This window comes from Mirounga angustirostris, unplaced genomic scaffold (assembly GCF_029215605.1).
Source record: "Mirounga angustirostris isolate CCGP_5_RB_7025 unplaced genomic scaffold, mMirAng1.0.hap1 SCAF_16, whole genome shotgun sequence".
In the NCBI taxonomy this organism is placed as follows: domain Eukaryota; kingdom Metazoa; phylum Chordata; class Mammalia; order Carnivora; family Phocidae; genus Mirounga; species Mirounga angustirostris.
The window spans coordinates 49,087,144-49,159,232 of NW_026991724.1; the positions used below are offsets into that span (position 1 = coordinate 49,087,144).

Here is a 72,089-nt window from a genome sequence, read left to right on the forward strand (position 1 = left end):
GGGCAGAAGGAGAGGGAGAGAGAATCTCCACACTGTGCTGAGTGTGGAGCCCGAGGTGGAGCTCAGCCCCATGATCATGAGATCATGACCTGAGCTGAAACCAAGAGTCGGACAGTTAACCGACTGTGCCACTCAGGTGCCCCTGGGTGAATATTCATGTATATACATCTATACTTCTTTAACTGTTTAAGGATACCGTTCCGTAAGGGAATTTTGGGTAAAAATTTGCCCCAATTTTAAGAGCCTGAGATAGTACTTGGGAGGTAATAACAATAACTGAAAGACATGGTTGTTACCTTTAAGACAAGGAAGACTAGGGGCGCCTGGGTGGCTCAGTTGGTTGGGCGACTGCCTTCGGCTCAGGTCATGATCCTGGAGTCCCTGGATCGAGTCCCGCATCGGGCTTCCTGCTCGGCAGGGAGTCTGCTTCTCCCTCTGACCCTCCCCTCTCTCATGTGCTCTCTCTCATTCTCTCTCTCTCAAATAAATAAATAAAATCTTTAAAAAAAAAAAAAAAAAAAAAAGACAAGGAAGACTAAATCTACATAGGAATAACTAGGCTGCCAGCAACAAAGGCCAATAAGCAATTCAGGCAACCTGTCTTAAGAACTCATAGGAAGGTAATTATAGGAAATACTGTTGGGTCATGACCAGCTTTTTGGAGGCAAATGGAATTTGTCCTGAGTTTTATACCTTACAGGTTTTATCCTACTAATGTTTGTTGCTAAGTGAGACTAACAGGATCAGGTGATTCAGCAGTTATCGGGAGAGTAACATGTCTAAAAAGACAGGTCAGATACAAAATAAACCCATGTGTCAGAAGACGTGAAAAGAAAGAGGCTTGCGATCTCATCAATATATCCATGACATTTCTTGGGGAATTTTAGCCATTTTTTTCTAGGCAGGACATGAGTGTATATAGAAATTATGTAGTTAGTATAATGCATGGCCCTGGTTACAACAACTCTACAGATACTTAAACAAAAAGAACATTATTACCACAATAAAAACTTTATTGTATATACACCTATAACTCCTAAACACTTTTTTCATCTATCGACATCTGATTGTCAATCTTTTCTATATTGATATACACATATACTTTATAAATATAATCATACTATACATTCTGAAAGCTATATTTTTTCCTTTTTTTCTTATGTTCAATTAGCCAACATATAATACATCATTAGTTTTTGATGTAGTAAGCTATATATTCTATTGACAGTATATCTTGATTATTTTCCCCAACTTAGCGTGGTTTTATAGCATTTCATTGCATGGATGTTCTGAATGCATTAAGAGGTCAGCTTTTGGGGCTCAGGCAATTGTACATCCTGTCCACTACTGTGTCTTGACCAACTTTCTTCAGCCCCAAGCCTGTGAAGGATGTTCTGGCTCGGACCATGTGCCTCTTTCTCAGCCCTGAGAAGTGGCACTGGTGGGAGGAGGATCCTATCTGGGCAGCACTCAGTAGTCCAACCTCTGGCCCATATCAGCATCCCCAGAATCAGGCATTGCCAGAAACCTTCCTACTGAAGGACGTTTGGGTTTTAGGTGAGAGTTTAGATTCCACAGATGGTTGTGGGGGTGTGGAGTAGAAGCGGGAATAGAAGAGATAAAAGTTTATATTAGCTTAAGTCAAGATGGGATCACTTAAGCACACCTGGTCTAAAGCTTTTTTTTTCCTTCCCCAGCTCTGGCTTTTCTGGATTCTGTGCTTCACCAATCGAGGAACCCCATGGATTATTAATTAGTTCTTGCAGTTCTAGAACCATGACTGATGTAAGTTGTTATTTCTCTGTCCTTGAAATACTGTGATTTTTAGGTCATATGAATCTTCTCCTTAATTGTCCTAAAGCTTTCTGCATAACAGAACCCCAGTCCTGAACCTGCTTCTCAGTTCCTATTCCAGTAAAGGATAGTGCCAAATAGCCCAGTGTCCTTCCCATGTGCCTTTCCAATCAATGTCATCATATCATTGAACACATTATTCAACATCTGTGTGCTCAGTCTTCTATCAAAAACAGTGAAGGGATAGGAGTCTTTTGAGGGAAATACTTGAGCTCCTGTCAAAGAATAACTCAAAGAAATATAATTAACAGTTAGCACATTTTCACTTGTATACAAGGAAAACCAAGAGTAGATTGATTTCATCTATCAAGGCACAAACAGGATTTCTATAAGGGAAGGAGAAAAGAGAGAATGAAAGACTATAGACATTTTGAAAACAACAGTTACTCCTTTTTCAGGTTAAGGTGCTGATTGGCAGGCATCTAGGAAAGAAACCAGTCAGGATACAATGCCCTTAGACAGCTGGATGGTCATCCAAGAGAACGCTTTCAGTTGCTTGTGCCTTCTCTGGAAGAGCTTTGGTGTTTACTTAGGACATATCCACAGCAGGCTGTCTTGGGTAGTGCCCTTTGTTATCACCTCTGTCTTTTTTCCACTAGGGCTGTACGAGTTTCCTTATCAGAATTTCTTATTCTTGTGTCGGGTCTGTGAGGTGATGGTTCAGTGATGAGGGTCTCATTTGACCACACAGTCAAACTTGGAACTTCTTCACAGACCCGGGTTTCCCAGAGAGAGAAGATGGAATTTGGGTTTTCTTGGTCCCAGCCTCAGTTTCTGTGAGGCTTTGCAAGGCTTTTAGGATGAGGGGCCTTGTGAGTGGGTCTTTCCAGGGAAAGTGGTTCCCTAATCAATGAATACCAGTGTTAAGTTCATTTGGTTAATGACTAGGATGCACAGATACTGGGTGATACCTGTGTCATATATGTTGTGCCCTTTTCAATGGTCTCCAACTCAGGAATGAGGAAAAGTGTTAGGTGAGGGGTGGTTGATGGTAACAACTAAGAAGGTGATCTGGATTTCTAAATACTGGATGATAATAGATTCCTAGAATGAAGAAAATAGAATTTTTGTCCAACCTCACTGTATAAATACAGTAGAGATATTAATCTCATGTATCTATATGATGATCTGAATTACAGCTAATAAAAACTTCTTATGTATTCATCATTATAAGAGAAAAGACTTATGGAATCTAACAGTGATTTACTTGAGGCTTAACAGTAATCCTTAATTTAATGGAAATCATTTTTCTCAAATAGAGATTTTATAGTGCATTTGGGGAAAAAAAGTTTTATTTTGTTTTTTTGTATTCCTTGAAAGTTGGTGCAGCAGGTCACGTTAATGAAGAATTTATGAGGCAGGCACATAGCAAGTTGTGTGTATGTATACACACTCATCAACAGCCTTCCCCCACCCCCACTATTTGTATTTAATAGAAGAAAAAAAAAAATAGAAGAGAAACTGGGATTATTTTATAGATTACCAGACAGGTCTAGTTATTTCCCAATATCCTAGAAGTTTTTTTCTGTTGTAACAAGATTCTTCTAGAACACGTAGACACTCTGCTTTAGCCATACGAATTTCTTTACTTTTCCCTACCTGTATATATCACAGGCTTCCAGCCTACTTGATTGTTATATTTTCCTCTTCTTGCAGTTTATCCTTCACAATCCTTTTTTTCTCCTCTTGGAAATATTTTCTTAAATCCTGAAATTTCTTGAATTTCACAAGTAATGTATGGGTTTTTGGTTTTAGGGCTTGGTGACTTTCAGGGATGTGGCCATCGACTTCTCTCAGGAGGAGTGGGAGTGCCTGGACCCTGCTCAGAGAGACTTGTACATGGATGTGATGTTGGAGAACTATAGTAACTTGGTCTCATTGGGTAAGGTCATCTGCCTGAAATATTTTAGAGTCTGTCTCTGCACCATCGGCTTTTGCTATGGGAATGATAGGGCTGTCTTTGAAGAAACCAGGTGAATCTCTTCTCCCTGTGCTCAAAGGGATGTTTTGATATTTGTTGGATTAGAAATGGGTTCTTCAAGCTCCTTCCTCTTCCCATACCTTCACGAACCTTCCTGTGGCTTTTCCTGCAGTGGCCTCTCTTCTTTAATAACTAAGGAGCTGGATTTGCATTATGGAGCATTTAATTCATAACCATTGTCAAAGAAACCAGGTTTCATACAATGTTTAACTTTAGCATATCTAGAGATGATCTGTGACCTTGCTACTCAAAGTGTGGTTGTTTTGAGAAACCGTAGGAAGGCCAGAGCAGAGTTAGTGAAGGAGATGATACCAAGAAGTTAGTGAAGGAGCTAGATAAGGCCCAGGTGATAGGCAATTTTGTTGGTTTGGAGGAGGAATGTGGATTGTTTTCTCAGTGATTAGAAGCCTTCATGTGGTTTATGTGGGGTTTTAGCTTTTTTTATTGTTGAGTATTACATACTTAACATCAGCTTCTTCTGGGGCTTTTTAGGTCCTACCCTAGACCGTCAGAAGAGAGTCTGCATTTACACAAGATCCCCAGGTGATTGTTATACACATTAAAGAAACACTGCTCTTTGTTATTTTTTGACCAAAATGCGGGGAGTACAGCTAGAAACAGGGTCTTGATGTACTGTGACTTTGCAAAGAGCCTCTCCATTTTATGTAGAGGAGGATTGGATAAACAGAATTCATTTTATACTAAGTGAACAAATTACTTTTCAACATATTTGAGGTTGAAAGTTGCAATCTGTGAACTTTGCATTTTACAAAGTTAAATTCGACACTGAATTAAATACTAAAAATGTCTCATGAAACTCCTTTTTTTTTTTTTTTAAGATTTTTTATTTATTTATTTGACAGAGAGAGAGATAGCGAGAGCAGGAACACAAGCAGGGGGAGTGGGAGAGGGAGAAGCAGGCTTCCTGCCGAGCAGGGGGCCCGATGTGGGACTCGATCCCAGGACCCTGGGATCATGACCTGAGCCGAAGGCAGCCGCCCAACGACTGAGCCACCCAGGCGCCCCGGAACTCCTTTTTTGTTAGCAAAATAACAACAGTAATAATACTAATCCTAATACTTAACACTGTGCTTACTATAAACCAGGCTGTGTTTTAAGCAGAGCAGATACTTTAGCTTATTTAACTTTAACAACATCCCCATGAGGCAGGTAATGTTTTTGTCAAACCCTTTTTATAGATGAGAATACAGAGACACATACAGTGTAAGTGACTTCCCAGGGTCACACAGCTACTGGGAGAAGTAGTTGCAATTGAGCCTGTAAGGAGGTCTGGCTCATGAGTCTGTGTTCGCAACCACTGTTTTCTATTTGCTCCAAAGTGAAGGCACCTGAATGAATAGAACAAGATCATTTTCCTACTGATGTGATCTCATGCTTTTCATTTCCATCATACTTCCCTTCTGTGAAGTCTTTATCAATATTATTTTTACTTTTTATTGCAAATTTAACCAAATGTTTTGAGCTCATCATTTAAAAAAAAAAAGTCTATACCATTTAGCATTTCTTTTCTTGCAAGCAGACACTCCATTTCTCAGTTGGATGTGACATTATGGGAGCAAGGACAAGAGTCCTGGATGGTTATGAGGGGAGGGCCAAGAAGTTGGAACCCAGGAAGGCAAAGGCAGGAGGGAACCATCATTGCAGGGAACCAACCTTACGGGTCACACAGGAGGAGGAGAAACAGGTGGGATGGTGTTTGGAAAACTCCCTACGAAGGACCAAGGCCTCTGGAGGGAGGAAACTGAGATCTCATTTTGGGCTACCAAACAAACTTTCATCTGATCTCATTTCTTACTCTTTGATTTTCTTCTCGTATTTCCCTCCCATTTCAGCAAGGAAGGCATTCTCTTCTGTTTCTGGTGCAGCCATTCTACTTCTATGTCGGATTCAGCTGCTTTCCAGCACTTTTGCATTTCTGCAAGTGTATGAATGAATAAATGTATTCATTCATAAGTTCTGCAAATATTTTGACTGCCTGCTTCTAGCCAGGCATTGTATTGGGCACTATCGATACAGTCATGCATAACATTGATAACTTGCCCATTCTCAAATGCAGTTTTATGTAGTCAAAAAGAAACTGAAAATAAGTAAATAAATAAGTACATAAATACTGTCATATAATGAAACATATTGGTTAAAGAAGGTAAAGAGCATAAGAGAATAGAAAATGATAGAAATCGATAGGCCTAATTTAGATAAGATGGTCAGGGAAAGCTTTCTTGAATAGAAACATGAAAACTGGGATCAAATTTTATGACTATTTGGGGGAGGAATATATCTGTCACAGTGAACAGTAAATGCAAAGGCTCAGTGGTTGCAAAGAAACTGTTGGAATTGTAAGAAGGCCAGGGCAGAGTTAGTAAAGGAGCGTAAAGAAATTAGGTTGGTGAGATAGGTGAGGGCTCAGTAATACAGTTTTTTTGTTGTTGTTTTAGGGTTTTGGGTTATGTAGCCTTTCAGTCTGAAAGAGTTCATACATCTTTCCTTGACTTGCATTCCTAGCTGCTTTTGAAGATTATAGGCCAGTTATTTTGTAGAGTGTCCCTCATTTGAGTTTGTCTGCACTTTTCTTCATGATTAGACTTAGATTTATGCATCTTTGGCAGTAATATCACAGAATTGATGCTGTGTTCTTGCATTCTGTCAGGTAATGCAAATGGTTTGTCATTACTGATGATACTTTGAGCACTTGATTAGGTTAGTATCTGCTGGCTTCCTCCTTGTAAAAAAAAATTTTTTTTTAAAGATTTATTTATTTATTTATTTGACAGAGAGAGAGAGAGAAAGCACAAGTAGGCAGAGCAGCAGGCAGAGAGAGAGGGAGAAGCAGGCTCTCCACTGAGCAGGGACCCCGACACAGGGCCCAATCCCAGAACCCTGGGATCATGACCCAAGCCAAAGGCAGACTCCTAACCAACTGAGCCACCCAGGCACCCTTCCTCCTTGTAAAATTAATAATTTTTCCTTTAATGGATATTTTTTGAGGAGGAACTTGGAAACTATTAAATATATCTCTCCAAATTTTCTATTTATTTATATATTGGATCTTTAGTTGGTGGGTTGTAAGCTGTTCTTACTTATTTTGAAGTTCAAAATATTTGAGCTTGTCCCAGATTTGATCTATGGGAACCCTCTCCTGAGGCTTCTGTGTCCTTTGGCACAACTCTGTTACTCATTGAGCATCTCCTTATTTTCTGACAACAGCATGTTGGCTCATCTTGTACTTTCCCTGCTCCAGTCCTAAAGTCAACCATTTCTTCAAGGTGGCCTAGTTTCTTTTAGTCGAGAATGGTAGTTAGAAGCCAATATTTTCATACTAGGGTTGCTCATTGCTGTTGGGAGATGGCTGCTCCCAAGTCTCTGAGTGGTCAGAGCTAGGAAATACACTTATATACATACATACATGTGTACACACACATTTACATCTGTGTATTGAAAACCATGAGATGACACCCACCTCCCCTCCAGCAACCTTCAGTTTGTTTCCTATTTATGGTTAGCCTCCCTCTCTGTTTTTATCTTATTTTATTTTTCCTTCCCTTCCCCTATGTTTATCTGTTTTGGTTCTTAAATTCCACATATGAGTGAAATCATGTGGTACTTGTCTTTTTCTGACTATTTCACTTAGCATATTATCCTCTAGTTCCATCCATGTCATTGGAAATGGCAAGATTTCATTCTTTTTGTAGGCTGCGTAATATTCCAGTGTGTGTGTACCACATCTTCTTTATCCATTCATCTGTCAATGGACACTGGGCTCTTCCCATATTTTGGTTATTATGGACATGGCTACTATAAACATTGGGGTGCATGTGCCCCTTCAAATCACTATGTTTGTATCCTTTGGATAAATACCTAATAGTGCAATTGGTGGGTCATAGTGTAGTTCTATTTTTAACTTTTTGAGGAACCTCCATATTGTTTTCCAGAGTGGCTGCACCAGTTTGCATTCCTACCAACTTACTTTCTATATTTCTAACTCCCTTCTCTGACAGTGAAAAATTTGGCTTCCATTTTCCTTAATATGTTATTTGCTCAAACTCTTTGTATGTAGCCAATCTTCCATTACCAGTACCACCACTCTGATCACGTGATTGACCTTCTCATCCTCCTTGGGCTGTGACCTCCATGCCAGGTCACAGACACTTGTCTTTAACCTTCTTGCACATGGGACAACTCTTTTACACTGACACCCTCCTCACAGAGGGTAACAATATTGGTTGACTTTCAGTATCCTACTCTGGGCTTCATTTTATTGTCTTGAGTATGCGTTTTAAAAATATTCATTGTGGTGAAATGGGAAGTATTCATTAAGCTCTTCTGTTGTATACCAAAGTGTGATGGTTGCCTTGAGGAAAACCAGTTTTGCAGTTGTTTGAATTGTGAGTCAAACTAGGTGTCCTTTCCCCAGAATACCACTTTGTTCTTGAAAGAATGCCCAACAGACAAACTTTTATTGTTCAGACTTAGGTAGTTGGAAAAATGTTCTTATAAGCATGCCTTTGAAGACAAATAACAGTATTTGTTGCCAATGATTAATTCAGACTTTCAAGTAAAAATTAGAATTGTGTGAAACAGCTACCATTTTGAGCTTTACAACTTCCCAACACATAAACATTTTTTTGATGAGATAGATGGTAATATTAACATACGATTTTTAATATATTGTGTAATGAAATATGTCAACATTTCAAAGATCTGCATAACTCAGTGAACCACTATTTTTCATATGACCAGTGCATGATATTACAAAATTATGCCTGGATAAAAGATCATTCATAGTGCAGTGGATTTTAAGGTAACCTAATATGAAAAGTTCATGGGTATAGTTGCATATTTCACATTGCAGCTAACCTTTAAGAGACTATCCCTTCTCGAGTTTTACTACAGTATCAAAGAGTATCATATTTATAATATAAAAAAATAACAATTACATATATGTGGGAGGCTAGATTTTCTTCATATACTTCAATCAAAATAGCATATTGCCACAGAGTGAATACAGATGTAGATATGAGAATCCATTTCTCTTCTATTAAGCCATATATTAAAGAGATTCACAAAAAATTAAAATAATACTTATCTTTTGTTATTTTGGGAAATATAATTTTCACAAATTTGTTATTTGTGTTAAAGGCAATGATTTATTATTTTCAAGTGAATTAATAAATATCTTTAATTTCTCAGTTTTAATTTCTAATATGGTAAATATCGAAAACTATAACTCACAGAAAATCTCGAGTCCTCAATAATTTTTTAACATTTAAAAAGAAGTTAAAACTATATTCATTTGCTAGCATTGTTAAGCCTTACTTACCAAGTAATTATAATACAGGTTCTTGCATGGCAATTCAGATTGGTTGAGCTAAATTCAAGTTTACTGAACTATTTATTGATGTTAGACTGCACAAAAGTGCACTCTTTTTAGTTTACATTTGACCATCTCAAAGTAGTTGTAATATTATATTGGTCAGTTTAAATACCTTGGTTTCCTTTTGGATATACACACAGTCCTTATACCCAAATGTTAATATATACAAAGCAATAAGACATTGTTAAGTAAAACAATAGTTACTGTAGTTTAGCTATGACCAAGTGGCCATGACTAAAATTACTTCCCACAAATACATCCACAGTACTTCTCTACCCTTTAGTAAATCAACTAAAATGTTATATAAAATCACCATTAGATAAAAATACTAACCTTACGTATTTTGTATTTGAAATAAATTTATGCATGAGCAAGCAAAGAATTCATCAATAATTTTTAAGAATATAAAGGATTCTGAGACCAACAAGTTTGAGAACTATTGCTCCAGATGATGGGTCTTTTAATACATGGTCTCTGTGAGGCCTCAGATGAATGCCTTTTTCCACTTAGGCTGTGTTACTCCAACTACCTTGTGGAGAGTCACTGTATGGATACATAAATTAATATTTGGTTATAGATCCAAGGGAGGGAATCCCTGCGTAGATTTCTGGGACTCTGTTACATGGCTCCTTTATTTACTTAACCTTGAACTACAAATTCCAGCTACCTTAGCAGCCCTGAACTCAGATCCTTTGCCCAAGTGAGACCACTGCTCTCTATTTGGAGAGCATTTTCCTGTACCTTGTTTTGGAGGATGCAGCCAGGCATAAAGGGTGAATATGAAGTTCTCCTGATAATCTTCTCTAAAAGTTTCTCAGCCCTGTGTCTAGTGTCCTGTTTTATAGCTTTTGGTTGGTTGTGGTTTGAGAGTTAAATCTAATACCGGATTTTTCTTCATAGCTAGGGCTGGAAATGTCTCACCCTCATTTTGAAGAAATTTTTTGCTTTATATAAAACTCTAGATTTTCTAGCTTTCTTCCTTCATCCACTAAAGATATCATTCCATTGTCTGGTAGCTTCCATTGTTACAGATGTGAAGTCAGCCATAATGTTTAGTTGTTCCCCTAACTTTCATGTCCCCCCTTCCCTGCCTCCTTTTACTATTTTTCCTTTCTCTTCAGTTTTCAACTGTTTGATTATGTTCTCAGTTGTTGCTTTGCTTTGTATTTATCCTGCTTGCAGTTTGCTAAAAGTAGGTTGATTATTCATACATTTCAAGAACATTTCAACAATCTTTTCAAGTACTTATTTGGTTTTGTCCTCTTTCTAGAATGCTCTTGCCTGAAGTTGGATTGTTTGATACTGTTGCGCAGATCTGACACTGTTCTTTTTTTCTTCCCCTTCTTTTTTCTCTTTGTGCTTCTGTTTGGGTTTTTTAGTTGTAGAATTTCTGTTTTACAATTTTAGAGTTTCCTTTTCTTTGCTGAAATTTCCCATCTGCTCACTGTCCATCTTTTCTTCCAGAATCTATAAAATACAATTGATTGGCCTTGCCTGTTGATTCTAATATCTGTGTCATCTGTTCTTTGTCTCTTTTGTGGTTTTTTTTTGGGGGGGGTGATTATATGTTGCACTTTCCCTGTTCCTCACCTACCTCATAATTTTTTATTGTGTGCCAGACATTTTGAAGAACAGTAAAGAAAAGTATATGCTCCTTTCTCAGTTATTTAGGGTGAGGGGGTGATAATTCAGATCCCACCAAGCATGGAGCTGAGCTGAGACTGAGTCTTAGCTTTTCTTAGTTTCAGTTTATTTCTGGTTTCAAATTAGATGTAAAAATCTTTCTTTTTTTTTTAAAGATTTTATTTATTTATTTATTTGACAGAGAGAGACACAGTGAGAGGGAACACAAGCAGGGGGAGTGGGAGAGGGAGAAGCAGGCTCCCCGCAGAGCAGGGAGCCCGATGTGGGACTCGATCCCAGAATCCTGGGATCATGACCTGAGCCGAAGGCAGACGCTTAACGACTGAGCCACCCAGGCGCCCCTGTAAAAATCTTTCTTTGCCGTAAACTTCCCACATGACCATGTGCTTATCTCTTTGATTGTATCAGGATTTGAGCGAAGTGGAGGTTGTATTATAGTTTTAGTTGGTTTTGTTTCACACGTTTCATCTCCAGTAGAGCCTTGGAACTTAGTAACTGCTTGGCTTGCAGAATTTTGTCTGCTTTCTATGCCAGCACCCAATCACTCAGAAAAATTCCTGTGAAGAAGTATTACGTAGTTTGATGTTTTGTTTTGTTTTGTTTTTTTAAGTATAGTTGACCTACAATATTAGTTTCAGGTGTGCTTGATTTTGTTTTTGAGTTTGGGGATTTTCTAGATTCCAGTTCTTCATGCCAGCCTACACAGTCATTAAAAGTTCAGCTGAACCACACTTGGGCACATAAGGGCTTGATTGATGGAAGGGCACATTTGGTTTAAGGGGTCATCCATATGGGGAGATAAGGAACTTGTTAAAGTGATCTTTGTGGAATCCTCCAGAAAGCTGTTAGATCAGAGCATTAAGATCATAAAAGCTGAAAAGTCAAAGCTGAGATTGTTGTTCAACAGGGTAGAGACATGATGCTTAGCAGTGAGCTTAATAAATCTCCCAATTCACTTATGGGTATTATTTCCAATTTGTCTTGTATTTCTCTGTTGAGGGTTTTTTGTTTTTTTTTTTTTTCCTGGTGAAGTTTTCTGGGAAAGGAAATAAAATCTGTGGTTTTCTTGTTTTCTTTCAGATTTGGAGTCAACATATGAGACCAAAAATACAATTTCAGAAAAAGACATTTTTGAAATAAATTTTTCCCAATGGGAGATGAAGGAAAGAAGTAAAACTCTTGGCCTTGAGGCATCCATTTTCGAAAATAATTCTAAGTGCAAAAGCAAATTTGAGGGACCACAGGGACATCAAGAGGGATACTTTAGTCAAATGATAATTAGCTATGGAAAAATGCCCACTTATAGAAAAAGTAAATCTTTTAGTGCACATCAAAGAATTCATAATAGAGAGAAACTCTATGTTTGTAAGGAATGTGGGAAGGCATGTAGTCATGGCTCAAAACTTGTTCAACATGAGCGAACTCATACAGCTGAAAAAAAACACTTTGAATGTAAAGAATGTGGGAAGGACTTTTTTAGTGCCTATCGACTCACTGTGCATCAGAGATTTCATACTGGTGAGAAACCCTACGGATGTAAGGAATGTGGGAAGACCTTTAGTTGGGGATCTAGTCTTGTTAAACATGAAAGAATCCATACTGGTGAGAAACCCTATGAATGTAAAGAATGTGGCAAGGCCTTCAGTCGTGGCTATCACCTCACTCAACATCAGAAAATTCATATTGGTGTGAAATCTTACGAATGTAAGGAATGTGGGAAGACCTTTTTTTGGGGCTCAAGCCTAGCTAAACATGAGATAATTCATACTGGTGAGAAACCTTATAAATGTAAAGAATGTGGGAAGGCCTTCAGTCGTGGCTATCAACTTACTCAACATCAAAAAATCCATACTGGTAAGAAGCCTTATGAATGTAAAGTATGTGGAAAGGCTTTTTGTTGGGGTTATCAACTTACTCGACATCAGATATTTCATACTGGCAAGAAACCGTATGAATGTAAGGAGTGTGGGAAGACCTTTAATTGTGGCTCAAGTCTTGTTCAACATGAGAGAATCCATACTGGTGAGAAACCCTATGAATGTAAAGAATGTGGGAAGGCCTTCAGTCGTGGCTATCACCTCACTCAACATCAGAAAATCCATACTGGTGAGAAACCTTTTGAATGTAAGGAATGTGGGAAGGCCTTTAGTTGGGGTTCAAGCCTTGTTAAACATGAGAGAGTCCATACTGGTGAGAAAACCTATGAATGTAAAGAATGTGGGAAGGCCTTTGGTAGTGGCTATCAACTTACTCGACATCAGATATTTCATACTGGCGAGAAACCCTATGAATGTAAAGAATGTGGGAAGGCCTTTAACTGTGGCTCAAGTCTTACTCAACATGAGAGAGTCCATACTGGTGAGAAACCCTATGAATGTAAAGAATGTGGGAAGGCCTTCAGTCGTGGCTATCACCTCACTCAACATCAGAAAATCCATACTGGTGAGAAACCTTTTAAATGTAAGGAATGTGGGAAGGCCTTTAGTTGGGGTTCAAGCCTTGTTAAACATGAGAGAATCCATACTGGTGGGAAATCCTATGAATGTAAAGAATGTGGGAAGGCCTTTGGTAGTGGCTATCAACTTAGTGTTCATCAGAGATTTCATACTGGTGAGAACCCTTATCAGTGTACAGAATTTGGGAAGACCTTTGTTCATGGCTCAAATCTTGTTCAACATGAGAGAACTAGTAATGATAAGCCTTATGAATATAAAGGATGTGGGGAAGCCTTTATATGGACAACTTATTCAAATGAAACAGTTGATACTGGTGAAACTTTATGATTGAAGAGATGAAAGAAAATTTTTTATGTGTATAAACAACTTAACATGAGGAATCTTAATCTTGAGAAAGCTTATGAATGTAGGGAATGTGCAAAAGCCTTATCTGTGTGTGGACAATTTACTTGATATCAGAAAATTCATACTAGTGAGAAATACTTTGAATATAAGGAATATGAAAAGGCCCTTAGAATTTTATACAGTCTTATTGAATATCAGTTTATACTGATGTGAAATCATTTAAATGTAAGGAATGTGTGAAGATCTTTATTCATGGCACAAAAGTCTGGTAAACATTGGGGAATTTTTACTCATTAGAAACACTTTAAGGGGGGCACCTGGGTGGCTCAGATGGTTAAGCGTCTGCCTTCGGCTCAGGTCATGATCTCAGGGTCCTGGGATCGAGTCCCGCATCGGGCTCCCTGCTCCTTGGGAGCCTGCTTCTCCCTCTGCCTCTCTCTCTCTCTCATGAATAAATAAATAAAATCTTTAAAAAAAAAAAAAAAAAAAAAAAAAAAAAAAAAAGAAACACTTTAAGGAATGTAGGAAGAACCAAAACCTAATTCAGTTTTTGCTGTGTGCATTAGAGAACTCATACTGCTGTGAAATTTTATGAATTTAAGGAATTTGGGAAGGCTTACAAATGTGATAAATATCTTAGGGTATATCATAGACTGAATGCAAATGAGAAACCCTTTAAATTGGGATCTAGGAAGGCCTTTAGACAAGAACTACTAGAACTGTTGTCTAGAGACTTGTGCCAGTCCACAAAATTGTTACCTTTCCATCATGAGATGAATGTGGAAAATAAGAGTAAGTGTTTGGAAACTTATAGCAATTTCATATTGCCATCACATTATCATTGTGTTTTATAAAAGTATCAATCAGCTCATGAATGATTAGAAGTTAAAAAGTTTGCCCTTTCCAAGAAATAATTTGAGAGACAACATTCAGTTTTAAAAACAGGAGACAGGTCACAATAAAATTTAATTAGAATAAATGCTTCACTTGTCACTTCTCTGATTAGAATAGCAGAATATTCACACTACAGGAAGATTTGGCTAATGTGTGAGTCACAACTTCCTTATGCCTGTAATAGCATAATTTATAACAAATAGTGTTCATTTAATGAAGGTATAGAAGCCTTCCGACACTATTCAACCTTTGTTAAACTTCAGCGAATTCATCCTGGAGAATAACCTTATCAATGTAACAAATACAGGAAATCTCTCACACATGGCACAAACCAAACTTACTGTCCTCACCATTCCACCTTCTTACTACCTATGGGTAGTATGCATCAGATCCTTGGAAGAGTATCTCGTATGTAGCCTAAGCTCAATACATGTTTGCTATTGTTCTTATTATCTTCATCATTAGTATTACTACTAGTGAATTCTTATGAAAAGAATGCTCATTGGTGTAATGAATTTAGACAAGATTCCATAACCACTCATCCATTTGAATTTCAGATAGTTCTCATTATGGATAAAATCTAGAAAAACACGAACTTGAGAGGATTTTTATTCAGAGTTTATCCCTTAAGCTGCATAAAAAATGAAGGCTGAAAAGAAATGTGGACTTAGTGTTAAAGATGCTGGGAATATACCTATTGAAGAACCAGGGAGAGGTGTGAAGCAATTTGCCTGTGATGAATAAAAACAGAGAAGTAGCCAGTGACTTAAGATTCTCTGCTCACATTTTGAGATAAATTACAAATTAAAAAAACCAAAAATTTGTCCGTTTGGGAATTCTTTCCCCAAATTTTATATTACAAATTTCAGGCACTTAGAAAAATTTAAAGAACAGTATAATAAACATCCATGTACTCTATTTAGAATCAGTAATTATTAACATTTGATCATATTTGCTTTCTCTCTGAAATTATAGGTATGTATGTGTACATATACTCACCAATATCTTATGACATAGAAGTGATACTTAATTCCTGAATATATTAGCATGCATCTTTTAAGAATAAGAACAGCCTTTAATACCATGGTCACACAAGAAAATTATCAGTAATTCTGTAATATTCTTTTATATTCACTTCATATGTCCCAATACTCCCAAGGTATCCTATTGCTATTTATTTTCTAACCAGTATCTTTTCTATATTCATGTATTGCATTTGGTTATCATGTCTCTAGATTTTAATCTTGAAAAGACTTTTTGAAATGTTAAGGAAAGCTGTTTTATAGAATGCCATGCATTCTGGATTGGTTTCTTCCCTCATGGTGAGCTTTAATTTGTGCCTCTATCCTTTGTATCTCTCATAAAGTCGAGTTAGAGCCAGAGACTTAAACATTTTTGGCCAGAATACATGATATTTGGTGATACATACTTCATATTGCAGTACACCAGAAACACATAATACCCATTTTTCTCACTACTGCCAATGCTAAGTTTGGTCATTTGCTTAAGATGGTGACTGCTAGAGCTCTCCATTATAAAGGTCCATTATACAACTAGTAAGATTGGTGAACCTTTTAACTACTTTTGAAAATGTAGTCCTGTCATATGTATATGTAAGTTCTGAATTAAAGATAAAATGGAAACAATTACAGATTGTTCAAAAAAGAATGATAGTTAAATTGTGTATCAGAAGTTGTAGAATGTGCCTGAGGCTCTATTCAGTGGAAAATACCTTTTAATGTGTCTTGGAGGAAACCAAGATGCATCTGGCCAGATGGAGGGCCAGAACTATGCTTTGTTTTCCCCAGTATCTGCACCATCCCTGTCACACTGAACTAAGAAGCTAGAAAAATAACAAACCCTAAACCAATATACAGAAGCAATTTATATAACTAAAATTGTCCCAGAATTTCTGAAATTATGTCTCAAAAATTACCAGTACTGAATAGTACTTGACAAACAGTGGGATTCTCTGGTTAATGAAGCCTATGAAGTAGAAACTACTAAATCCCCTCTCAAGGAAAAATCAAAAGCACCTAGTCAACTTAGAAAACTAGAGTATTCTATTGAATGAAATTGTTTGACCTCATTTAAACTGGTGATCTCAAACTTTACCATGGAAATACTGATGCCCATTACCTATTTGCATCTTAGGGATATGAAACTGCTTTGGGAATGCTGCCATAACTAGGAGGCCCTAAAGTTGGATATTTCAGTCACTAAGTCTGCTTGTTATGATGGAATGGTAGTTAGCATCATGCTCTCAAATGATTGCCTTCTAATGTTTTCTTTTATTCGTGAGTAAAAATCTTTGTTGTATCTAAGTCAAAAGGGCTCCTGAGTTATCAATGTCATTTCATCATCTCTTCCTGCAATTGTATAGTATTTAATTTGTTAATGTGATAATTTATATTGACAGATTGTTTGATTTTCTCCCATTCCTGGATATACCCAGGTTAATTATTGGTATATGTATGTATTCTGGTGCACTGCTAGATTTCACTTGCTACTATTTTATTTAGAATTTTTACATCTCATGAGTGAGATTATATAAAAGTTATACTTTTGAGGTATTTTTGTTAGTTTTTGTATTGCAATTACCTGTTCTTTAAAATTGTATGACTGTATTGGGTTATTTTGTTTTGAATTGGAGATCTTTAATCACTTTTCTAGTTCCGTCTGTTGATTTTCTTATCTTTGAAGTTCTACTTTGGACACAACAAATTCAGAGTGCCCAGCACAATTCTTTTAAGGAGGCTTTGCAGCCATGTAGTACCAGCTAAGATTCACATAAAAGGAGCATTACAACATTGAAAATCCTTCATTATGTCTTCTTGGGAGTACTATGTTGGGAAATCAGAGCTCCTTATCAGACTGTTATGATCGTACTTGTGCATGTTTTTCTCCATATACTGAAAGTGGAGTTGCTTGGGTTTGGTCATGGGTATGCCTATGTTCAACTTTAGTAAGTTTAATTTTTCTAAATAGGTTCCAAAAATTCCAACTGGCACTCCCACCAACTGTATGAATGTTCTGCTTTCTCCATATCCTTGACAATATTTGGCATCATCAATTAAAAAGAAAAGTGTTTGCTACTCTGGTAGGTATCATGGTTTACATTTCCATTCTTTTCTGATTATTTATTAGCTATTTGGATATTCTTGCAATATTTGTCCACTCCTTCCTCCTGACATTGGATGTATTAGGTGTGTCTGGTTTCACAAAGCATTTGTAAAACTTGTAGGACAGCATTTACCGCCTAGGCAGTGACTCTGTGTGTGTGTGTATGTGTGTGTGTGTGTTCCCCCACCAGACATGAGTTGGTGGCTGTGATGGCATCAGTTTTATCTCTGTATCTGTAGCTCCCAGTATGAACCATGACCCTTAGTTATTTGATGTAGTTAGGATACACTCAGCAAAAATCGAAATAGCAAACTAGCCTAAGCAATGAGGAAGTATATCGAGTCATATAACAGGCTTTTTTGGGGGGTGAGGAGAGAAGAGGTTCCAGAGATTTTTGATTCATCAGCAAAATGAAATATTCAGAGACTCAGATTCTCTTCTATTTTTCACTTTGTCTTCCCCAGTGTTGGCTGGGGTACCATGATGGCTGACAGATTTCTAGACATTATATACAGGCATGACAATACTGAGGGAAAAGAGTAGGAGAGATCATTTTCTGTGACTCTTAAGGGCAAGGAACATTTCCCATTAGTTAACAGTATGTTTGCTCTTAAACCTAATTGTTAACTTGGGTCATGGGTAATTTCTGAAGTAATCACTGGTATACTTTAAATTAATTACAGACCCTTGGAGTTTTTATTTAAATGTAGCAGGCTCATAAATTTTATTATCTTTTTATGCATGTATGAAGAAAGAACCAGTGATCCTTTATTTTAACAACAAAAAATTTTACATGTATATATTTCATAAAACAGATGACAGTTTAAATTAAATGCATATATTAAGACCATCAAGTATAATTACAGACTAATCAGAGGTTAGTGTTTATTTAAAAAAGATAGCAAAAATTCTGAAGTATTAAATTCAGTATTAGAACATTTACTAGGAGTTTTTTATTTTCTGATTTTTTTTTTTTTGTAACTATGAGGGACAGGGGAAATATTAATGGTTTAACCTTGTAAAATTTTTTCATTCTTCCAGAGTCAGAGAAGCCTACTTTTTTAAGTTTAATTCCTGGAATTCTGTTAGCTTTAAGGATGAGAAGACCAAAATTAACAATGTGGAAATGAAACAAAGGTGTGATTAGAATTTGGGGGAAGGGCGCCTGAGTGGCTCAGTTGGTTAAGCGACTGCCTTCGGCTCAGGTCATGATCCTGGAGTCCCGGGATCGAGTCCCGCATCGGGCTCCCTGCTTGGCGGGGAGCCTGCTTCTCCCTCTGACCCTCCCCCCTCTCATGTGCTCTCTCTCTCTCATTCTCTTGGTCTCAAATAAATAAATAAAATCTTTAAAAAAAAAAAAAAAGAATTTGGGGGAAGGGCGCCTGGGTGGCTCAGATGGTTGGGCGTCTGCCTTCGGCTCAGGTTGTGATCTCGGGGTCCTGGGATCAAGTCCCGCATCGGGCTCCCTGCTCCTTGGGAGCCTGCTCCTCCCTCTGCCTCTCTCTCTCTGTCTCTAATGAATAAAAAAAAAAAAAAAAAAAAAAAAAGAATTTGGGGGAATATATTTACTAAGTTTACTTTTATAGCACACAAACATAGTGCTAAGTTCAAAAGAAATGAGTGTTATTCTCTCCCCTTTTCTCAAGCTATACAGTGACTCTTTAGGGACAACTACATTTTTCAGCGTCTTCTGTATTCTTGGGCAGATAGTCTATGTAAATTAGCAGAATTTATTGCCTCAGAGTAGACATTCAAGATTTGAAAATATTCCATTAATGCATCATAATTCAGTGACATCCATATACCATTATTATGGATTTCACCAATAAAAATTTTGATTCAGTTTAATTCTACTATTCCTGAGTGTTTACTGTGGAGAAGTGGGTCTGCATTATCCTTGGCCACAATTTTTTAATATCCATCCTAACTGGTTGCCTTCTATGCCTGATGCTCAAGAGATGTGGCCTCCTCTACCACCATCACTAGGGGGGTTTTCTTCACTTCTCTCCTATATTGAATTTTTACTTTTCCATTCATTTAGCTGGTGGAAAACCTCTAGTTGCTTTCTTGGAAGGGGTGATTTTGAAATAATTCATGTGGTTGAAAAAATTACCCTTCTGTTTCTAGTATCTCCTTATTTGGGCCATATTGTGTTAAATTATTTATGCCTAGGTATAAATGATTGCTTTAAAAATTTTTTTTAAAGATTTTACTTATTTATTTTAGAGAGAGGGAGCGGAGGGGGAGGGGCACAGGGAGAGGGAGAGTCTCAAGCAGACTCCACGCTCAGCATGGAGCCCAGAGCCCAATGCAGGGCTTGATCTCAAGACCCTAAGATTATGACCCGGGCCGAAACCAAGAGTCAGGCGTTTAACTGACTGATCCACCCAGGTGCCCCTAAGGTATTGCTTTTAAAAGTCCAGCCCCTGAGGTAAATGCCTGATGTCAGTGATCTACCAAACTTGGACCAATAGATTCCATTATCTGCCAGGCATTGGTACTCCATATTGAGTATAGTGCAGGAGTTGGCAAATGTTTTCTGTAAAGGGCCTGACAGTCAGTATCCTAGAGTCTGTGAGCTACAGGGTCTCTATCACAGCTACTGAACTCTGAGGTTGTATCTTGAAAGAAGCCATAGATAATATGTAAGTGATTGAGTGTGGCTGTGTTCCAGTGACATTTGACATGACATTAGAATCTCATAATTTTCTTTCTTTCTTTTTTTTTTTTTGAATCTCATAACTTGCAACTACCACAAAGGACTGTCCTTTGATTTCTTCCAACATTTACAAATGTAAAAGTACCCCCCCCCCCCAAAACTGTAAAAATCATTCTTATTCTTTGCTGATTGGCCAGAGCCACAGAAAAAAAGGCAGTGGGCCAGATTTGGCCCATAGGACAAAGTTTTCTTCTCTTTTTAAAAATGATTTTATTTATTTATTTGACAGAGACACAGCGGGAGAGGGAACACAAGCAGGGGGAGTGGGAGAGGGAGAAGCAGGCTCCCGGCTGAGCAGGGAGCCTGACACAGGGCTCAATCTCAGGACCCTGGGACCATGACCTCAGCCAAAGGCAGACGCTTAATGCACTGAGCCACCCACGCGCCTCCCAAAGTTTTCTGACTCCTGTTATAGATGAATAACTGAAGAGTCAACAATCATGCTGTAATGGGCATTTTATTTGACCCATGGAGATGGACATTGGAAAATCCAAATATAAATAAAGTTACACAGTATGATGAATGATAATGAAAAAGAAGAGGATTTTGAGAACCAGTGATGGATGATCTTGATTTAAATAGAGATATAAGGAAGGCCTGTAAGAGAATAAATAAGCAGCAGTTTGAAAGGTGATAATAAAGCTTATGGCAAAGACAGGGAGAAGAGAATTGCCAGTATTGCAAAAGCCCCAAGAGAAGAAAGTGCTTGAGACTGAGAAGAACTAGAAGAGGTTCAGAGGTGTGGGAACATCACTGCTTTGTGTTCACCTCATCTCCCCTTCATGAAAGCTTAGTTCTGATTTAAATGTTTAAATGTCATTTGGCTGGATCCCCTTTCTTAGGAGTTCCCTTAGACAGTTTATGTGGGTCCCTACAGTAAATGGCATAATTGCTGAGCCCTTGTATGCCTAAAATTTCTTTCTTTTGCTCATGTGTTAGTCTGGGCTTTCCAGAGAAACAAAACCAATAGGATGCGTGGATGGATAGATATAGATAGATGATAGAGATAGATAGATGATAGAATCTATAGAGCTCTGCATCTATCATCTATCATCCATGTATCTATCTATCTATCTCTATCATCTATCTATCATCTATAGAACCAATAGTATATATAGGAAGACGGAAAGGGGCAGGAGAGACAGAAAGAGAGGAGATGGGGGCCAGCAAGTCCCAAGATCTGCATTTGACAAGCTGGAGACCCAGGAGAGTCAATGGTATAGTGTGAGTTGGAGTTTGAAGGCCTGAGAACCAGGAGAGCTGATGGTGTAAGTTCCAGTTGGAGACTGAGTCAGAAGGGAGGAGGAGACTGATGTCCCAGCTTCAAGATAAACACAGAAAGCTTTCTTATTTAGCCTTTTCATTTTATTCAGGCCTTCCATGGATTGGGTGAGGACTGCTCACATAGGGGAGGGCAATTAGTCCCCTGATTCAAATGTTAATCTCATATGAAACACTCTCACAGACACACCCAGAAATGGTGTTTAACCAAATACCTGAACACCTGTGGACCAGTCAAATTGGCACATAAAATTAACCATCACAGCTCTCACTTGATAGGGGGATTTTGGCTAAAGCAGTAGATGATGTTGGTGTTCAACTCAATCATTGTCAGTTTTTTCCAGCAACAACATGCCTTATCCCACGGAGGGTGACTGAGTAAATTATGTTTATACTTAACATGTGCCTGGTACAGTGCTAAAAGTTTCACATAATTAACTTTTTTTTTTTTTGAGAGCGAGCACAAGTGTGGGAGGGAGACGGAGAGAGAAACTCCTAAGCAGGCTTCACGCCAGCACAGAGCCTGATGCAGGCTGGATCTCTCAACCCTGAGATCATGACCTGAACCAAAATCAAGAGTCAGATGCTTAATCGACGAAGCCACCCAGGTGCCCCATAATTAACCAATTTAAATCTAGCAGCAAACCCCTGCACATGTGGTAATAATGTTGCCATTATAACAATGAGCAAAAATAGAGCTTATGAATATTAAGCAACTTGCCCAAGGCCCACCATTTCCAAGTGGGATGATATGGATTTGAGCCATATTGGTTGTGTTTCAGGGCCTTTAGGGCTGAACCACTCTTTATTATACAAATATTAAAAGGAATTATCTTAAGGATGATGAAACTTGAATTTCAAATTTTTATCAACTAGTTAGAATTAGCCAGTGCCTAATATTAAATGTACCTTTAAAAATACTGTTTATATTACACATTTATATTTTACGGCACATCTATAACTTCACAAAGTTGAGGAGACCTATTTTTTTTTTTAAAGATTTTATTTATTTATTTATTTGAGAGAGAGAATGAGAAAGAGAGAGCACATGAGAGGGGGGAGGGTCAGAGGGAGAAGCAGACTCCCTGCCGAGCAGGGAGCCCGATGCGGGACTCGATCCCGGGACTCCAGGATCATGACCTAAGCTGAAGGCAGTGGCTTAACCAACTGAGCCACCCAGGCGCCCCGGGGAGACCTATTTTTATATGTAACCTATTTTTTCTCATTTCTTGAGAACTTGTATCAGTCATTATACCTCTACATAATTATTATTAACACCTGCCCAGATTTCCATTTTTTGGAATAGAATACTGTGCCTATTCATAATTATTGTTTCCAAAGTTTGCTAATATAAATAATCCTATGGAAAATATAACTTGTCACTTTAACCATTACCATGAAGTATATTCTTTTAAATGGGTTGCATTCAAGAACATATTTGTTTTAAATAGGGGCATAAAATACTCTCTAGGAAAGTTGTATATGAATTCTTTTACACCAAATTAATTTGGAATTAATAGTGCATGAAAATTATGGTACAATGGATATGATTTTTATAAAAATTTGCTAGTTTTTAGGCCAATATGGAATATTTAATGACATATCTATATTATTATCTCATAAATTTAGATATATTTTCTTTTTTTAAAATATTTTATTTATTTATTTGACAGAGATAGTAAGAGCAGGAACACAAGCAGGGGGAGTGGGAGAGGGAGAAGCAGGCTTCCCACTGAGCAGGGAGCCCAATGTGGGGCTCGATCCCAGGACCCTGGGATCCTGACCTGAGCCAAAGGCAGATGCTTAACGACAGCCACCCAGGCATCCCTAGATATATTTTCATGTACACATTTATTTGTATTAAATCTCCATTTATATCCTTAGCTCATTCTTTTTCACATCAGTGTGTTCATCTGTGTATTGATATATAAAAACTGCTTATTGGGGCACCTGGTTGGCTCAGTCAATAGAGCACATGACTTGATCTTGGGGCTGTGAGTTCGAGCCCCATGTTGTATATAGAGATTACTTAAAAATGAATCTTTTAAAAAATTGCTTATTAATTCAGTCAAATATTTTGTTTCTCATATGTAGAACAAAAAATTTGTGCTTAATTTGCTTTTAACTTGGCAAGGGGGTATTGAAACAGGAGTGTTGTTTTCACAGATAAATCTGTTAATTATTTACTTCATGATTTCACTTGGATATCATGCACTCAAGATTAAGAATTATAGGGGCACCTGGGTGGCTCAGTTGGTTAAGCGACTGCCTTCGGCTCAGGTCATGATCCTGGAGTCCCAGGATCGAGTCCCACATCGGGCTCCCTGCTCAGCGGGGAGCCTGCTTCTCCCTCTCCCGCTCCCCCCTCTCATGTACTCTCATTCTTTTTTTTTTTTTAAAGATTTTATTTATTTATTTGACAGAGAGAGACACAGCGAGAGAGGGAACACAAGCAGGGGGAGTGGGAGAGGGAGAAGCAGGCTCCCCACAGAGCAGGGAGCCCGATGCAGGACTCGATCCAGGGACTCCAGGATCATGACCTGAACCGAAGGCAGTTGCTCAACCGACTGAGCCACCCAGGCACCCTACTCTATCTCATTCTTGCTCTCTCAAATAAATCTTTAAAAAAAAAAAAAGATTAAGAATTATAATAGTCTTCATTTCTATTTTATAAATACACTGGTAGTTTTCTTCATTATTTTTCTTATTGTAATATATGTTGACATAATGTTTACCATTTTAACAATTTTTAAGTGCACAGTTCAGTAGCACTAAGGACATTTACACTGTGCAAGGACTACTACTGTCCATCTCCAGAACTTTTCACCATCCCAAACCAAAATTCTGTACTTCTTAAGTAACTCCCCATTGGCACAGCCTCTACTCCCCCAAACTCCTGGTAACTACTATTCTACTTTCTGTCTCTATGGATTTGACTTTTCTAGGTACCCTATATAAGTGGAATCATACAATATTGTCATTTTGTGTCTGGTTTATTTCACTTAGCATGACGTTTTCAAGGTTCATCCATGTGATAGCATATATCAAAATTTTCCTTTCTTAAGGCTGAATAGCATTCCACAATATATATACATATATGATAACATATATATATGTACATATATATATATCACATTTAGTTTATCCATTCATCTATTGTAGACACTGGGTTTTTACTACCTTTGGCTATTGTGATATAATGTGAACATTGGAGTACAAATATCTGTTGAAATCCCTGCTTTCAATTTTTTGGGTATATATGTAGAAGTGGAATTGTTGGGTTAAATGATAATTCTATATTTAAAATTTTGAGGGTTGGGGCACCTGGATGGCTTAGTCATTAAGCGTCTGCCTTTGGCTCAGGTCATGGTCCCAGGGTCCTGGGATCGAGCCCCACATCAGGCTCCCTGCTTGGCGGGAAGCCTGCTTCTCCCTCTCCCACTCCCCCTGCTTGTGTTCTTTGTCTCTCTGTGTGTCTCTCTGTCAAATAAAGAAATCTTTAAAATTTTGAGGGTTACCATATTGTTTTCCATAGCAACTGTACCATTTTACGTTTCTACCAGCTGCACAAAGGTTGTAGTTTCTCCACATCCTCACCAGCACTTGTTCTTTCTTCTTTCTTTCTTTTTTTTTTAAATAGCCATCCTACTGGGTGTGAAGTGGTATCTATTTGTGGTTTTGATTTGCCCAATTTCCCTAATGATTAATATTGATCATCTTTTCATGTGCTTATTGGCCATTTGCATAGCTTCTTGGGAGAAATATCCAATTCATTTGCTCATTTTTTAAAAAGATTTATTTATTTATTTTAGAGCACGAGCATGGGGTGGGGGGAGGGGCAGAGGGAAAGGGAGAGAGAGTCTCAAGGAGACTCGGCACTGAGCACAGAGCCTGACACGGCTTGATCCCACAACCCCGAGATCACGACCCAAGCTGAAACCACGAATCAGATGTTCAACCAGCTGAGCCACCCAGGCACCCCTATTTGCTCATTTTTTAATTGGGCTGTTTGTTGTTTTGTGGCTGAGTTGTAGGAATTCTTTATATATTCTGGATATTAATCTCTTGTCAGATAGATAATTTGAAATATTTCCTCCATTTCTGAGGGCCACATTTTTACTTTGTTTATAGTGACTGCTGATATACAAAGGTTTTTGATTTTGATGAAGTCCAACTCATCTATTTTTGGTTTCCTGTGCTTTTAGTGTTATATCTGAGAAATCTTTACCAAATCCAATTTCTTTTTTTTTTTTTTTAAAGATTTTATTTATTTATTTGAGAGGGAGAATGAGAGAGAGAGCGCATGAAAGGGGGGAGGGTCAGAGGGAGAAGCAGACTCCCTGCCGAGCAGGGATCCTGATGCGGGACTCGATCCCAGGACTCCAGGATCATGACCTGAGCCGAAGGCAGTTGCTTAACCAACTGAGCCACCCAGGCGCCCCAAATCCAATTTCATGAAGTTCTCCCCCTATGTTTTATTCTAAGAGTTCTATAAGCTCTTCCTTTTAGGTCTTTGATCCATTTTGAGTTAATTTTTTTATTTTTTAATGATGTGAGTTAGGGCCCAGCTTCATTTGCATGTGGGTGTTCAGTTTTCCCAGCACCATTTGTTGAAGAAACTGTTCTTTCCCCATAAAATGGTCTTGGCCTCCTTGTCAAAAATCAATGGACAATATAGTGTATGGGTTTATTTATGGTCTCTCAATTCTATTCTATTGATCTGTGTGTCTATCACTTATGTCAGTAACAGTTTTGATTATCATAGCTTTGTCATAAGTTGTGGAATCAGGATGTTTGAGTTCTCTAACTTGGTCAGGTTTTAAAAATAATCCATATGCACTTCAGCATGTATTCAGTGCATGTTAAGTGCATGGCTTTTATAATATGCTCATAAGATCAAATATATTCATCATGCAATTTTTATCTGCTTGAAGTATCATTTACTGAGCGATGTGTTAAAATCTCCCACTATGTGTTTGAATTTGTTGCTCCTTGTAGCTTCTAGCATCACTTTTGTCTCCAGGTTCGTTCATTTTGTAACATCCCAGGTAGCCCCAGCATTATTGACTTTCCAGTTTCTGTTTTCACTTTTGCCCCCAGTGCAGATTTCTTTAATATTCTTAGATACTCTGCTATATAAGCACTCGATAGAATATCTGTCAGTATTTGAGATAATTTTTCTATTTTACTGAGCATTTTTAGTTGATTTGTAGGATTTTTCTGCTCCAAATAGAAGTCTTCACATCATTTCATGAAGTCCTGCCAGATTCTGTTTGTTTTTGGTGCCTACCTACCTCAGCCCCCTTTACTATTATTTCATAGCACCTAGCTGTACTGCATTATAAGTATCATATTACTGGTCTACCTTTCTAAGTCAACAGGCAGATATATTTCAGATTCATCTCTGTGTCCTCAGTACAAGGGCTATCTCTGTAGGTTAAAAGAAGGTTCTTGGTTCCAGCATCCTGATGGGAAATGAAATCACAAAGTGTCAGAGGTCATTATTGGAACTTACACAAATGTAGTAAATAGTAGGCTGGTGGAAGGAGGACTTTAAATATTTGTTTCTGGGCTAGGTGGAAGAAGGGTCAGTCACATGTCTACAGGGGATAATTTGAGTCTGAGAATTCACAGGAGTATTTACTTATTCCAGGTCCTAGGGCAAAAACTTTCATTCTTACAGTGTCAAGGACATAAACTGTGTATCTGGTTCTATCAGGAATCAAGCTCAGGACAGATTAAGGATAGACATCCTGGCCTAGACCTTAATCCTGAGACTTCTCTCTGTGGGTCTAGTTTCAATTCTACCCTTTTAAGAGAAATTGTAACACCCCTCTGCAAACTTTAAATGAATCAGTATGGCATCTCTGATAGGCTGGAGTACTATTTCCACTCTTGAAAGAACCTAGGGTTCCCAAGGTTGGAGGTAGCAGTTCAGATTTATCAAGCCCGAGTTTCAGAATGGAATTATTGTAAATTGGCTAGTTAGGAGATACAAAACATGACTGTTCTTTCGTGGATTGTAGCTGCTCTTTCTGTACCTGCCTTAAAGCAGTTTTCTATCTCAATTTCACAAAGATAGACATGGGGGAACACTCAGTTTAAAAGCCAAGTATAGCAGGCTTTGATAATTCCACTAACTTCTGCTAATGCTCATTGCTTATGTTTCCCAAGCGTAGAAGCATTTATTTTATTTAAGCTCCTATCTTGTAATATTCTGTTTTTTATTATGTTCAGTTAGCCACTGTATAGTACATCATTAGTTTTTGGTGTAGTGTTCAATGATTCATTAGTTGCATGTAACACCCAGTGCTCATAATATTCTATAAATTAACTTGGCTCCTCTTCCCCAAGGGATGGTCTTAAATAATAGCCTCTAATGACTTTTCTTCCAAAGCTCATGTAGTCTTTCAAAATGTCATTTGGCACTATTTGAATTCTTCTAGAAAAGCAGAAAAGTATGTCCTAGAAGGGAAATAAAAATGTCTCCCCCTTGCAGGTATTCTGAATTTTTGATGAGGTGGGAATGAATACTTACATGGCAATATTCATGTAAAATCTCTGCTCTGTTTTTGATTGAGATGAGATAGGAACATGTGATGACTGTTCTTAGTATACAGTAACCTGGATGAATCAGTAAAGATTGTTTGGCTATAAAAAATGACCCAGAATGACTGGTTCAACCAGGAAAATTTTTCTGTCACATAAAATTCTGGAGGTGGCAGTCTAAGCCGGGTGTGGCTCTGCTCCAAAGTCCTCCAGACCATCTTATCCAAATCCAGGCAGTGGAATGGAGGCATGGAGGAAGGAAGAAAGGGAGATAACCAGGTGTGTTTAAGGTAGGTTCCTTCAAACTGCCACACAATTTCAATTATCTCCAGTTGGACATAACAGAAGAGCCATGGACCAATAAGGTGGGGGAATCATCATCCTAGTGGTGCACACAAGGAAATAAAGGAAGAAAGGAAGATTGATATGGGGGGGTAATTAGCAGACGCCCTAATTCAAATACCAACCATGGAACCCGACTTCCTGGATGCCAGTATTGAACAAAAGATCTAGTAGGCTGGAATTAAATGATTGAAATGGGGGCTTACCGGTACACTTACAGTATTTGAGAATCTTTGTGGAATTTGTGGTCTCTCACATCCCATCATGTCCTGCTGATTGTCCTTAATGTGTGAAAAATATTTGATTTTTTTCTACAATCACAGCTGTAGTGAATCTTCCTTATGTCCAATCTGGATTATTGCAATGCCTAGTAATACTGGACAGATACCTTGTATTCAGTTTTTTCTGATGCTCATCTCATTCCCACCCTACATCTAATCTAGTGTATATGGCCACCAAATTGAACTTTCTAAGACACGTCTAGTGTGACTGAGAAACTGATTTAAATTTCATCCAATTTTAATTAATTTAAATATTAAAAAAGCAATGTAAAATATTTTACCATTACTGACAACTTTATTGTTTTGGTAGGACTACATTTCACTTCAACCATTGCATTGCATAGATTTTATTTTTGTATTATAGTGTGCATGTAGTGTATATGTTTCTAGGGTTACACATAAACACATCACTGACCTAGCTGATGTCAAGCAATTGATGTGTTTATTTGGATATTTTATGAAAGCAACATGAGTTACAGTGATATGAAGGAAATAATTGGTAATTAAATGTACTTATTACTTTAATTACAGTTAAATTATTCTAGGTTAAGTAAGTGTGTACTGATTTTAAAACTTAAAATGAGGGGCGCCTGGGTGGCTCAGTCATTCATTAAGTGTCTGCCTTCGGCTCAGGTCATGATCCCAGGGTCCTGGGATTGAGCCCCGCATCGGGCTTCCTGCCCCGCGGGAAACCTGCTTCTCCCTCTCCCACTCCCCCTGCTTGTGTTCCTGCTCTCGCTGTCTCTCTCTCTGTCAAATAAATAAATAAAATCTTAAAAAAAAATTAAAAAAAAAAAACCTTAAAATGAATACATATTAATGATGCATAGTCAAGCAGAGGCCAGTACTGTGGCCAGAATAGTAAAAAAAATAAGAGACTGGAAGAAGTACTGTGAATTTCACAACAAATGCCAATTACAATTTGCTGTGAATAGAGCAAAATAAAAAAGCTGGTAGATAATGTACAAAAATTAAGTTAAAGTAGAGAATATTGTGAGACATTTGCAACAAATACATAACACATTTGATGAGAATTTTCCTTTTGATAACCAAAAAGAAATAGATAAAATTAGTTGCCTGAAATTATAATTAAATGGGCAACCAAAATTTTAAATAACTTTGAAACATAATCTGAGCTTATAACTTTGTGTAGCTATAAAATGGCTTTGTGTGTTACATACACAAAACACCAAATTTTAAGTGGAAATATGGGAAGATAAATTATTACTGTAGTTATGGAAGTTTTGTTAGGATATTATGAAAAAAGAAAAATTATATTGTATAAAAAGTAAAAAAAAAAAATTTAAGCCACCAGTCAACTGCCTATAAAAGATCTAACAATATCAAAGATTAATTCAAAATTAGTAAAGCTACATATATTCTTCTCTAGCTTTAGATGAGTTGTACAATATGAAATATTGCCCACTTAATACTCTGGGTACATTTTGCCTCAAAAGACTTCCAAATCAAATAGAAATGTTGTCAATTTGCAGCCTACAAAATCAGAGTCATAGCATAGATATTTTAAAATATTTTATATATGTCAAAAAAGAATTTCCACTAGATACAAAAAAAATAATTTCTATTATGATTAAACAGCTATGCTAAGTTAAAAATGTGAATTCCGTAAATTTTAAAGAGCTTTGTCTCCCTAATTGATTTGCTCCACAGTATGAAAAGTATGATGGTTTAGTATATATGGGTAAATATGAATCACTGTCACTTTATGGAACTGTTGAAAGAAATAGAAAACAATGAATTTATTTATGGTCTTTGCCAATGTTCATTGGTTCAATGGTTGAAGAGTTTTACAGATCTTTTACAAAGATTTACTGTATTTTGAACTCCAAGGCTTTCTTTAAAAAACTACTTGGCAAATATTTCATAATCAAGACCCCCAAAATGACAGTGTGATTTGTTTTCTCACCAGTATCACACTACATATAAACAAAGAAAATCTGGAACGCCAAGGAAAGGAAAAGCTGTTTTTGTGACCTAACTAAAAGGGTAGGAATATTTCTGGAAACTGATACTTTTCATAAGTTAAAAATAATTTTACTTATTTTTCTATCATGAATCAATATATGAAAGATTTTCACTGGAATCAAAAGCATTGTCAAAATATACAATGAAGAAACAGGAAATCTTAGTAAAGAAATAGAAACTATATTTAAAAAACACTAAATGAAGATAGTAGAACTGAAAAGTGCCATATCTCAAACATTTGATAGATAAGCTAACAGCATAATTGAGATGACAAGAAAAAGAATCAGTAAATTTGAAGATAGAGCAATAGAAATTATCCAATCTGAAAAAGAGAAAAAAGGCTGGAGAGAGTCACTAACAGAGCCAGTGACCTGTGGGACAATATCAAAAGATTTAACACAAGTACCTGGAATCCCAGAAGGAGGAGAAGCAAGGGCAGAAAAAAATATCTGAATATGGACAAAATTTTCTGAAATTTGGGGAAAAGTGTAAGTGTACAGATTTCAGAGGCTCAGAGAACCCCAAACAGGAGTAACATAAAACCACACTTAGACCAGCATTCTCAAATAGATGAAAACCAAAGGTAATGAAAAATCTTGAAAGCATGCAGAGAGAAATGACATATACAGAGGAAAAATAATTCAAATGACTTCTCATCATAACCCATGGAGGACAGGAATCAGTGTCTATCTTTTTAAAAATACACACAAACCCCAGAATTCTATAGCAAGAAAAATAATCCTGAGGCACCTGGGTGGCTCAGTCGTTGGGCATCTGCCTTCAGCTCGGGTCATGATCCCAGGGTCCTGGGATTGAGCCCCGCATGGGGCTCCCTGCTCGACGGGAAGCCTGCTTCTCCCTCTCCCACACCCCCTGCTTGTGTCCCCTCTCTTGCTTTCTCTCTCTCTGTCAAATAAATAAAATATTAAAAAAAAAAGAAAAATAATCCTTCAAGAACAAAGGCATTTGGTAAAAGAAACTGATAATTCACCACCGGCAGATGTGCACTCCAAGAAATGCTAAATTAAGTTCTTCAAGCTGAGGGAAAGTGATACCAGATGGAAATTCAGACAATTGGGAATTGGTAATTGGGAAATCAGGAAGAGCATGGGAAAGGGTAAATATATGGGTAAATGTAAAATATGAGGGTTTTGGGGGGGTTTTAATTTCTTTTTTTTTTTTTTAAAGATTTTATTTATTTGACAGAGAAAGACACAGCGAGAGAGGGAACACAAACGGGGAGTGGGAGAGGGAGAAGCAGACTCCCTGCCGAGCAGGGAGCCCGATGCGGGACTCGATCCAGGGACTCCAGGATCATGACCTGAGCCGAAGGCAGTCGCTTAACCAACTGAGCCACCCAGGCGCCCTTAATTTCTTTAAAAAAATTTTTTTTAAAATTATGTTCAGTTAGCCACTGAATAGTACATCATTAGTTTTTGATGTAATGTTCAATGATTCATTCATTGCGTATAACACCCAGTGCTCATTACAACACTTGCCCTCCTCAGTACCCATCACCCTGGAGAAGATATTTGCAAATGACATTACAGATAAAGGGCTGATATCCAAGATCTATAAAGAACTTCTCAAACACTCAAAAAGTCAAAAAGTGGGCAGAAGACATGAACAGACACTTCTGCAAAGAAGACATACAAATGGCTAACAGATACATGAAAAAATGCTCAACATCACTAGCCATCAGGGAAATACAAATCAAAACCACAATAAGATACCACCTTACACCGGTTAGAATGGAAAAAATTAACAAAACAGGAAACAAATGTTGGCAAGGATGTGGAGAAAGGGGAACCTTCTTACACTGTTGGTGGGAATGCAAACTGGTACAGCCACTCTGGAAAACAGTATGGAGGTTCCTCAAGATGTTAATTTCTTTAAAATAATAGCCTGTTTAAATTTCTGAGTGAAGTGCCAGTGTGACTTTACATGGATTACTAATTGCAAAGAAAAAAATATACCAATACAATGGAGGGAACTGGTGGTCAATACATGAATCAAGAGATCAAACATAGTTTCACTTGTATGCCACCTGATATTTTATATTAAATACATTATTATCTATGAAGTAGTCTTATAAAAAATGTTTAATCTGAAACTTAAGCCTCTAGACATAACCTTCAGTTCACAATAAATACAAAGGATAGAGGAACAAGTTAAGCCCACCTTGAGAAAAAGCAGGACAAATATGGAATCACAACATTATATAGGTTACTTCTTCTGAGTCTTCAAAAAATGTAAGGAGGTGGAGGGTAAATTCTTGACCAATTCTTATTAGACCCAATAAGCTGCAGTCATATAAAATACATGAGCTTAGTTTGGTTTTTGGCTTTTAAAAAGCTGGCACTTGTAGAAGATATTCTTTAGCCAATCAGAGAAATTTGTAAATGGGCTGAACATTGTAGAACAATATAGGATTATTATTAGTGTTTTTTAGGTAACAGTGGTTTAATGGTCATCTAGAAGATTACCCTTAATTCTAAGAGTTGTATGTTGACTTTTTAGAGGTGAAGTGATATCTAAAACATTCACTGAAAAACACAGCAAAATGATACATGTAAAATATATTCAATATATATGATATATATATGCATCTGTATATATAATGTTCATATTTATGAGAGAAATATCATATATATTGAATCTAGGTGGAGGGCAAACAAACTTCATTGTAACACTGTTGTACCTTTTATGTAAATTTGAAAACTTTCAAAAACTCAAGGAAAACCTTTCCAAGTTAACCTAGGTCTTTGGCTACCAAATTGTTAAGTTTTTAATTTATTTCAGTTGTAGGGCATGAGGAATGTATGTTATCTGTATTACAGAATTTATTGTAAGAAACTTACTTCAAACTACTCTCCAATTTTTCACAGCTGAACTCACAATATCCAATAAGGGCACAGTGTTTCTTTTTTTTAAACCTTTTTTATTTTTTAAGATTTTATTTATTTGACAGAGAGATAGAAGAGCACAAGCAGAGGGAATGGCAGAGGGAGAGGGAGAAGCAGGCTCTGCACTGAGCAGGGAGCCTGATGTGGGACTCGATCCCAGGACCCTGGGATCGTGACCTGAGCCGAAGGCAGACTCTTAACCATCTGAGCCACCCAGGCAGCCGGGCACAGCGTTTCTTATTATTAATCTTCAGGGGGTTGAGCTTTGAATAAAAAAGTGTCTTGTTTAATATATTCTATGGGATTTTGTCCAGAATTAATTATCTGAAGAAAATATGGATGAGCACTGATGCATTTTAAAAATATGGTTATAGGGCGCCTGGGTGGCTCAGATGGTTAAGCGTCTGCCTTCGGCTCAGGTCATGATCCCAGCGTCCTGGGATCGAGTCCCGCATCAGGCTCCCTGCTCCTTGAGAGCCTGCTTCTCCCTCTGCCTCTCTCTCAATCTCTCTGTCTCTCATGAATAAATAAATAAAATCTTAAAAATATATATATGGTTATAGGGTCTTCTTCCTTCCACATGAATTTATGTAGAGTAATAATGGTGATTATCATTAAAAAAAACCACAATACTTAGTAAGCAAATACTATGTGCCAGATGCCCCTCTAAGCATTTAAAGTTTGTGTTAAATAATCTTTACCATAACATCATTGGGTGGTAGAATAGTGATAATGATAAAGGATGTGCCAAAGGTAAATGCTTTCTGACTCTCATTACATCAGGAGTTTCTCACCACTATGAAATCTTTGATGTTGAGTAAGTTGATAGCAACGAGTAAAGGCCTTTCCACATTCCTTACATTTGTATGGTTTCACACCAGTATGAATTCTCTGATGTTGCGTAAGTCGATCACTACGATTAAAGGCCTTCCCACATTCTTTACATTCATAGGGTTTTTCACCAGTATGAATTCTCTTATGTTGAGAAAGACCTGAGATAGAACGAAAGGCCTTCTTACATTCTTTACACATGTATGGTTTCAAACCAGTGTGAATTGTCTGATGATAAATCAGTTGAGAATTAAGTCTAAAAGTTTTTCCACATTCCTTACATTCAAAGGGTTTTTCCCCTGCATGAATTGACTGATGTGTTTTAAGGTCTCCAACACGACTGAAGGCTTTCCCACATTGTTTACATTCATACGGTTTCAAATCAGTATGAATTATCTGATGTTGAATAAGGTACGAATGAAGCTTAAATGTCTTCCCACATTCTTTGCATTCATGTGGCTTCTCGCCAGTATGAATTCTTTGATGTTGTGTAAGTTGAGAGCCTCTACAGAAGGCCTTCCCACAGTCCTTACAATCATAGAGTTTCTCACTACTGTGAATTCTCTTATGTTTAAGAAGGCTTGAACCCCTGCTAAAGGTCTTCCCACAGTCCTTACATTCATGCGGCTTCTCGCCAGTATGACTTCTCTGATGTTCAATAAGTAGATAGCTGCGAACAAAGGCCTTTCCACATTGTTTACATTTATATGGTTTCTCACCAGAATGAATTTTCTTATGTTGATAAAGACTTGAACGATGACCAAAGGCCTTCCCACATTCCTTGCATATATAGGGTTTCACACCATGATGAACTTTCTGATGTAGGCACATATGTCGGTACAATCTAAAAGTCTCCCCACATTCCTTACATTCATAGGGTTTCAAACCGATATGAATTTTTTGATGTTCAGTAAGGTGAGAATAACGTCTAAAAGACTTCCCACATTGCTTACATTCGTAGGGTTTTACACCAGTATGAATGATCTGATGTTGAATAAGCTGTGAATAAAACCTAAAGGCCTTCTCACATCCATTACATTCATAGGGTTTTAAATCAGTGTGAATTTTTTTATGTCTAATAAAATGCTGGAGAACTATAAAGGCTTTTCCACATTCCTTACATTCATAGGGTCTCACACCACTATGGTCTCTCAAATGCTTGGTAAGGTGTGAATATTTTCTAAAGCCCCACCTACATTCCTTACATTCATAGGATTTCTCTCTAGGGTGAATTCTCTGATGTAGAGGAAGAGATATATGTTTTATAAATGTCATTTGACTAAAACATCCCATGTTAGGCACCTGTTCTCTCCCAAATTCAATTCTGCACTGTGGGTCATTTCTGAAAATAAACCTCGTAAGGTTGAAGGTTTTACTTCTTTTCATTGTCTCCCGATGGTATGAATTTACTTCATAACTGCTTTTTTCTGAAGATAACTTGTTGGTCTCAGTTGTAAAATCAATGTCTGAAAGAAAACAAGAAAATAAAAATAAACAAAAAAACAAAAATAAACAAATAAACAAAGCTATTTTCCTATACTGGGGATGAGGAGGGGCCTTCTAGAGTAAAAATAGTGATGAATTGAGAAGTATATTCACTAGAAGTAAAAGGGTCATAAAATCCTAAAATACTGTCATGAAATTTTTAAAAGGCAAGAAGGCCTCAGAAATTATGAAAGTTCATAATGAGAACTATAAAGTTTGTGAGTAGGCAAAGAGAAAAAGTCAGTAGTTCTCATATTTAGTATGGATCAAAATTATAGAGGGAGCTTCTTACATACACTACCTTTTAGATATCTGCTGAGACTGAGTGAATCAGAATCTAGAGGAGTAGGTTCTGGTCATCTACATTTCTAACATTAATCTATCAGATGGCTTTATGTAATTTTTTCAATGGTTTGTCTTTATTTTAGAATAAAACCCTAAACACATAATCATGAATAAAAAGGATCTGTCTTTTTACACAAATTCATCTCAAGCCCTTGGCATCTTTTGTTCCCTATATACTATCCAAATGCATCTCTTCAGCTACTAAGACATATATAACCTTTCCCATTTCCTGGGACTTCACACAGGTGCTCCACCTTTCAGAAATCCTTTTACCTAGTGCCTTTAAATTATTATCTTGCAGATTAGAAATCACTTCTTCAGAAAGGCTGCCTCTGCTAACTCTTAAGTAAATTCATATCCTTTATTCTATATTCCAACACCTAATTTTTATCTTCAAAATACTTTTCTCTATTACATATTTATTTTCTCATTTGTTTTACTACTTATTTTCTTACTCTAAAACTCAAAACTTCTTTTAACTACTACTGCGAAACAAGTCCTTACCACAAGGTAAATATTAATTGTAGGATAAAATACTGAATTTTAAAAATGAACTTGGATGAAGGTAAAAGTAAATAAGAATGAAAATTAAGGTTACTGGGGAAGGCAACTGAGTAAAATATCCATTTAGTTTCTGAAAATTATGCAACAGTTATCCACCATCTCTCCCTGATTAATCTCTCATACCTTATTACAGTAAAATATGTTTTCTATCATTTACCTTCTATGGCCTTTAACTGTACTGCTGCAAACTCTTGGACTAAAAGGCTTACATCTAATGAAAAACTAAAGAATTAAAATGAATGAATTAAATATTAAATCAAAAATTAGAAAAAGAATGATAGTCTGCTGAAGGAAAACAGAAAAAGGGAAATGAATATAATAAAAACAAATTTTAAGTAAAATTGTACAATTAACACATGCAAACAAACCAGTAGCCTACCTATTCAAGGAACAAAAGATAGGAGGAAAATCTAAACACAATGACAGTGGGGAAACAGTCATCAATAAGGAAATAAAAAATGTTTAAGAAACCCATACAAGATAACTATGCAAATAAATTTGAGATGTACATGAAACGATGAATTTTTTGAAAATATAATTTATAAAAACTGACCCCAGTTAAATTTACTGACTTGCTTCTAACAAATAAAATATGAAAAGGGGAAAAAATAATAACTTTTCAATGAAGAAAACCGGCAGACACCACTTTATACAAGTTTTTAAAGTTAGCACCCCACTGATAAATCATGTTGATATCATGTGCCCCTAATATACAATGAGAAGGGCACTTCTCTGGTATTCTTCCCCCAAATCCATAATCTCAGTTTAATAATAAGAAAACACATGGGGCACCTGGGTGGCTCAGTCGGTTAAGCGACTGTCTTCGGCTCAGGTCATGATCCTGGAGTCTCAGGATCGAGTCCCACATCGGGCTCCCTGCTCAGCAGGGAGTCTGCTTCTCCCTCTGACCCTCCTCCCTCTCGTGCTCTCTGTCTCTCATTCTCTCTCTCTCAAATAAATAAATAAATAAAAATCTTTAAAAAAAAAAAGTTTTCCTCTCCTTTAAAAAAAAAAAAAAGAAAAAAAAGAAAACACTAAACACACCAAAATTTGGAGGCACTCTACTAACCAAACAGTATCTTCAAAAGTATCAAGGTCAAGAAAGAAGGAAAAACAGAAACTGTTACATTTGGAGGAAACTAAGGACACAGGATGACTAAAAGTAATGTGGTATCCTGGATTGGATCCTGAAACAGAAAAAAAGACATTAGTACCAAAACTGGTGAAATCTAAATAAAATATTTATAGTATTGTAAAATGTTAATTTGATAGTTTTCACAAATGTACCATGGTTATGTAAGATGTTATCATTATGGGAATTATATACTGGAACTCTTTGTACCACATTTGTAAATCTGTGAATCTAAAATTATTTCAGAATAAAAGTAAGACCATAACAGAAACAGATTCCAGAAGAGATGGAAAATCTAAACAGACCAATTTCCACAGAATAGTTTTAAAAATTGTATATTTATCTCACAAAAAGGTGATTACAATTAGCTTCCCTGTTGTCCAGGTTTCAGTCCCTGTAAACTATTTCCCACTGATGTTAATGAGGGTGCCTTAGAGAAATAGCTAATTCCTAGTCCAGGGCAGGGAAGATACAAGGTGAATCTAAGACCTCTTGTACTAGAGTGCAAAGAAGCTTTCAAAGACAGAGTTAATAATTTGTGCTTTTGGTCATGTAACATTAAGAGGGATCAAATTTGCCTTCCTACCTTAAACAACTAGAAAACCAAACAAAATATATGAAACAACATCTTTCAAATATTGGAAAATAGTACAGGATAGAAATCTCCCGAGGGAGGGGAAACAAATGAAGTGTGCTCCACAAGTACCACAGCTGACTGTCTAAAGAGAATTTCTAGAAAGAAGCACATGGAGGAGAACCTAAGTGCAGCTGTATCCCCAAGTTGAGAAGACAGAGTAGAGAATTAAGGGAAAGAAAGAAGTGCAGAATTTGCAAGGCAGAGTACTAGAGAGGAGGGAGCTGCACAGAGAGATCTCTGGAGATCTGTAGAGGAATCCCCTTGATACTGTGGCTGAATGTGAATCTGGGCATCTGTATGAGGAAACTAATGAGAACAAAGAATGTACTACTAGATAGGAGTAGGCAGAACATCCCCTAGAAGTCACAAAGGGCAGGGGATAGTTCTTGTTTCCACCAACCACAGTGGAAAGGCCCCATACCACACAAGGCATCAAACATAGTCCCCAGAAGGATATTGCCTCAGTAGTGGGGCCAAGTTAGCCCTAGACTAAAAGCTGTTCTGGACCCACCCTAACAAAGCTTAAAAGCAAACCATGAAAGGATCAACAGATTCCAAATTACATACCTACATCCAAGAACAAAGCCCAAATATGTAAAAGAATATTAGAAAATCCAACATCCCAACACAGTAAACTTCACAATGTCTGGCATCTAATAAAAAATTATTAGGCATGTAAAATAGCAGGAAAGTATGACCCTTACTAGGAGAAAATTAATCAAAAGAAACACAACAAGGAATGATACAGATAATATAATTAGTAGATAAGGATATTGAAAGAGCTGTTTTTACTTTTATTTTTAAAATATTTTATTTATTTATTTATTTGAGAGAGAGGGTGAGAGAGAGCATAAGCAGGGGGAGAGGCAGTTGGAGAGGTAGAGGCAGACTTCCCTGCTGAGCAGGAAGCCAGATGTGGGGCTTGATCCCAGGACCCTGGGATCATGACCTGAGCCAAAGGCAGACGCTTAACTGACTGAGCCACCCAGGTGCCCTGTTTTGTTTTGTTTTTTTTTCTTGAGTGGAATTTTTTATAGATTAAAAATTTCTAATGATTTATTTCATTTGATTTCTCAAAGTTTTTGGCAAAATGTTTTTCAAAATACCATATTTTCAAGGCTTCGTGGTTTGTAATGTGGTGCCTTTTTTCCTTACATAAATTTTTTTTTCTTGATTCATGTTGATAGAGTTGCACCACTTTTATTCATTCTTTGAGAGAACCAAATTTATAGTTGTGACTTGCTCTTTTGTATGTTTGGTTTTTATTTCATTAATTTCCATTCTTTCCTTTATTATTTCCTTTCTTCTACTTTCTTTAAGTCTGTTGTGCTCTTCTTTTCCTGGCATATCAAATGGATGATCAGCTTATTAATTTTCAATATTTCTTCTGGAATCAAAAGATCCATTGGGGGCGCCTGGGTGGCTCAGTTGGTTAAGCGACTGCCTTCGGCTCAGGTCATGATCCTGGAGTCCCGGGATTGAGTCCCGCATCGGGCTCCCTGCTCAGCGGGGAGTCTGCTTCTCCCTCTGACCCTCTTCCCTCTCATGCTCTCTCTCATTCTCTCTCTCAAATAAATAAATAAAATCTTTAAAAAAAAAAAAAAAGATCCATTGGGAGAGGAAGCTTGAAATCAAAACACATAAACAATAAGAGCCATGAAGAAGTGGTGAATTGGCCCTGAGGATCTACCACTTTTCCCCTGCAGAAACTTACTTATTCTGAGTACAGCTAGCAGTAAAGGCAGTGATTTAAAAAAAAAGGTAACTAAGAATTACCAAAACTGAAAACCAGCACCAACCCAGCTCAATCCCTGATTATATTATAGTGATCAGCCTGCCACTCTATCGATTAATAGAGGAAAGTATAAATACTCTAGTGGAATATACCATCATCGGAAACCATTCAGTTATTTTTTTTTTAATGTTTTATTTATTTATTTGAGAGACAGAGAGAGAGAGAGGGAGAGAAAGCAGGGGGGAGAAACAGGAGGACAGGGACAAGGAGACTTTGTGCCAAACACAAAGCCCAATCGAGCGGGGCTCAATCCCACAACCCTGAGATCATGACCTGAGCTGAAACCAAGAGTCAGATGCCCAACCGACTGAGCCACCCAAGTGCCCCCGTTCAGTTCTTTTGTACACAATATCCAGCATACAATCACAATTACTAGTAACTTGAAGAGGAATTACCATATGATGAATAACAAGAGCAAAGAAGAAATATAAGCATGCCCACAGATGAAAAAACAGTAATGAAAGAAAGTAAATAAAGAATGAGAAGAATTTATATAAAATTAGATGTTATAAGACAAATTGAATTTCTAGAACTGAAAAAGACAACATATGATATGAAAAACCCATCTTTAAGAGCAGACTTATCATAGCAGAATACAGGTAAGTGAGCTGAAATACAGGTCAACAGAAAATAATAGAGATAAAAGGAGATATATACATGATAGAACTGTGAGATACACTCAAAAGATCTAACATAGGTATAACTGGAGTCCCAGAAGAGAGGAAAGAATGGTCAAGTATTTTTCAAAAACTGAATGAAGACTTTCATTTCTTAGTAGAAACTATAAAATCACTGCAAGCCAACATTTCCATTGCTATAAGTATAAAAATAATACTAAAAAGATAATGTTCTTGATTTATTCTACACTGTAAAAATTACCAAGGTTCATTTGTAGCAAAGAGAAAACCAGGACCCCATGTTACCTGTTTTCCATGTAGGTGGACCAGCAATTAAAATGGAATATTTGTAGATATTCTGAACATACACATAATATGAAATTTGTTTTCTTTGCCATTGGCTATTCAGAAAAAATCCTAGAATTCAAATCTTTATTTTGGAAAAAGAAGGAATTGCAGGATGGGGCAGAGGGAGGTAGGAAGGTAAATGAAAGAAAAGATTCAGGTGCTGACTGGAGATGCCCATTTCCATCTAACAAAAGTCAAACTAGGCTCTGAGAATATGGAGAATATGAATATGGAAAAATTTATCTAGTTTCTCAGCATACAGCATAAAATATACAGTGGAGAAAACAGCTATTCCAGATAGCAGATTCTACATCACTTCAGGCAGATGTCCTTACCCAGGGAGACCAAGTTAGTATAATTCTCCAACATCACATCTCTGTACAAATCCCTCTGATCAGAATTTAGGCATTCCCACTCCTCCTGAGAGAAGTCTATGGCAACATCACTGAATGTCAATGGCACCTGCAAAGACAAACCCATGTATTATTCATAACAGTAAAGAAAAAATGTTCAAGATGGAATGACCGAATTGCAGTAAGGGGGCAATATAGAAAAACAAATAAGCTGAAGTTACAAGATCATGACACGATTAGATGAGAATAAATACATTAGCTTCTGAAGTAGAGTACCAACACAGTCTTGGAAGAATCCTGTTGGAGTGCACAAAATTTCTTTAAAAATAAAGGAAAACTCAAATACCTAAATGTATGAAAATGAATAAAGTAAACAGACTTTCCCAATTAAATGAAACAGTATATATAAGAACATTACCTACTATGTACCCAATTCACATACTATTAGTAAATACAAGTTCTTATGTCTTTTCTCTTCAAGGACTATGTAAAAAGAATTGTTCATTTTTTCTCCAAAATGAATTATAAAATCTCTTACAGCTAAGATGGAGTAACATGGATTGGATTTACCCTCCCATGTGAAATAACAAAAAACATAGACAAATTGTATGAAACAATGGTTTTTGAGGCAGAAAATATTGGGTAGTGATCCCTGAGAGACAAGTAACAAATGAAGTGAGCCTTATGATTGCTTATGAGTGGCTTACTGTTAGGAGACAGTATTACTACACAATTATTAGAATGGCTAAAATTTAAGACTGACCATTTTAAGTGTTGCCGGAGATGTGAAAAAAAAAATGGAACTCTCACACACTGATGGTGGGATTGTAAAATGGTAAATCACTTTGAAAAATAGTTTATTGATTTCTTAAAAAGTTAAACATCCATATTCCCCAGTCATTCCACTCCTAGTGTTTATCCAAGAGAAATGAAAACATATGTCCACACAAAAGTTTGTGCATGAAGCAGCTTTACTTCTAATAGCCAAAAAGTGGAAAGAACTAAAAAATCCATCAACAGAGAAATGGATAGACAAATTTTTGTATATACTGAGAATAGAATACTAATCAGCAATTAAATGGATGAGCTAATATATGTAACAATATGGATGAATCTTAAGATAAATATGCTGAATGAAATAAGATTAAAAAGGACACATGATGTATGATTCCATTTATATAAAATTCTAGAAAATGCGAATTAACCTATAGTGGCAGAAAGCAGAACAGTTGCCTGGGCATGGAGGGCAAGTTTGGGGGCAGGTAGGAAGGGGCAATTATAAAGGGGCATGAGAAAAAATTTGGAATGATGGATATGTTCATTATCTTGGCTGTGGTAATAGTTTCACAGGTATATACATAAGTCAAAATTTATCAAATTCTACACTTTAAATATGAGCAATTTATTGTCAATTATATTTCAATAAATCTGCTTTAAAAAGACAAAATACATACACTTAATTATATATCAATTATACTTCAAAAAGCTGATAAAAAGTTTCTATCTTAGGAAATGGAGCTTGTGTAAAATTAAGTAATTTTATCAAAGCATAATATATGTCAGATTATGCATCATAAGCAGTTCCTTTATTCTCACAAGTTAATGTTTTCATTTAGCCCCTCTTAAAGACATCAGATTTAATCTTTCTTAAAGTATTAGGTATTATTAATAATATTATTAAAGTAATATTAAATTTTAAAGTATTATACTATTACAATATTTAGGTTGGACACAAATTCTAACCTCTTCCCCACTGTTCAGTATCATCTACCACTTGTAGTTCTAGATGATCTTCCTTTCTTCAATCCCTTACTGAACTCCTGTTCCTAGTTAGAACACACTAATGTAGGATGATCAGAACAATACTGATTTACTCAAGACCAGCAATTTCTCTTTCAATACAAAATTCTCAGTGATTTCTGTAGCCAGGGCCCTGATATCTGTCTGTCTGTCTGTCTGTCTCTCAGCAGGCACCAATAACATTTCTACCCAAACCTAAAAGCTTTCAAAGCTGAGTTCTCATCTCACACCTGAGTCTGAGACCATTCATAACCCCAAACTTCCTTATCTTCCTGGAAAACTAAGGAGAAAGTTTTCTCTCCTGTGGTCAGATAGGGCCACCATTTATTTTCCTTTCCTTTTTTTGTGGGGGGGCAGGCAGAAGGAGAGAGAGAATCTTAAGCAGACTCCATGCCCAGCACAGAGCCCAACATGGGGTTCGATCTCACGACTCTTAGATCATGACCTGAGCCAAAATCAAGAGTCAGATGCTTAACCAACTGAGCCACCCAGGTGCCCCAGGACCATCATTTCTATAAAATAAAACCACAAACCTGACAAAGGAAGCTCAAATATTTCCTTCAACGTACTTCACTCGTGCACTGCTCCAACACTGCTCTTGAGAAAAGACTGAACACATAGAAGATGAATAATTGAAAATCAGTTAGAAAAAAAGGGAGCAAATGAGGAGGACACCATCCTTCTCTGTGAGGGGAGAAACCATGAAATAGGGTCAGAGATACAGCTTTCCTAGGTAGGAAGTATGGGGATAAAGAATGAAAGTTTTACCTGAGTTAAAAATCATAGGATTTCAGGAGGGAGACAGACATCCACTTACCTGGGCCATGGTTTTCAAACTGCTGATCTTCCTCAGGTTTCGTCTTTTAGAGAGGCCGATTTCAGAGAAGCCAGAGCTGGGAGAGGAAAAAGAGGCCTTGAGATCTGGTGTATCTCAGAACTCCAAAAATTATTTAAGGTAATATAATCTTTCTTCGTTCTTTATTCCTGCTTCCCACTGTCCTTGCCCACTCTCTACCCTCCCAAACACATGAACACATGTCAGGGGATATGTGAAGTCTAGACAAACCCAAGCCCTTCCCCATACCTACAGATACAAGCCACATAAGAGTGGATACAGAACAGAGGCATTCTTGCAGTCTTGCTAGATCCAGACACCCACACTGCTTTATTTCTCATACTTATCAGGCCAACTGAACCCAGCCTTGGTTGTTCAGTGATACTGAATAGATCCTCATCCAGGCGTATCTTCCCGGGTAAAGACCAAACCACACAACACAAACTGCAACAACCTTCATATCTTTGGGATGGACCTGGACATGAAATCTTTTGCACCAGATAAAAGACAGAAAACAGTAGGGACCAACCTGGAAATCTTGACCACTGAAAACTGCCTGCCCATGTGAAGCCTTTCCCCTAAGCCAGAACTATGATTCCCAAGATCCTCTGGGCTAACCAGCCTGGATTTCCCGATCAGGATCTACTTTGCTGGCGTGAGTCATTCCCTGTGCCTCAGCAACCAACCCACCCAGTACCCATTAGAGAGGAGTGAATTCATTCTTACTGAAACCATATAGCAGCACATAGATTTTTTTGCAAACTTATATGTGATAGGTAGTCTATACACATTGACATTTAATTCCACAATGTAGTTATTATCTCAGTTCAACAGATGAAAAAATGAAAGTTCAAACAATTAAAGACATATCCCCATATCACAAACAATAAGGAGAAGTGATGTGTTTTGAATCGCATTTCTATAGTTATAAGGCCAATATTTCTCCAACTATTGCCTTTTAAACCCATATTTTTTGTTCCCTTGTGTGAAACTTAAGAACAGGTAATTAAGACATCACCTATCAAAAGATTTACTAAAGAGATGTTTTTAAGTAATAAGGTACCATCATTTATAAGTATTCAATTTTCAGATTGTAAAGGTTGGTGATGCACCACATATAGTAAGGTTGTAGGGAACGGAGCATTGTTATGGTGTCCTGTAGACTTGTGAAAACCTAGGGCACTTGAGACATGTAAGCAGAATTATGCATAAGAATTTAACCATGAAAGGTGATTTCTGAATCTCCATCCAAAGGAAATAACTGTAAAATGTGCCTAGAGATGAAGAAAGGAATATGATAGATACTAGTGAAAATTTTTTAAAAAACTGGAGAGAAATTTAAAGGTACTAAATCGAAAGGTACTTAGATGGGTGGTTAATTAAATAAACTATAGTGCATTCATACAATGGAAAATGAAGTAGACTTTGAAAATGATTGTACAGACCACGGGTTCTCAATAGTGGAACATTCAGCAATGTCTGAAGACATACTTGGTTGTCAAAATGTGGGAAGGGGTGCCATTGTTTCTATTAGGTAGAGAACTAGGGATGCTGTTAAACATCCTATAACGCACAGGAAAGCCCCCCACAACAAAGAATTATCTAGCCAAAAATATCAACAGCACTAAGTTTGAAAAACCCTGAAGTAAACTCATTAAAGAAAGATAACATAATCCAGAATCTGTATATTATCCACAATGCCACCTTACAATAACAAATATTAAACATGCAAAGAAACAGGAAAAAGTTAACTGATAATCAAGAAAAAAAATCTCAGTAGAGGGTGGGAGGATGGGTTAGTCCGGTGATGGGTATTAAAGAGGGCACGTTCTGCATGGAGCACTGGGTGTTATACGCAAATAATGAATCATGGAACACTACATCAAAAACTAATGATGTAATGTATGGTGATTAACATAACATAAAAAAAAAAATCTCAGTAGAAACAGACCCAGAAATGACCTACATAGTGGAGCTAGTGGATAAGGACTTGAAAACATTATGACTAAGATGCTAAAAAAAATAGAGGAAAACATGGGCAAAACGGGGTGCAAAATGGGTTCAGTTGATAGAGCATGCTACTATTGATCTCAGGGTTGTAAGTTAAAGCCCCATGTTGGATGTAGAGCTTACTTAAAAAGGGGGGGTGGGGAGTGCCTGGCTGGCTCAGTCAGAATACAAAATGAAGCATATCAATAGAGATTTAGAATCTTAAAGATTCACATGAACACTTTATAACTTAAAATATAATATTGAAAATTAAGAATGCATTGGGTAGTCAATGCAAAGTCAAATTAACAATAATCTTATGCAGAGAGAAAAAAGGAAAGAACAGAGCAAAATACAAAAGAAATATAGGAGACAGGGCGCCTGGGTGGCTCAGTTGGTTGGGCGACTGCCTTCGGCTCAGGTCATGATCCTGGAGTCCCGGGATCGAGTCCCGCATCGGGCTCCCTGCTCAGCAGGGAGTCTGCTTCTCCCTCTGACCCTCCCCCCTCTCATGCTCTCTCTCTGTCTCATTCTCTCTCTCAAATAAATAAATAAAATCTTAAAAAAAAAAAAAGAAATATAGGAGACAGTCAAACCATGAAATTGGAAACCTAAAAATATAGAACAGAAAATTTATTTGAAGAAATAATGGACAAAAACATCACAAATCTCATGAAATGTTTTGATACATAAATTTAAAAACTCATCAAACCTAACCAGATAAAATAAGGAAATCCATACCTAGGCACAGCGTGGCCAAAGTGTTGAAAAACAAAGTTTACAAATACATCATAATAGTATGTATTTAAAAAAAGCCTGGTGATGGGTATTAAGGAGGGCACGTACTGCATGGAGCACTGGGTGTTATACACAAACAATGAATCATGGAACACTACATCAGAAACTAATGATGTACTGTATGGTGACTAACATAATAAGATAAATAAAATAAAATAATAAAATATAAAATAAAATAGGGTATCAGTTATAAGAAAAAGTTCATGTCTCAATAGAAACTACAGTGGCCTGAAGAATGGAATTATATCTTTAAAGTATTGAAAGAAAAAAATGACAACTGTTAATTTTATACCCGGAGAAAATATCTTTCATAAATGAAAGTGAAAGAAAGATCTTAGAATTCTAACAGAAGCTTAGACAATTTCTTATTAACAGACCTACAATATGAGAAATACTAAAGGATAGCAGTCAGACTAAAGGCAAATAATCCCAGGTGGAAGCATGTGCAAAAAACTATGACATAGTAAATATATGACTAATATGACTAAACAAATGGACTGTTTAAAGCAACAAAAATAATAATTCTTGTGGTGCTTGTAATATAGGAAGAAGAAATGACAATACTAGCATAAATAGAGTTAAACTATTAAAATGTTCTTATATTATTTGATATGTAGTAAAAGCCCTAATTTAAGGGAGACTGTCTCAAAGATGCATTCTGTAATAGCTCAGTTAACTACTAAAAGAATTATACAAAGATGTACAACCAGAAAAACCTAATAGAAGAGATAAAATGAAATAATAAAAATACCTGATTAATACAAAAGAAGACAGGAAAAGAGGAATAAAGAAATAAAGAATGAACAGGACAAACAAAATATATTTCAAGATGACAGATTTAAACCAAATTTTATCAGTAATTGTAGTAAAATGTAAATGTACTAAACATTGCAATTAAAATCTAAGATTGTCAGATTAGATTAAAAAGAAAAACAGGATCAATTATGCTGCTTATAAGAAATATACTTTAAACACAAAGACAAATATGTGAGACAGTAATAAGAAAAATGCTAGTATTAGTGTATTAATAACAGATACAATAGGCTTCAATGCAAGAAGTATTAAAAGTAATAGAGACATTCATACAATTCAAGAAGAATATAATGGTAGTCCTACATTTCTTATGTACCTAATAACATAGCTTTAAAATACATAAAGCAAAAGTCAACAAAATTAAAGGATAGACAAAGTTATCATTGAAGTTTGAAAGTTTAGTACCCTCCACTGGTAACCAATAACAGGAAGAGAAAAAAAAAATCAGCAGGGCCATAGAAGTTTGAACAAGATTAATCAAATTGACCTAATTGAACATTATACTCCCAAACTATAGACTATATGTTCTTTTCAAATGCTCACAATATATTTATCAGAATATTCTGGGCCATAAAACAAGCATCTATAGATTTCAAATAATTAATATCAAAAAGAAGGCATATATTCTGAAGCCCTTGGAATTAATTTAGAACTTAAAAACAGATATTTCTCAAATGTTTCCAAATATAAAAAGTTCACTTCTAAATAAGTATAGGTACAAACAATGAATCATGGAACACTACATCAAAAACTAATGATGTACTATATGGTGACTAACATAGCATAATAATAAAAAAATAAATCAAAGGAAAAAAATAAATAAGTATAGGTCAAAACCAAATCATAATATGGAAACCAGAAAATATTTTGAGCTGAATGATCATGAAAGTATGACATAACAAGTCTTGTGAGACGCAATCCAACCAATGCTTACAAAGACATTTTTAGCTTTAAATATATTTTTGTTTTGTTTTTTATAAATGCTGCAGATAAATGCCATTCATTGTTTAATCTCCATCATAGTTGTTAGGTGTACTACAGATATATTGACATAGCAAGTAAATTAGTAGTGAAATTATGATGGAAATCCTTTGTCAAATTATGTCCATGCTAAATAAATCTGGAATTTATTTTCTCCCAGTGTAGATAGCATGAGCATTTTAAAAAATTTTTTATTGTTATGTTAATCACCATACATTACATCATTAGTTTTTGATGTAGTGTTCCATGATTCATTGTTTGTGTATATAACACCCAGTGCTCCATGCAGAATGTACCCTTTTTATTTTTTTTATTTATTTGTTTTTTTAAAAAGATTTTATTTATTTATTTGAGAGAGAGAGAGAGCACAAGAGGGGGGAGCGGGAGGGGGAGAAGCAGACTCCCTGCTGATCAGGGAGCCCGATGCAGGACTCGATCCCAGGACTCCAGGATCATGACCTGAGCCAAAGGCAGTTGCTTAACCAACTGAGCCACCCAGGTGCCCTGAATGTGCCCTCTTTAATACCCATCACCAGGCTAACCCATCCTCCCCCACCCCCTAGAACCCTCAGTTTGTTTTTCAGAGTCCATCATCTCTCATGGTTCGTCTAGCATGAGCATTTGTAATAACTGTCCTCTTATTTTCTTCTTTCTTTTAAATATTCTTTGGCCTACTTCATCCAAACATAAATGTATGTATTATCAAAGTAGAAAGGTTAAAAATCAATGATCTACCTTTGGAAGCTAGAAAAAGAAAAGCACATTTAGCCTATAGAAAGTAGAGCATACTAAAAGAAACCAGTCACATAAAAAACCCAGATATACAACAAAGAAAAATCAATAAAGCCAAAAACTATTTCATTGATGAGATAAAATTGATAAATCTCTCACTATGCTAGTCAAGAAAATAAATGCCAGTATCAGGAATATGAAAGGAGATATCACTACATATATTACAGACATTAAATTGGTAACAAATTTCATGAACAACTTTATGACAATAAACCTGAGAATATAGATGAAATTTTAAAATTCCTTGAAAACACAATTTAACTGAACTGATATGAAAATGGAAAATCTGAATATTGTTATATTTACTAAAGAAATAAAATCTTTATTAAGGACTTTCCCATATATGTCTGGTCCAGAGGCTTCAGTGGCAAATTCTCCCAAACATTTAAGGAACTAAAAATACAAGTCAAACTCAGTATCTTCTAGAAAATAAAAAAAATGGACCATGTCATGAGGCATAACTGTGGTAACAAAACCTGACAGGGACATTAATTACATGAAAAGAAAATTACAGTACATCTCTCATGAACATAGATGTAAGCATATTAAACCAAATATTACAGGTGATATAGAGGGTAAGAGAAATTTAGTCTAGAAATATAAAGGTCATTTAATTTCCAAAAAATCAATCAACATAACCTTCCAACCTTAAATAAAAAAAAATGGAGAAAGCCATTCATACATTTCATTAGATGCAGAAACTGATAATATTCAAACACAGTTCATGATAAAAATTCTCAGCAAACTAGGAAAAGAAGGGAACTTCTTTAATTTGATAAAGGGGATCTACAGAGTAAAACTACAACTATAATTATATGAGAGGTGAAATATGGATCACTGTCCTTCTGAGTTCAGGAACAAGGCAAGTTTGTCCATTTTTACCACTTCTACTAAATTTTGTACTGTAAGACCAATCCAATACCATAAGGAAAAAAAGTGAAATGAAAGGTATTGAAGGTTAGAAAAAAAAAGAAGTAAAACTATCTTTATTTGCAGATAACATGATTTTGAAAAAAATTTCAGTTCTACAATCTATTAGAATAAGTGAATTTATTAGCAAGATTGTTGAGTAAAAGGTCAAAGTATAAAACAATTACTTGTATTAAAGCAAAGTTACTGGAAAATGAAATTTTAAAATCCCAACAGTTTATAAAAAAATCTAAAAAATACAACGTTTTGGAATAAATCTAACAAAAGAAGGACAAGACTTTTAGACTGAAAACACCAAAACATTAAGGGACTAAAGAATAATTAAACAAATGGAAACATAGTCTATGTTTATGAATTGGAAGACTCAATTTTAACTATCAATTCTCTTTAAATTGATCTATTGATTTGATGCATCTCCAACAATATCAGCAGGGTTGGTTTTTTTTTGAGAAAATTAAAATTAACTTGTTCTTATAATTATATGGAAATGCAAAGAACCCAGAAGAGTCAGGGCAATTGTGAAGAACAAAACTGTCAAAATCACATTAGATATCAAGATGTGATATAAAGCTACTGTAATTAAAACAGTGATACTGGGGCGCCTGGGTGGCTCAGTCGTTAAGCGTCTGCCTTCGGCTCAGGTCATGATCCCAGGGTCCTGGGATCGAGCCCCGCATCAGGCTCCCTGCTCCGCGGGAAGCCTGCTTCTCCCTCTCCCACTCCCCCTGCTTGTGTTCCCTTTCTCACTATCTCTCTCTGTCAAATAAATAAAATCTTAAAAAAAAAAAAATGAAAATAGGGTGGAAAAACTTTGGATATAGATAAACTTGTCTTTTGCACCAGATTTTTAAGTTGCAAACTACAGACCTTTAGTGAGCTGTGGAATAAATTTAAAAGCCTGTAATAAGCATTCAGAAAAACAAACTATCCTGCATCACCAGCGACAAGAAATACAGTTAAATTCTCCTATCCATTAATTCATTCGCAAAGTCAATAAATATTTACAGGTATCTGCCACATCCCTCCACTAGTCTAGGCACCAAGGACACACCAATTATCAAAACAATTAAAATTCTCCTCCTGCAGGGGCGCCTGGGTGGCTCAGTCGTTGAGCGTCTGCCTTCGGCTCAGGTCATGATCCCAGGGTCCTGGGATCGAGCCCCACATCCGGCTCCCTGCTCCGCAGGAAGCCTGCTTCTTCCTCTCCCACTCCCCCTGCTTGTGTTCCCTCTCTCTCTGTGTCTCTCTGTCAAATAAATAAAATCTTTAAAAACAAAAACAAAAACAGTGATACTGACATAGGATTGACAAACAGACCAATAGAATAGAGAGTCCAGAAAGAGACTTGCACATCTATAGTCACAGGTTTCACAAAAAAAAGTCTGACTGCAATTTAGAGCAGAAAGGATAGTCAGTCTTTCAACAAAAGGTACCTGAGTAATTGGCTATCTGTGTGCAAAAACTGATTTTCACTCTGATCCCACTACATACACAGATATAAATCCAAGATGGATCATACACCTAAATTTGAAAACTGAATAAACCTGGAAGAAGAAACAGGAAAATATCTTCATGATCATGGCTATGCAAAATTCTTTTTTTGGTTTAATTTTTATTTTCACTTATTTTAGACTTAGAGAAAAGTTGCAAGAGGAGTAGAGAGAGTTCTTTTTACCCCTGACCTTAATGTTAACATCTTACATAGGACAATTATCAAAACCAGGAAATTAACATTGGTACAATACTACGGATGGCATATCTTATTCAAATATTACCAGTTTTTCACACTAATGTCCTTTTCTTTTCCAGGATCCTATACATGATCCCACATTGCATTTAGCTGTTATTTCTCCTTAGTCTCTTCCAATCTCCAAAGTCTTCTTATGGTAATAGTTTTCTTTCTTTTTTTTTTTTTTAAAGAATTTATTATTTTTTTGACAGAGAGAAACACAGTGAGAGAGGGAACACAAGCAGGGAGAGTGGGAGAGGGGGAAGCAGGCCTCCCGCGGAGCAGGGAGCCCGATGCGGGGCTCGATCCCAGGACTCTGGGATCGTGACCTGAGCCGAAGGCAGATGCTTAAAGACTGAGCCACCCAGGCGCCCCTTTATGGTAATAGTTTTCAACTGCTGCCATAACAAACTACCACAAATTTAGCTTAAAACAACACATATTTATCATCTCACAATTTTTGTGGACCCAGAGTCTGCACACAGTTTAGCTGGATGCTCCCCTTAGGCTGATCTCATAAACTGCAAACAAGGTTTTCACTGGGCTGTGTTTTCATTCAGAGGTTCAACTGGGGAAGAATCCACTTCAAAGTTCATTCAAATTGTTGGCAGAATTAATTTCTTTGCAGCTATGGGACTGAGGGCCCCTTTTTGTCCAGTGGTGGACATCCTTAAGTCCTAGAGGCCACCTGCAGTTTCTGGCAACATAGGCTTCTCCAGCATTGCCACTTACTTCATCAAGCCCACAAAGAGAACCTTTAGCTCTAGTCTGCTATAATGGGGTCTTACATGACATAACATAATCGCAACAGTGACATACCATTTCTTTTACCATATAAAATAACCTTACCACGGGAGTGACATCCCCCTCACCTTTGCCATTTTCTGTTGGTTAAAAGCAAGTAACAGGTTCTGCTTGCACTCCAGGGGTGGGGATTATACTATGGCACAGATACCAGCAGGCAGCAATCACGTGGTCACTATAAAGTCTGGCCACCACACCTATCTTCATGACCTTTTCATTTTGGAGGAGTACCAATCATTTATTTTGTCAAATATCCTCCACTTGGTTTTTCTAATATTTTTGTAACTGGAATTTGGTTGTACAATTTTGGCAGTACCACGATTGTGCTGTGTCCTTCTCTTTGTATCATAAGACAGGGCTAATGACAGCAATGTCTTATTACTGGTGATGTTAACCTCAATGGCTTGATTAAACTGCTTTCTGCTGGGTTTCTCTACTGTAAACTTACTATCTTTCCCTTTGTAGTTAATAAGCACCTTGGGGGGACGCCTGGGTGGCTCAGATGGTTAAGCATCTGCCTTCAGCTCAGGTCATGATCCCAGGGTCCTGGGATCGAGCCCCACATCGGGCTCTGTGCTCAGCAGGGAGCCTGCTTCTCCCTCTCCCTCTGCTTGCCTGTCTGCCTACTTGTGATCTCTCTCTCTCTCTCTGTCAAATAAATAAATAAAATCTTAAAAAAAAAAATAAGCACCTTGGGTAGTGGGAAATATTTTGACACTGTGCAAATCCTTTTTCTCCTCAAATTTTCACTCACTAATTTTAGCATCTATCAGTTGTTTGTGTGAAACAACTATTACTGTGGTGTTTGCCTAAACGGCCACTTTCTATGTTCCTCTTTCCTTCTACATTTAACAACTGGAATTCTACCGTAAGGAAGAGCTGTCCCTTCTTCCCCAAGAAAAGATGTTTTAAATAGAACAAAAATGCAATAACTATAAAAGAAAAAAATTGGTAGGGGCGCCTGGGTGGCTCAGTCGTTAAGCGTCTGCCTTCGGCTCAGGTCATGATCCCAGGGTCCTGGGATCGAGCCCCGCATCGGGCTCCCTGCTCTGTGGGAAGCCTGCTTCTCCCTCTCCCACTCCCCCTGCTTGTGTTCCCTCTCTCGCTGTGTCTCTCTCTGTCAAATAAATAAATAAAATCTTTAAAAAAAAAAAAGAAAAAAGAAAAAAATTGGTAAATAGCTCGTTAAAATTATGAACTTCTCTTTGCTATATCATTAAGAAAGTAAGAAGCTGGGCGCCTGGGTGGCTCAGTTGGTTAAGCAACTGCCTTCAGCTCAGGTCGTGATCCTGGAGTCCCAGGATCGAGTCCCACATCGGGCTCCCCGCTCAGTGGGGAGTCTGCTTCTCCCTCTGACCCTCTCCCCTCTCATGCTCTCTCTCACTCTCTCTCAAATAAATAAATAAAATCTTAAAAAAAAAAAAGTAAGAAGCTATAGGCTAATGAAAGACATGCTTTCTCTATTTCTTTCTCTTTCCACACACACACACACACAGAGGCATACATACATGTTTACACACACTCACAAAGGACTTGTATTCAAAATATACATAAAATCCCTACAAATCAATATGAAAATGACAAAAAAAGACTAAAAAATGGACAAAAGATTTGAATAGACACTTCGTAAGAGTATATCAACATGGGCAGTATCATATGAAAAGATGCTTACATCATGACTTATCAGAAAAATGAAAATTAAAATCACAACGAGATACTACTACACAGACATCAGAATGACTAAAGTTAAAATGATTAACAATAGCAAGTGATGGCCAGTTTGAGAAGTAACTATATGTTTCAGGGAGTGCAAATTAAGTCAGCCACTTCCACCCTTAAGTATATATCCAGAGGGCGCCTGGGTGGCTCAGTTGGTTAAGCGACTGCCTTCGGCTCAGGTCATGATCCTGGAGTCCCGGGATCGAGTCCCGTATCGGGCTCCCTGCTCAGCAGGGAGTCTGCTTCTCCCTCTCCCGCTCCCCCCTCTTGTGCTCTTTCTCTCTCTCACTCTCTCTCTCAAATAAATAAATAAAATCTTTAAAGAAAAAAAAGAGTATATATCCAGGGAAAACATGAACATATGCCCACAAAAAAACTTGTACAAGAGTGTTCATAGAAGGTTTATTCATAATAGTCAAATACAGGGAACAACCCATCATCATGAGAATGAATAAAAAAAAGTATGGTATGGTCACACCAGGAAGTTTTCATAATGTGATCATATTCTGGCAGGGCTGCTAGAGACAGAATGATGTCTCTTCCTTTGAACTCCCAAAGCAGGTCACCTGGATTTCTCTAGTGACATCTCACATCTTCTATCTTACTTATTCCTATTTTGATTTCATTTCCTTGGTGGATAACAGGTCATTTGAGGAGAGCAACTATGTCTTTTTGTCATTATATTCCAATGACTACAAGCATATTGATATATTGTAAATATCTGGTATCTGACTTAAATTTCAAAACTAGAAATTCATCCTTAGGGAATGACTGTAAAAGGACATAAAGATCTATGCATAATGATGTTCATTATAGACTAATTTAGTTGGGAGTAAAAAATTAGAAACATAACAGCTAATAGTAGGCAACAGGTTAAATAAATTATGGACAAAAGGGCTTGAGGGCCCTGAAAAGGGTGATCCATCTGCATGGCCTCACACACAATTCACAGATATGTCACTAATAGGCAGGACATTTCAGCGAAGGAAAAGAAAGGGTCTCCTATCTTTAAAATTCAAGTGTATTTAATGAATAATGAGGACACACAAACTCACCTGAACTTTAACTTCTTGATGTGTAACAAAAATTCTTTTTTCTCTCAGTATCGTCTTTTTTTCTTTAGAGACAGGCAGCACTGGGAAAAGAGAAGGCAATCCTGAAACATCAGGATTTTCCTGGATAGCACAGTAACTTAGAAAACACATTCCATGACCACACCCTGTCACCTAGACCCCCCCTCCCCCCCCCCCCCCCCGGCCCCACAACCAGTATAAGAGTAGAAAGGATACTGGAATAGTGTTGACCTTCCCAGGATGAGAGAGGCCAGGGTCACTGATGTTCAGGGAGAAATCGGTCTCTAATTCACAGCAGGTTCTTGGGGCCACAGTTCTGGAAATGCTGTGGTTATGAAACATGTAACTGACCTTCAGGAGCTTCCAAGGGGGAACCTTCCAGGAGGGAATCCTACTCCTGGGACCTTATCAGGTCTTCCCAGAAGCCTGCCTCGAGGCCGATTGCAGCTTCAAAATATCTCATCTCAAGATCAAGTCTGTGTCATCTTGCTGTGATTCTCCATTCTTCCATTCTAAGGCTCCGGATCTGACTTCCCTCTTTTAAACGCGGCGGAAGGCGGACAGGGCGGAGGATCCGCGGAGCCTAGAGCCATGAGTTCCAGTGACAACCCACACGGCCACACAACCGTCGCTCACCCATAAGCCACGAAGTTAATTAAGTAAGCACAATCAAGTATCTGATCCACAAGCGCAGACGCCGTCATGGAGACACGCTGTCACAGCGTCACACACACACAGACTCACACACGTCTCTCATAGGAACACAAATCTCTGCTGTTCACGTAGACACAGGCCTGAGACTCCGGGCTCCACACGCCTTGTCAGTTCCCAGATTGTCCTCGCCTGGAGAGCCTCTCACCCCATCCAAGGATTCCCGTCGGGCTCCGGTCAGAAACTGTGGATGCCTCGGCTGATTTTTATCTTTGGATAGGTCCTACTCACCACGTAGTGACCACAGCCGCTCGGACACCGGAAAAGGACCCAGGGGTCGAGGCGGATGCGAGCCCGGTGGCTTCTGGGAAACGCAGTCCCGCCGGCTGGGAGCCGGGGATGCGGTCGCTAGTGCTCGGAGTGCGCAGGCGCAGGCGTGTGCCGGCGGGGCGCAGAGGAGGGGCCGACCTGTGGAGGGCCGTATTCTCAGGTGGTTCTACACGGGTGAGGGAAGCGAGTGGAATGTGAGTCCAGGCTGTAGAAAACAGAGCAAGGGTGGCGGACGCCAGAGCCTCGACCCTGCATGCGGGAAGTGGAGGTAGCGGGCTCCTGGGTACAGCGGTTCCGTAGATGCGAGTTCTGTGAGGGGACCAGAACTTCTGTCTTTCGCACCCCAGGGTAGCACCAGCGCCTGGAGTAGAGCCAGGAGCACAGCAGGTGTTAGATATGCATTTATTTTATTTTAAAAAATACTTTATGTATTTATTTGAGAGTGAAAGAGCGCGAGCTTGAGCGTGGGGAGGGGCAGAGGGCGAGAGAGAAGCAGGCTCCCCGCTGAGCAGGGAGCCCCAAGCGGGGCTGGATCCCAGGACCCTGGGATCAAGACCTGAGCCGAAGGGAGACGCTTAACCGACTAAGCCGCCCAGGCGTCCCTATGCATTTGTTTTAAAGAAACAGTGACTCGGCAGGTATAGGTGTGTTGGGTTTTCATTCTTTGTGACACCGTGGAACCCATTGTGTGTCTGTAACTGTGGGGGGGGGGGCCCGGGGGGGGTATTGTGTTCCTGGTTGTGATTTGTTTCAGAGTTTGTTCTCTGGGTGTGATAGTGCCTTGTATGTCAGATTTTGAGGTTATATAAAATTTATTAAGCCCTGTTCCTCCTCACACCTACATTCCAACCCCCAGATTCTTCATGCCCAGTAAGTTCTTTCCATTAACAAGGAGTCTCGGTGACTTTTGTCCAAGACACATCCTAGAAGGGCTGACTCATTCGTGAGGCACAATGGCAAAATGCCTAGGGCCCACAATACTTTGGGAGGCACACAAAAAGTCTTGCATTTATTTATTTATTGTTATTTTTTTTTTAAGTTTTTAAAGTCATAATTAAGCAAATGTTTGTCAAAGAAACGTTAATATTTAATTTATTATTATTACTATACCTAAGCAATCATAAAATACAATCTTTTTTTTTTTAAGATTTTATTTATTTATTTGACAGAGAGAGAATGAGAGAGAGCACATGAGGGGGGGAGGGTCAGAGGGAGAAGCAGACCCCCCACTGAGCAGGGAGCCCGATGTGGGACTCGATCCCGGGACTCCAGGATCATGACTCGAGCCGAAGGCAGTCGCTTAACTAACTGAGCCACCCAGGCGCCCCCATAAAATACAATCTTTCTTCTCTTTTTTTTTTATGGAAGAAGGGGCTCATGAAAGTCATAATGCAGCCCGGCATCTTAGTCAAATCAAACCAGATTTCTATCCATCTTAATACCTCTTCCATCTCCCCATTGGGACTTGGGAATACAGCACCATACCCTCCGACTTTAGGTGCATCTGCCTGTGAACTCTGAGCTTCTCTCATGAGAGCCCCTCCATGGCCCCAGTATGGAGTGCAACATTTCCTTCCCCAGCTGCCTGAGTACCTTGAAAGTGAAGTTTGGAACATCTTTTTCAGTCTCCTAAAATTTTTTTCTTTCCCAGACTCTTGGGGAATAGGCAATAAAAAGTTTGAGTGCCTTTGTGACTGTGTATGGAATTATATAATATGATGCATTTTTTGAGGCCTATTAGATTGTGACTTTAGCTATGAGATTATATGTTTTTATCTGTATGACTTAAAATTTATGTGATATTTTGAAAGATATGCTTTTCTTATGTGTGCATTCTGTAGATACTGTAAATGTGAATCCCGATGTGAACAGACTTGTGTGAGAAGCTGCATGACTTTGAGCTGGATATGTATGATTTTGATTATATGATTATAAAATCCTGTGATATTAAGACTGTGTATATTTGTGAGTGACCATAAACCTTCTTACTCTTCTCAGCCATGAAACAGAGGAATATGACATCTTTTCGGAGCAATAACTTTAAGATTTGGGTAGAAGAGGATTTGTCATTTATCTGTCAAATCATTTGGATATTTTATGTTCAGATAGATTTTTTTCAAGGGGAAGAATACAAATCAGCATATCTTTCACAAAAGAGGGAATTCATAGTCACATGCTCTGTATGCAAGAGGTTGCAGCTTTTGTGTCTGTCTTCTGTCCCAGAGGTAAGCTTCCATTCTCCTAAGCTGTGAAGGAATTTTTATAGATAAGTTTGAAAAGTCCTGGACTAAAGACATAATTTATACATAGAGAGGCAGTTTGGCTTAGAGCAGATAAGTAGGACTAGGATTAGGGAGTCATGTCCTAAATTCTGTGTCAGGCATCATTGTTATTTCTATTTGCTGAAGAGAAAACTGATTCAGAGAAGACTGCCTGTTTAAGACCATTCAATTTGTCAACAGAGAACTACTTGCCATACTTCAAATTATAGGTAATTAATACATTGTTACCAGTAATCCAGTGAAATGCAAAATTAGAGTTTTAGTTCCTGTGTAAGGCCTTATCACAATTAAAAAATGTTAACTTTGAATGGCAAAGTGGTCATTATCAGTGATAATAGTTTTATTTTGGTGCTCTCTTTCTTTACATTGACTTTTAAAGTTATATTTCCTTCAATTTTTAATAAAATACTAAATACCTCAGTATGCATTTCTGTAGGCTGTAGTTCCTATAGTGCCTATAACTGTCCACTGTGAGTTGGGTTCTCTCAGACCCACCAAGTCATAACCGTCCACTGTAGACAAAAGTGGTACATCTGGAATCAAGCATTATCAGGACCAGAGTGCACAAGCAGGTCACATGAATATGTAACCCAGGCTCCATTTCATTCACCATAGTTGCTTCAGTACCTCTCCCTCAGCTCATATATGTATGTATGGCTTCATGGGGGATCATCTATGACCAGCTGATAGAGGAGGAAAAATTTGATTCACATATTCATCCATTCAGTATACAAGCCAGAAATGGATGGACAGTACACTATAGCATCATTCAGGAGTGGCCCTGAAAATTCTCCCAGTGGAGTAAGAATTTTATCAGTATATCAGGGCTCCTGGGTGGCGCAGTTGTTAAGTGTCTGCCTTCGGCTCAGGTCATGGTCCCAGGGTCCTGGGATCAAGCCCCACATTGGGCTCCCTGCTCAGCAGGAAACCTACTTCTCCCTCTCCCACTCCCCCTGCTTGTGTTCCTGCTCTCACTATCCCTCTCTCTGTCAAATAAATAAATAAAATCTTAAAAAAAATAATTTTATCAGTATATCTGGTAATTCCCTTTGTGTGAAAGGAAAAGTGACCTAAAGTTAGAATATATATGGCCTCATGTGCAGTGGTGCATGGATTGTCAATTAGTAAGGTATCTGAGAAGAACAAGATTGAAAGATCAAGGAAAAGGAGACCTGGGGTGGAGGGATGTGGAGAGAAATGGTAGTAGGCATGAAGTGTATGTAAACAATTTTGTATTTTACATTAAAACCCACAGAGAGCATGTACTGTGAATGAGACAGTACATCAGGTAGACAAAATGATGTGGTCAGTTAATATCATCTATTCTTTGTCATTGTTTTCCTAATTGTGGCACGATGGTGGCAGGGATAGAAGTTACCCATGGGCCAAACAGCATGGGCTTTCATTTACCAAAGTTGATGTAGCTATTAGTGCCACAAAATATTCAGCTTGCTAACAACAGAGACAAATTCAGAGTCCCAGATATGGCACAGTCCCTCAAGGAGACCAACCAACCATTTGATGGCAAGGCAGAACTACTTCCACACTGGACAGGAATTAACACATATTCTGATTATGGATTTACCTTTCCTGTCCTCAGGGCTTCAGCTAGTACTAGCATATGAAGGCTTACAGAGCTTTTGACCATTGTCATGGACCCCAATAACATTCCTTCCAACCAGGAACCTACTTTGCGGGAAAGGAGATACAGGAGTTGGCCCAGGACCATAGGTTCCATTGTATTATATATTGTACCAACAAAAAGCTGCCAACCTGATAAAGCATCAGAAGGCCTTTTGAGGACACAGCTAAAATGCCAAGTTGGAGGATATACTTTACAAGAATGGAGTGCCATCCTCCAGGATACAGTACATCCTTGGAATAAAAATTTAGTGAAAAATATAAATTTATAGATTAAAGAAGTTCAGAGAACTCTAAGAAGGATAAATAACAAAACAAACTACAGGGAGACACAACGTAATAAAACTGTCTTAAAGCAAATATAAAGAGAATTGTGAAAGAAGCTATATAAATAGAACACATTACATAAGGGGGAAATGATACAAATGATTGCTGACTTTTCATTAAAAAATTGAAAGACTGAAGACAATGGAGTAACATAATTAAAGGGCCAAAAGAAAAGAAATAAGAAAGAATAACCCCAAATTATTCATCCAGTAAAAATATCCTCCAACAATGAAAGCAAAATGAAGATACTTTTAGATTAAAAAAAAGTTAAGAGAATTTATCATCAGAAGACCTTAACTACAGGGAATGCTAATGGAATTTCTGCAGGTTGAAGGGAAGATATCAAATGAAAACATAGATTGTTGTGATGAGCACTGGGTGTTATACATAACTAATGAATCATTGAACACTACATCAAAAACTAATGATGAACTATATGTTGGCTAACTGAACAAAATAAAAAAAACCAGATTGTTAGGAAGAAAAGAAGTGTGCACAAAACAGTAAATATGTGGGCTTTTTCTTTCTCAGTGTCTTTAAAACACATTACTGTTTAAACAAAACTCTAACATTTTGTTGTGTGATTTAAAGCATATATAAATGTAATATATGCAATAAGTTCAATATAAAGCATAAAAGTAAATGGAACATTACAGGCACAGCTGAGATGTACTAAGCTCACTACAGCCAATCTCCCCCATGGATTACAACCAAAAACTCTGGATAAAATACAAAGAGCAACTACCTGAGGACTTTGTAAAGCAGATAATAGCAGGCAGATTAAGGAGAGAATCAAAACTTGAAGATAAATTAGTATTGCGAGGTGAATTTCCTTCTATTTACTTATTTATTTTGCCCCTTCTTTTATCTCCTGACTTTGAACTGACGGTTGGGAATCCCCCTTTTCTTCTGTTCTACACCCGCCCTCCATTCCTGGTGCCTGCCCAAGGTCAGCACCAGTGATGGAACTGCACTGATGTCAGTGCATATGAAATCCTGAGTTAAAACCCATTTCTCTAGATACAGGAACTGAGAAAAGAGCTTTTGTTATATAGAGTGTGGGGAGGAATGGTCATTATATATCTAACTTTCTTTCACCACTGTAACTCAAGGGTGGCCCAGTAGTACAGAAGTATGTGATAGGGTGGCTAAAACTCTGAGAGAATCTCATCTTTTGGGTCAAAGAAACTTGGAAAGAGGGCCCTTACAATCCAAAGTGTGAGAGGAGATTCAAAAGAGGACATTGCTAAAGAAGGAGATACTCAGGTTCTATGGATGAACTGATACAATTTCCAGGCTCACCCCTAAGCTGCACATTCACAGCATACCCAAAGAAGTGTAGAAAAGACATTGCTCAGAACTCAACTAATTTCTGGGGTGCCTGGGTGACTTAATCAGTTAAGTGTCTGATTTCAGCTCAGGTCATAATCTCAGGGTCCTGGGATGGAATCTGGCACCGGGCTCCACACTCAGCAGGGAGTCTGCTTATCCCTCTCCCGATCCCTCAGCCCCTCCCCACATTCATGCTCTCGCTCTCAAATAAATAAATTAATTAAATTAAATAAAAAAAGAACTCACTAATTTCTGAATGGCTCAATGAATGACAGACCCAAACAATATATCCAGGGTTTTGGAACCAACACATACAGAAGGTGAGGCATAATTTGTGATTTGAACCTAACCCAGTTGATTGTCTGCTGAAACAAAAAATCAATATACTCCAACGATCTTAATAGGAACCACAGTCTTATAATGTTATATTAAAAATGTCCAGGATATAGTCCAGAATTACTTGATACACAGAACCCAGAAATATCTGACCAACTTCAAGAGAAAAGACAGCCAAGAGTTATCAACCCCTAAATATATCAGATGTTTGAATTACAAGGCAAAGATTATTTTATTACAGTAATAAAGCAGATATTATCACCATTCTCCATGAAGTATAAGTAAACACTCTTGAAATGAATGGAAATATAAAAGTTCTCAGGAGAGAAATAGAAACTATAAAAACAACCAAATTGAAATTTTAGAACTTTAAAATACAAGAACTTTAAAATACAATTTAAAAATTCAATGAAGGGGCATAAAAGCAGAGTAGAGATGACAAAGGCAGCTCAGTAAACTTTAAAAGTGATCAGTAGAAAGTATCCAGTCTGAAGTAGGGAAAGAAAAATTAGAAAAAACTCCACTGAGCCTCAGTGACCTTTGGGTCAGTATCAAAAAGCCTAATATTTTTGTTATGTCATTGGAATTCCAGAAGGAGAGAAGAAAGAGGAATAAGAGAAAGTTTGGAGAAATAATAGTTGAAAATTCCAATTTGGTAAAAGACATACATTTTTCAGATTCAAGAAGCTCAATAAAACCCAAACATGTTAAAATCAAAATCATCAGACTTATCATAGTTAAACTATAAAAGTCCAAAGGTGAACTTTTAAAATGCTTAAAAACATGTAGAAAAAATTATACATTATAAATAGGAGAACAATGTTTCACATCACTGTGTATTTTGAATTAAAAACCATGTATGTGAGAAGACAGTGGAGCAACATCTTAAATGTGCTGAAAGAAATGAATTGTCAAGCCAGGAAAAAAACTCAAAAGTGAAGACAAAATAGACATTTTCAGATGAAGGAAAACTGAGAGAATTCATCACCAGCAGACCTACTCTAAAGGAAATGTTGAGAAATGATAGCAGATGAAAAATCTCAGGAAGCAACAGAAATGCTAAATATTTAAGTAAATATAATACAGTATTTCCCCTTTTAAGTTCTTTAACATATGCATGATGTTTGAATAAAAAATCATAATGTCTGCTTGGTTTTTAAATGTACGTAGATACAATACATATGACCACTATAACATAGAGGGGGATGAGAAAAGGACTTGGATAGTTGTAAGGCTTCCATGTTTTTGTTCTTGTTGTTTGTTTTTGTTTTGTTTTAGTGCCAGGAATTTAAGCAGAGACTTGAAGTGGAACCAATTGACTCATAACAGTAGTAAATAGAAAGTAAAGCAATGATCTTGACTTGAGCTGTCTGGTTCAGTTTTCTGGCAGAATGTCACACATAAGCGTGGTCACTGGAAACAATGGTTTTCTGGCTGTCACTTGTAGCATGGTAGAATCATGTTAGGGAGGGGATGGAAAAAGTGAGCACCACTTTTTACCATGTTCTCCCTCACCCTGCTGGTCTCCCTTGGCCCCTGTGTTGGATACCGCAGAGATCACTCACCAGTCAACCCAGGACAGACCCAACAATCACTCTGTCCTCCAACTACAGCCAGACTTGCCTCCATAGCAGTACCTGTGGCTATAGTCTGGACTCCTGTGCAGGAATCTGGCTTTGCCAGTGGCAGCTGGAGAGGGTAGTAGGACCTCCTGCTGAATGAAGGCAATTGAGTGAATGAATGGGTGAGCTGCAGGAGTCACTTGCAAAGGGACCAGGAATGATAAATTAACAAAAACTCATTCAGGCAGATGCTTTTGACATCTAACTCCCAAACCTGCCTGCTGCATGAGGGGAAGACATCTCCCATGGGCAAGAAGTCAGTGGATAGGGGCCAGGGCTTCAAGGTACAAAACTCCTGGTTCTTCCTTCTCTCAACCACCCCCTCTACTCTCACTCCCACACCTTGTGCTCCTCCTCCCCCTCCCACTCCCCTCCTCCTCCTCTTTCCCTCCTCCTCCTCCTCCTTCAATGCCCTGCTGTCTTTTGATGTTTATCTTGCCCTCTTACCTGTGTCATTCTCATAGTCTAAGCTGTCAGGGTCAGATGACTTCCTGCCTCTATGTTTCTTTTTCTTCTTTCTTTTTCTAGAAGAATTCCTCATGGGGTTGGGCTTCTCAAACTCTGCTGACTTTGCCTCCTCCTTCCCCTCTTCCTCATAAGGTATCAGAGAATATTTGGTGCCTCCTGGTTGCATAAAATAATCCTTTGCAAAGTGGCCTTTATAGCCACACTTCTTGCAGGTAGTGTTCAGGACAGCCTCAAGGGTGATCTGTCCAGTGTAATCCTGGAAGGACCACCTCCACATCTCTTCTTTGTGTTTTTTTTTTTTTTTTAAGATTTTATTTATTTATTTGTCAGAGAGAGAGAGAGAGCACAAGCAGGGGGAGCAGCAGGCAGAGGGAGAAGCAGGCTCCCCACTGAGCAAGGAGCCCAATGAGGGACTCGATCCCAGGACCCTGAGATCATGACCTGAGCCAAAGGCAGACGTTTAACTGACTGAGCCATCCAGGCATCCCTCCACTTCTCTTCTTGCTCAGTGATAACATTGTTGGGGTCGAGGTCTTTCTTAGTCCCTTGGTTGATGACTTTCATGGAGAGGGATACTTTTATCCTATCATTTTTCATTGCTTGGCCAATAAGCTTCACCCACACTTTGTCTCTGACATCTATTTCAGAGGGCTTTTCCATGCGACAGGATGACATGGGAGTTTGATGACCCAGAGCTTGCTTCTGACAGCATGGGATTTTGATAAAGCCTCCATAGTCTGTCACCATACGAACCTCTCCTTGGAAAATAGTGTAGAGAGCAAGCAAGTTCTCAGTGGCCTTGGGTCTTCCTGAATTCATCCTTAATGTTCTATGGCTCCTCCATTTCTCTTCTGCTAAAGCTAATTCAGGTGTCTCTGTGTCAACTCTGGGTCTCCCAAGGCTTTTGTGTTTTATGTCAAGTCATAAAATATTTACTCAAAGTAGTCCACAAAAAGTTACGTATATGTATATATACATGTAAAGTTTCCCAGATCAACACTAAAACAAGCAAACAGGAAACAAAAAAACCAAACCAAAATAATAAAGCTTTAAAGACAATATGTAAATAAATAGGAATACTCAAAAATATACAAACAATCCAAAAGAAGACAGAAAATGTGAAAAATAGGAACAGAAAAAGACAAAGTAATAAAATGGTAACCTAAATCAAACCATATCAATAATTAAATGTAAAGTCTAAACACCGTGAGTAAAGACAATGTTTGTCCTATTGTTTATAAAAAGATGACCCAACTATATGCTGTCTTCAGGAAAATCACTTTAAATATAATGATATAGAGAGATTGAAAAAAAAATGATAAAAAATGTGCACATGAAGACATGAATCAGAAGATAGCTGACACAAGTGTTGGCTTGAGTGTGGAAAACTGGAACTCTTGTGCATGTTAGAATGTAAAAGGTACTGCTTCTGTGGAAAATGGTATGGCAACTCCTCAAAAAATTAAACATAGACTTACCATTTGATTAATCAATTCCACCTTTAGTATATAAACTAAAGAATTTAAAGCAGGGACTCAGATATTTGTACACCAATGTTCATAGCAGCATTATTCGCAGTAGCCCATAAAGGTGGAAATAACCCAAATTTCTGTCAATGGATGAATGGATAAACAAATTGTGGTGAATACATACAATAGAATATTATTCAGCCTTAAAAAGGAATGAAATTCTGGTACATGCTAAAATATGGATGAATCTTGAAGTCATTATGCTAAATGAAATAAGCCAGACACAAAAGGGCAAATGTTGCATGATTCCACTTATATGAGGTACTTAAAATAGTCAAATAGGCACAGAATGTACAGTGCTTACCACGGGCCGGGGGGAGGGAGGATGGAAAGTTATTGTTTAATGGGTACAGATTTCAGTATGAGAAAATGAAAAATTTGAAGATCGATAGTAGTGCTGGTTGCACAATAGTGTGAATATACTTAATGCTACTGAATTTTGCACTTAAAAATGGATAAATAGTAGGGGCGCCTGGGTGGCTCAGTTGGTTAAGTGTCCAACTCTTGATTTAGGTTCAGGTCCATGATCTCAGGGTTGTGAGATTGAGCCCTGCATTGGGCTCTGCACTGAGTGTGGAATCTGTTTAACATTCTCTTTCTTCCTTTCCCTCTGCTCCTCCCCCCCCCCCGCTCTGTCTCTCTCTCTCTCTCTCTCTCTCAAAAATAAAAAAAAAATGGGTAAATAGTAAATTTTATGTTAGATATATTTTGCCACAACAAAAAAATATAAATGATATGCTTACGTTAGTATCAGATGATCTAGACTATAGAATGAGGAAAATTAGTGGAGATAAAGTTGGATATTACACAATTATAGAGGATCAATTCACTAAGAAGACCTAACAATCCCAAATGTGTTTTATTTAACAACATAGCTACAAGATAAATGAAGCAAAATGATCGAAATTGAAAGGAGAAATAGATAAGTACAAAATTAGAAACTGAAAGTAAAAAACAACACTATACTAGCATTAAAAAATGAAATATTCCAGGCGCCTGGGTGGCTCAGTTGGTTAAACGACTGCCTTCAGCTCAGGTCATGATCCTGGAGTCCCTGGATCGAGTCCCACATCGGGCTCCCTGCTCAGCAGGGAGTCTGCTTCTCCCTCTGACCCTCCCCCCTCTCATGCTCTCTCTCTCTATCTCATTCTCTCTCTCAAATAAATAAATAAAATCTTTAAAAAAAATGAAATATTCCTAGAAGACAGTCTCTTCAACAAATGGTGTTGGAAAAATTGGATAGCTACATGCAAAAGAATGAAACTGGACCACTTTCTTACACCACCACAAAAATAAATTCAAAATGGATGAAAGACCTAAATGTGAGGCACAAATCTATCAAAATCCTAGAGAACACAGGAAGCAGCCTCTTTGTGGCTGCAGCAATTACTTGCTAGACATGTCTCCAGAGGCAAGGGAAACAAAGCAAAAATGAACTATTGGGACTTTATCAGGATAAAAAGCTTTTGCACAGCAAAGGAAACAACCAACAAAACTAAAAGGTAACCTACAGAATGGGAGAAGATATTTGCAAATGACATACCAGATAAAGGGTTAGTATCTATAAAGAACTTATCAAACTCACCACCCCAAAACCAAATAATCCACTCAAGGAATGGGCAGAAGACATGAACAGACATTTCTCCAAAGAAGACATACAAATTGCTAACAGACACATGAAAAAATGCTCAACATCATTCATCATCAGGGAAATACAAATCAAAACTACAATGAGATGCCACCTCACACATGTCAGAATGGCTAAAACTAACAACACAGGAAAGAACAGCTGTTGGTGAGGATACAGAGAAAGGGGAACCCTTTTACACTGTTGATGGGAATGCAAACTGCTGCAGCCACTCTGGGAAAAAGTATGGAGCTTCCTCAGAAAGTTAAAAATAGAACTACCCTATGAACAAGCAATTGCACTACTATTTCTCCAAAGGATACAAAAATAGTGATTTGAAGGGGCACGTGCACCCCGATGTTTATAGCAGCAATGTCCACAATAGCCAAAATATGGAAAGAGTTCAGATGTCCATCAACAGATGAATGGATAAAGAAGATGTGGTATATATATACAATGGAATATTACTCAGCCATCGAAAAGAATGAAATCTTGCCATTTGCCATTATGTGGATGGAACTAGAGGGTATTATGCTAAGCAAAATAAATTAGAGAAAGAAAAATACCATATGATTTTACTCATATGTGGAATTTAAGAGACAAAACAGATGAACATAAGGGAAGGGAAGGAGATGAACATAAGGGAAGGGAAGGAAAAGTAAGATAAAAACAGAGAGGCAAACTGTAAGAGACTCTTAACTATAAGAAAGAAACTGAGGGTTGCTGGAGTTGAGGTGGATGGGGGGATGGGGTAAGTGGATGATGGACATCAAGGAGGGCACTTGATGTAATGAGCACTGGGTGTTATATGCAACTGGTGAATCACTAAATTCTACCCCTGAAAGTAATAATACACTATATGTTAACTAAATTGAATTTAAATAAACAATTTTTTAAAAATGAAATATTCACAAAAAATTATGTAGCTACTCTGCCCACAAGGGGGTGAGCATAACACCCCGTTTTCTCAGTTTGGGGTACACAGTGACTTCCCTTCCAAAGAGTACAATATGGAAAGGGGGAAAGAAGAGAAACTTTATAATGGGGAAACCTGACAAACCCTACCTCATCTGGATGATCAAGGTCAACATTAATAGTCATAAATCATAGGGTGCCTGGGTGGCTCAGTTGGTTAAGCAACTGCCTTCAGCTCAGGTCATGATCCTGGAGTCCCGGGATCGAGTCCCACATCGGGCTCCCTGCTCAGCGGGGGGTCTGCTTCTCCCTCTGATCCTCTCCCCTCTCGTGCTCTCTGTCTCTCATTCTCTCTCTCTCAAATAAATAAATAAAATCTTTTAAAAAAATAGTCATAAATCATGTTGATTGTACATCCTTGCTATGATGTGATAAAGAGCCATTTTACTTCTGTGATAGGCTGAAAGAAGAAAAAAAAAACCCTGCCAACCAAGAATACTTTATCTGACAAGGATATCCTTCAGAAATGAAAGAGAAAGACTTTCCCAGATAAACAAAGACTGAAGGAATCATCACCATTAGACCTGCATTAAAAATGCTAAAAAGAGTTCTTCAAGCTGAAATAAAATGATGCTACCTAGTAACATATGAAAAAATATGAAAATATACAACACACTGGCAAAGGTAAATGTATAGTCAAATTCAGAATACTCCAATATCTTAGCATGGTGGTGTGTTAACCCCTTAACTATAGTATAAAGGTTAAAGGACAAGAGTATAAGAATAACTGTAGATACTATAATTTGTTAATGAATACAAAATATAAGAGGTAAATTGTGACATTAAAACATAAAAGTGGGGGGAAGGGTTAAGTATTTGAATATGACCAAGTTAAGTTGTTATCTGTTTAATATAGACTGTTCTAAGATGTTTTATGTAAGCCTAATAGTAACCACAAAGCAAAAGTCTAGAGTTGATTTGCAAAAGATAAAAAAGGGAATCAGAACATACCACTACAGAAAAATCACCAATTCTTGAAAGAAGGTAGCAAAAGAGGAAGAAAGGAATAGCCCACTACAAAATAACCAGAAAAAATAAAATGGCATTAGTAAGTCCTTATCCTATCAATAATTACTCTAGATGTAAATGGATTGAATTATCCAATCAGAAGGCCTAGAGAGGCCAGATGGACTTTTTTTTTTTTTTTTTTAATGATCAAACAACATGATGTGTAGGAGACTCACTTCAGCTTTAAGGACACACATAGGATCAAAGTGATGGCTGGAAAAAGATATTCCATGCAAGTTGAAACCAAAAGAGCAGGGGTAGCTATACTTATATCAGACAAAATGGATTTTAAGCCAAAACGAGAACAAGAGATAAATAAGGTCATTATATAATGAAAAAGGGGTCAATTCATCAAGAAGATATAACAGTCATAAATATCTACACACCAAACATTGGACCACCTAACTATATTAAGCAAATAAGATCTGGAGAGAGAAATAGGTAACAGTGCAACAATGGATAGATTATGCTGACAGAATGTCAACAAGGAAATGTTGGATTTGAATCATATGTTAGACCAAATGGCCATAGCTGATATAAATAGAACATTCCATCCAGCTGTAGCAGAATACACATTCTTCTCAGGCACACATAGAACATTCTCCAAAATAGTTCATATGATAGACCACAAAATAAGTCTTAGTAAGTTTAATAAAAGTGAAATCATATCAAGTATCGCTTCTGACGACAATAGTATGAAACTAGAAATCAGTAACAGGTGGAAAGCTGGACGATCTACAAATATGTGGAAATTAAACTACATACTCTTGAACAACTAATGGGTCAAAGAAGAAATCAAAAGGGAATCAAAATATATCTTGAAACAAGTGAAAATAGAAACACAACATACCAAAACCTATGGGATGCTACAAAAGCAGTTTAAATTTTTTTTTTTTAAAGATTTTATTTATTTATTTGAGACAGAGAATGAGAGACAGAGAGCATGAGAGGGAGGAGGGTCAGAGGGAGAAGCAGACTCCCTGCCAAGCAGGGAGCCCGATGTGGGACTCAATCCCGGGACTCCAGGATCATGGCCTGAGCCGAAGGCAGTCGCTCAACCGACTGAGCCACCCAGGCGCCCTACAAAAGCAGTTTAAAGAGGGAAGCTTATAGCAACAAACCTCTAGATAAAGAAAATAAAAAGATCTCACACAACCTAACTTCACACCTGAAGGAACTAGAAAAAGAAGAAGAAACTAAGCCCAAAGTAGAAAAAAGGAGGAGAAAACAAAGATTAGAGCATAAATAAGTGAAATAGAGACCAGAAAAACAATAGAAAATATCAGTGAAACTAAGAGCTGTTTTTTTAAAAAGATAAAATTGACAAATCTTTAGATTAAGAAAAAAATACTGATAATAAAGTCAAAAAGGAAAGAGGAGACATTACAACTGATACCACAGAAATTCATAGAATCATAAGTAACTAGTATGACCAATTACATGCAAACAAATTAGATATCCCAAGAAGAAAGGGATAAATTTCTAGAAACAAACAACCTACCAAGACTGAATCAGAAAGAAATAGAAAATCTAAACAAACCAATAACAAATAAGGGGAAAAAAGGAAAAATAACAACAACAACCCTCTCCCCCCAAATCCAACACAGCTCAGGACCAGATGGTTTCACTAGTAATGTCTAACAAACATTTAATGAAGAATTAATACTAATCCTTCTCAAACTCTTCCAAAAGTTGAAGAGAACGGATCACTTCCAAATTCATTTTATAGGGAAGGCCAGCACTACCCTGATTCCAAAGCCAGATAGGCACACTACAATCACAGAAAACTACAGACAAATGTTATTGATGAATATGGATGCAAAAATTCTCAACAAAAT

At 37.5% G+C, this 72,089-nt stretch overlaps 2 protein-coding genes and 1 pseudogene across 5 annotated transcripts in view; 1 reads left to right on the forward strand and 2 right to left on the reverse strand.

Annotated features, from left to right (window-relative positions):
* The window catches only part of ZNF283 (zinc finger protein 283), a 24,791-nt gene extending 7,118 nt beyond the window's left edge, over window positions 1-17,673 (forward strand). The window contains exons 3-6 of one of the 2 annotated variants that reach the window (XM_045891697.3): window positions 1,698-1,785; window positions 3,610-3,736; window positions 11,952-13,313; window positions 17,555-17,673. In XM_045891697.3, coding sequence (XP_045747653.2) covers window positions 1,698-1,785; window positions 3,610-3,736; window positions 11,952-13,313; window positions 17,555-17,643 — 1,666 coding nt within the window. In that variant the 3' untranslated portion in view covers window positions 17,644-17,673. Of the gene's footprint in view, window positions 1-1,697; window positions 1,786-3,609; window positions 3,737-11,951 lie in introns of both variants that reach the window. The other variant, XM_064581514.1, reaches the window with a different exon arrangement.
* An 8,954-nt stretch (window positions 17,674-26,627) lies between these two features.
* ZNF404 (zinc finger protein 404) lies at window positions 26,628-56,168 on the reverse strand. 3 transcript variants are annotated; one of them, XM_045891701.3, is made up of 4 exons: window positions 56,106-56,168; window positions 44,478-44,553; window positions 41,843-41,969; window positions 26,628-36,050 (listed from the first exon to the last, which is right to left on the reverse strand). In XM_045891701.3, exons 2-4 carry the CDS (start codon window positions 44,484-44,486, stop codon window positions 34,528-34,530), a joined length of 1,659 nt encoding a protein of 552 aa, XP_045747657.1. In that variant the 5' UTR covers window positions 44,487-44,553; window positions 56,106-56,168; the 3' UTR covers window positions 26,628-34,527. The 3 variants fall into 3 exon arrangements, with proteins under 3 accessions (XP_045747657.1, XP_045747656.1, XP_054367426.1); XM_045891700.3 differs by lacking the exons at window positions 44,478-44,553; window positions 56,106-56,168 and having other exon boundaries at window positions 41,843-42,226; XM_054511451.2 differs by lacking the exons at window positions 41,843-41,969; window positions 44,478-44,553; window positions 56,106-56,168 and adding an exon at window positions 37,136-37,927.
* Window positions 56,169-63,710: 7,542 nt separating this feature from the next.
* On the reverse strand, window positions 63,711-66,505 carry LOC123855742 (zinc finger CCHC domain-containing protein 17-like; annotated as a pseudogene).
* Between the last annotated feature and the right edge of the window lie 5,584 nt (window positions 66,506-72,089).

What these genes read in the sequence shown, in the direction of transcription:
- ZNF404 (XM_045891700.3), bottom strand. Translation starts at nt 41,987, where the DNA reads ATGGGTTTGTCTTTGCAGGTGCCATTGACATTCAGTGATGTTGCCATA. An exon ending in TACTAACTTGGTCTCCCTGG is followed by an intron (nt 36,051 to 41,842) that starts GTAAGGACATCT and finishes GTTTTCTTTCAG; the next exon opens with ACATTGATTTTACAACTGAG.